The sequence below is a fragment of the Gymnoscopelus braueri genome, assembly GCF_963280865.1.
Source record: "Gymnoscopelus braueri genome assembly, chromosome: 13".
NCBI classification, from domain to species: domain Eukaryota; kingdom Metazoa; phylum Chordata; class Actinopteri; order Myctophiformes; family Myctophidae; genus Gymnoscopelus; species Gymnoscopelus braueri.
In genome coordinates this window covers 40,494,685-40,566,773 of record NC_137615.1, presented here as the reverse complement: position 1 = coordinate 40,566,773, position 72,089 = coordinate 40,494,685, and the positions used below count along the sequence as shown (strand labels likewise).

Genomic DNA, 72,089 nt, shown 5'->3' with positions numbered 1-72,089 from the left:
GAGATAGCAATTATAGTTTGACTTGGTTTGTACGCTTCTACTCTTGAGGATGCTCCCTGCAGCAGCACTACACAGGGTTCCCACACATTTATATCAATACATTTTCAGACCCCCCCCCCAGATAGAGCAGAATCTACACAGCTGGAGGCTGGGGTCGGAGGAGATTTTTTTCCCATAGTAGCAGCAGCAACAGTACATTTGATGGGTCAGGAACGATGGGATTTCCACGATTCGCAGCCATCAAGTATAAGTCAAACTATTCAAGAATCTATGTAGATCTTAAAAATCCCAGCCCTAGACCTCATTGTCATTTGATGGTTGTCTGCACCATCGGTGTGTGAATGGGTGAACGTAACTCACTTTGTAAAGCCATTTGGATAAAGGCGCTCAAATTGGTACACTTTTCTGTGCCAGTAACTCACTTCGGAAATATCTGTTCAGATGCAATAGGAGTTATTACTACTAAAAGTAATAGTTATTACTATTTGACAGAGTAGAAGTTGACATTGCAGATCTATATGGACAGAAACATACTCAGTTGCATGACATAAGAAGCAAGGATACCGCCCAGTCTAGAAACATGGCACAGGTGCCAACAGCTGTGTTTCTGATGACAGTTGGGTACAGCTCTCCGGTGTAGGCGAAAATTGTTTGGAAACTGGTGGAAATGCACAATTTACCCAGCATCTCCAGTGCTATGGACAGGCCAAGTAGACCTAAGCAAACAGAAGAATAGAAGAGAATAAAGTAGAATAGATGCATTATCTATCTATTTAGATATGTGTATGTATATTTATGCATGTACAGTATGTATTTGTGTACATATGTGCATGCAAGTGCTTCACATTACTGAATGTACAGTGTATCACACACACACACACACACACACACACACACACACACACACACACACACACGCACGCACGCACACGCACACGCTCACACACACACACACACACACACACACACACACACACACACACACACACACACACACACACACACACACACACACACAGTGCACATACAGTGCGCATGCGTGTGTGTGTGTAATTATGTTATTACGTCGCATCTTAACACATTGTGAGCTTGTAGATCTATAGGCTATTTTCAAATGGCCGAAATATATATAGGGCTGAAGTGGTTAATGTATGTGTTCTGATAATAATCTAAATCTGCAAGTAAATAAAGCTGTCAAATAATTGTAGTGGAGTAAAAGTTAAAGTATTGAAAATGGAGAATACTCCAGTAAAGTAAAAATGCCTCAAAAGTGTACTTATAAGTGCAGTACTTGAGTAAATGTACTTAGTTACTTTACACCACTGAGCGTCAGGTCATCTTAGCGGTGCCAGGGTTAGAGTTACTACTTTGGAGTTTGAAATCGACTGATGGAAGTCTGTTCTTGAACTTCTTCATAGCGGCATGAGCCATCTGTTTGGATGCCTATAACAGACTATTCCCCCAACAGTTTTTGTCTGAGTGCACCTTTTCTTTAGAGCACCGTTTATTGTAAATATACCATTTATACCAAGAAGACACAGAAGGCCGAGCTGGCCTGACACTAGTATATGAAATATGAGGTTTCACACAAGCCGTTTCCTGGACCATTTTTTGTAGCTTTTTCTGGGTTATCTGGGAGGAGTTAGCATGCCACGGCTGTGTATGTATGATCCGTTATTAACGCCTAGACATGATACGAGCTGATCCACATTAATGATTAATAGAGTACATTACATTTACATTATGGTCATTTAGCAGACGCTTTTATCCAAAGCGACTTACAATAAGTGCATTCAACATAGGTAGGCAAGAAAACTACTAATCACCGGAAGTCTTAAGTGCATTCTCTTCAAACACAAGCAACTAAGAGTATACCTAGCGCTAAGAGAAATCAGAAAACGATTTTGATGCTTTTCACTGTTGTACGGACAGCAGTTGACACGCAGTCACTGATTGGTCATTGTCTGATTTCTAATACTCGCTCCCAATAGACCATATTCACACGGCGGCCATATTGCCATTAAGTCAATGAAATGCCACCCCAGTTGCCACAGCAACGCAATATTAAATTCCAAAATGGCCGCTGTGTGAATATGGACTATGGGCCGAAGTCCAGACCGATGCCGGGGAGGAACGTGAGAGTGAATCCACGTTATCAGTCTGGCCAATGCCAGGCTAGGATGACACACGCTGACGATCAATTCAGTAATTTAACTGTTTGTCAGTTAAGACAGTATTTATTAGATCGTGATATTGTGTCAAATGCATTAAAAAAAAAGGAGTAGAGTAGAGCTCACGCCTGTGATTGTGATACTTCACAACCTATAAGGAAATAAAGTAGACAGCATAGCATGTGCATGCATGCACATTCATGCAGACTGTTAACAAGTGGGATTGTAGATCGGCTTTAAGTCAGTGAACAACCCTTAAAAATGCCATGAATGAACCAGGAGGCAGGCTTGCAGGTAAAATAAAGGTGTTTATTTTGATCCAGGCCTGGATAACATAAGTGAAAACATAACTAAAGACAAAGCAAGTCAAAACTCAAACAAAACAGTGTGAACAGTTGACAGCAATTGGGTGCTAGCCTCTCCCCATGGCCGCTGCATCTAAAATGAGCTGTTCTCCTTTATATAGTCTATACAGACCCCACCCTTGGCTTTAATCAACCAACCCCAGTGCAGTAGTACTAGCAATCCACCAAAGCTGCTCCCCATGTATCATTAATCAGATCTTCACGCACCACACCCACTAATCTTCAATGCAGCTTCCCCATAACAGCATCTGATAAACAACAGATAAACACAAGCATATTAGATTTTATGTCACAGCAGAATGTGCACCTTCTGTGGGACTGAGAATCTACAAGTTACAAGCACACAATACAGCATAAATACAATGAATGTGTACTGCTGAACATTAGTCTGTCAGAGGCTGTTCTGTCACACAGACGAGAATGGAAGCATGAGTGTGTGAGTGTACTGTACGTACACACACACACACACACACACACACACACACACACACACACACACACACACACACACACACACACACACACACACACACACACACACACACACACACACACACACACACACACACACACACACACACACACACACACAACTTCTTTAATTTGGCTGATCACACAGAGAAGACAGTCCTTGAACTGTGAAACACAGGACCAGCGGCAGCACTCCTGGTTCACTTCCTGTCTCCGCCCACAGCCGTCCAGCCTCTGTCCTGAGGGTCACATTGGATGTGATGAGCAGCTGTTGCACCCAATGGAAAGCCTTGTCATCCTGTAGGGGGAGGGGCAGGGACTCCAGAGGAAGAGAAGAGCAGCTGTTCTGCTGATCCTTTAGATCTAGCGTGTCCGGCTGTGGGAAGGATATGACAGACCAAGCAAAAAGACAGACAAACAGACCAATCAGTAACTTCCACAGATTATGAATACAATTTAACAGGACATCAGTGGTGTAAAGTAACTAAGTACATTTGCTCAAGTACTGTACTCAAGTACAATTTTGAGGTATTATTTTTTTTTACCTTACTGGAGTATTTCCAATTTCCAATACTTTTATCTCTACTCCACCACATCTCAGAGGCAAATATTGTATTTTTACTCCACTACAATTATTTGAAAACTTTAGTTACTAGGTACTTTGCAGATATACATTATTATGTTTGAAAACATACATTAACCACATAAGCCCTAAAACAGCCGATCTACAAGCTCACAACGCATTGTGAGCTTGTAGATCTGCTATTTTCAAACATTTTAGTAATTTTACTTTTGGTACTTAAAGCTTATTTTGATTTGACAGACAGACAGACAGACAGACAGACAGACAGACAGACAGACAGACAGACAGACAGACAGACAGACAGACAGACAGACAGACAGACAATGTTAGACTGACCAGGGTTAGGGTATTGACGGCCACCAGAACATCAGGACTGCTCTCACTCAGGAGGTTCAGTGCTTCATCAGGTAAAGCTACAACAATAAACAACAAAAGTTAGATACATTATGCACAAGTTTAAAGGACAACTTTGTTTTTTTACAACGAGGGTTATTTTATTAGTTTGTAATGATAATAATTAAAAGATGAGTAATAGCGATTTTTTAACAGGAGGGCGGTGGTAATTGGTCAAAATGACTTTATTTTACACAATAAGCAGGCTATTTTTATATCCGCAAGGCCGACAAGGCACGGAGCGCGCGCGCGAGGATGGGGGTGCGCACGCGACTTCGTGGGCCGGTACCAATATGTCCCCCCCAACTGGGAATGGCTTCCTACGGCTCTGCGTGCGTGCGTGCGTGCGTGCGTGCGTGCGTGCGTGCGTGCGTGCGTGCGTGCGTGCGTGCGTGCGTGCGTGCGTGCGTGCGTGTGTGCTGCGTGCGAGTGAATAGAAACGCACCGGGAACCAGTCCATCATCATCTTCCGGCATGGCATCAGACACAATGTCTCCATCACCAAACAGGCACAGCTCTGAGAAAAATACACATGTATGAACACATATACAGGTATGCATTCATGCACAGACAGTGGTCACATATAGTCCGGACAGTACATTTGCCAGTGGTGGAAAAAGTACTTAAAATATTTTACTTAAGTAAAAGTATCAATACTGCAATGTAGAAGTACTCTGTTACAAGTAAAAGTCCGGAATTCAAAATTTACTTCAAAAGTATTGGTATCAAAATGTACTTACAGTACCAAAAGTAAAAGTACTAAAATGTTTGAAAATAGCTCTAATCTCTCAAGAACAGATTCTGCTCTCCGCTTGAATCTGTCGGGGGGGTTTGTCATATCGCGTACGCACTGGCCTACAAGTGGGCGTGCCTTCAGATCAGGAAGCAGGCCGCGCTTTACCCAATCAAATGTAGTGGGCGGGATTTACGTGTGTACCGATCCTTCCCCACTAGAAACAAACCAAAACTCATTTAACAATAGCATCCTCGGAGCAGACAAAACCAGGGAAAGATATTCACATTTTAACTTGCTCTTTCATCATAGAAACAAGTGGGCTTATAACCAAAACGATCCATGTTCTCTGGGAGAAGTGGTGTTAGTGTTCCGTGTAGAAATATTGTTAGTGGGAATGAAAACATAGTCGCACCACCGGAAGTGAAAGGCTGAAGGCAGACCAAAACCCTGGTTTCCTTGCACACGGGTGCTCCATTTTGCTCTCCCCAGAGCTAAGTGTAAGAGTAAAAAACAGCAGAGGGCGCTGTTTTTCCTTTTTTATTTGGCGATGGGTTCCCAGAATGGAAAATAGCAGATCTACAAGCTAACAAGTAGATCTGCTATTTTCAAATAGCCTAGGCATAAAATAGGGCTAAAGTGGTTAATGTATGTTTTATAATGTCATAATAGATGTAGTGGAGTAGAAGTAAAAGTACAGAAAATTAGTAAATGTTCTTACTTTACACCACTGGCATTTGCTGTGATCTGATCTGGGGCCAGTGGCACTTTAGATGTCAGAAAGGTTGGTCAATGTGACCTTGAAAAGTCAAACAAAATTCCTATCAGGCTACTTACCGAAGACACCATCTTTCTCAATGTCCAGTTCCACAAGCTTGTAGGCGAATACCGTGCCGGGAGGGATGACCATGGAATCATCTTTGTCGCACCGAACCTTGGCGCAGGTCTTCACCTTCGCCTGAGAACAAACAAACACACACACACACACACACACACGCACGCACGCGCGCGCACACACGCGCGCGCGCACACACGCGCGCGCGCACACACACACACACACACACACACACACACACACACACACACACACACACACACACACACACACACACACACACATGCGCGTGTGCATGCGTGTGCGTACTCACACTCACACGCGAGCTGGAAGGTTCCTGTTTTGATCCCTGGCTCGCCCTGACTTTGTGTCGATGTGTCCTTGAGCGAGACACCGAACACCTTACCGCTCCTGATGCCTCAGTGTTTATTTAAAGAGTGTTAATATGAAAAACATATAGAGCAGAGGTGGGCAGCCTCTTCAGGCACAAAATTAGGCTACTTAGCTGTTTTTCAAGTGTGCTGCTTTTACATAATTATGATAAACTGCAAAATTAGACTAATAAGTTAAAGAATATACTGTATATATATATATATATATATATAAACAGAGTAAGTGAATGATTTAATATGAATAATAAAGGCAGATATACTGAAAAGGCGTTATTATAATAAAATAATGGGATTTTAAATTACTGTGAGCAGTTCATCAAGTTTCATGTACTGTACCGTATGGTTGAGATTTCAGTTCCTTCTTTCTTTTCTCAGTTCACTTTTGGCTGAAAATTTCTACAGTAGTCAAAAGATGTGGGTGTCTCAAAGTGTCTTTCCAAGTTCCCTTTCTTTGCCATTATTGAAGGTTGCTGATGAGACAAATAGTTAAAATACTGATGACAGTTGGTCATGTAAGGTACACAGATATGTACTGGTTGATATTGGTTGATTCAGTTCCTTCTTCCTTTTTCTTGGCAAGAGAAGTCTAGTCTAATGATTTGTGATTTGTCAGAAAGTGTTTTTCCATGTTCCCTTTCTTTGCCATCGCTGCAGTTGTTCCATTCAACATGATGAAAGAAATCCAAATTATCTTCCCATTCTACATGAATAGGGTCTATTTCTGAACTCATCCTCAAATGTTGTCTCGTCTCATCTCATTAGTTGTGGTTGAAAAGTAGTAGTAGCCTAGTAGGCCATTCAATCAGGTTCATTCATTTGTGCTGGCCACTCCAGATTGATTGATTGATTGAATACTTTATTAGAAAGAAATGTAAACAGTTCTGTGGTACAGTAAGACTAAAAGGATAACACAAAAAGTCCTGGGGACTTGTTTCCATTGTGGTCCTATTACGCTGATACAATAAAGGATCCGCACTCTCTTCAGTTATGTTCTTGGTTTATTTTTAAAGATGAACAGCCGCAGCAGACAGTCCATCTAGAGAAACGGACGCGTTTCGGCACGTCGGCCTTCCTCAGCATTTCAAACTAGAATACATCAAACAGGAAGTGACATATATAGCTATGCGATTGTGTACAGCTGATTCTCATTGGTGAATATAATTCACTTACAATTCATCATACTATCAATGTTTACATTAAGCATTAAACATAGTATTTGTTTTGTTAAAAGATTCTTAAAGTTTCCACAAACACCACAACCAAAACAAACGATTCATAGAAAACAAAAACAATTCAATAATAGTTCTTCATTCAATCCCTTTGGGAACTCTGTATTTAAGGAATGGATCCAGTAAGCCTCCCTTTGTAATAGAACCCACCTCTGTCCCCACCTCTTCTCAGTGGTTTGACTACTTCTAAACCCTGAAATCTCAGTGTACATACTGTATGTCTTGTTTTACCATATTATAGTTTCTCTAGATAGACTGTCTGCTGCGGCTGTTCATCTTTAAAAATAAACCAAGAACATAACTGAAGAGAGTGCAGATAATCCTTTATTATGTATTCTCAAGAATCTGCACCCAGTTAATCCCAAGAGACTACTTCTCAAGACTCCCCTCGAGCACGCCTTCTCCTGAGGGTATTATCCGGTAGGAGAGCTGCCTTCATCCTATTACGCTGATATCATTCACCAGGGTTTACATTCAAACCAATGTCAATCGGCCAAAAAGCCCCTTGGGATGACTTGTCGACATATTAAAAACATAAATCACATTGGAAACAATCTTGGCCTTTTTGTGATTTTATCCATTTTGGCGCTTTTAATGTACTGTGTACTTTTAATTTTGCTGATATTCTATTCTATTCTATTATGTGAGTACAAATCTTGATTACATTTGTACACTCAGGCTGGGTTGAAAGAATGAAAAGAATGACTGAGAGCTGTTTCACCGTACAATGTAAGTAAATGAGTAGCATATTTCAAATGATCAATTTCTTAATATATATATTTATTTTTATAGATTTTTTAAAAAGGAAACACATACACACATCCTTAGATACAATATTAGTAAATTCACATATGGTCCATAGGGGTATATGCAGCATTTAGCTGATATATAATATACATTAATACGGTATCTCAATTTCTCTAAAGTGGCGGCATCGGATATCAAAGCTTTCCACAACTGAATAGACGAGAGTCATCTCCAACCACTTTGTCATTATCGCTTTCCTAGCTAACATTAGAAGGATTGAACTATTTCTTTATGCACCTTCAAAGAATCTGGGATACTTCCTAATAAACATACAAGAGGATTAATTGGGAACCAACTAATTTCTTTGCATATTGCCTTCCAGAATAATTGGATTTTTGTGTACTCCCATAGAATGATCAATTTCTAATCAATGGAGCAACTATTATTGATTGCTCACCCACCTCTGGAGTTACATTACGACAAGGTAACTGCACAGCTCAAACCTCTACCAAAGTGTCCTTGCCCTTTAATATGTTCTGTTCACCTAAGTACCCACCAGATGGTAGTATTAGAGCACAAATGGTAACATGATTTTAATGTAAACTGGTTAAGATCCTTTATAATTAATGGAGACATGTAGTGCAGCCAATGGGTATTATTTAATGGAATAATGGTGTGAATTATAAATACAATTGGGAACCAAGCAGCAACATTCTCTTAAATATGTCGTGTTTTATCTCTTAATGGGCCTCATGCATGCAGCAATCTCTTAAAGTTCTCTAACTATTTACTCTTCATTTTCTGTTGAGAGAAGTCAACTAAACATTGCACCAAACATTCCCATCAGGTGTGCTGAATGATTCCCACTTGATCATAAATTGTAGGGGCAGGGTTGATTGTTTGTTATTAGCAGAGGTAACACCCCTAAACACTGTAAAGTAAGGGCAGATCTTTGTGCCTCAAGACTCTGGCTCATGCCCAAGAAATGGAGAGATAATGACCAAAACTAGTCTGTATGTTTATATTCTATATTTTACTCAACTTTCACTCTATTCTTATTTATTGTCTCCGCCAGGCCGAAAGGCATGGCAAGAGAGTATGTTTTGCACCCTGTCCGTCCGTCCTTCCGTCCGTGTGTGTGTGTGTCATTCTGTCTGTGGACAGCCAATCTCCGGCACCGTTGGCTTGATCGCAGCGAAACTGTGCACACAATTTTCAATTCAATTCAATTCAATTCAAAGGGCTTTATTGGCATGAGAAAACATACGTTTACATTGCCAAAGCAGAAAGCACAATACAAACACACACACACACTCCCTGGATGCCAATTCAGAACCTCTGCCCAAATTTTTCTCATGGGTCTGTTATAGCGCCACCAGGAGGCCGCTTTTTGCCAAACACATTTTTTGACAGTGCTCCTACATATTTTGTCCAAAATCACAAATCGGTACACAGTATCTCTATGGTCATTAAACAAAACGAGTCTTTCAGATTTTTCATATTCCATCCTGATTGGCTAAAAATGGCTTCCAAAGTTTGCAGGAGTACTCCGTTTTGAACAAAATCAATCAAATTGATCAAATCATGAACACAGCATGCAATTTCCGTGAGATTTTGCAATCTCATTCCCACTACGCCGAGGAAGAAATGCCACTTGAATTTTTGTTAATCAGCCTCATGGTGGTGCTTTATCAGGCCAATTCGTGTTTTTACCGATCTGTGTAAAACTGTGTATGTGCACTCCCTAGAGACCAAGGAAAAACCTTTGCCCTGCATTTTTCACATCTGCCTTTTATAGCGCCACCAGGAGGCCGACTTATGTAAAAAAAAAAAAAATGATATTACTCCTTCAGATTTTATCATGTTCATGACCTCTCGTAAAATTTGCTATACTAACAGAAGAGCAAAAATGAGAATGAATCCTAGAAATCAATGGGTAGGAATAACAAAATAAGAAACAAATCGTGGTACCAACATTTTTTTCTTATATTGCTTCACTCATGAGGCTCATTATCTGCCAAAAGCTGAAATTGAATTCAAGTATTTTATTTGTTGATATGATCAGAAATGAACAAAAAGGAATAATGATTAACTGTGTGAAGAAATACCACTCTGAAAAGGATAACATAAAAAACATCAGGGTTTTTGCTCCAGGTACCAGTAGGAGCAGCCTGGCAAGAGCAACAGCATCTGGAGGATGACCTGTGATACCCAAGTGGATGCTGGAAAAAGTGTTACATATTTTTGATCCAACATATCTACAGTACTGATGATTTTGATTTGATTAGGATGCAGACAACATCTCATGACAACATGATGAAAATCCAGAGGATAGCAGCATTTAAAAGCATTTACTACTTGTGTATAGTGCCATAAAAATAGGCATATCTATTCACTGTTGAAAACATTGTAAAACGTTGTGTTCAGTTGTGTTGCATACCTGCATACCTTGTGTTGCATACCTGCACTTCTGGTTACGCAAGGTAACCAGAAGAGTGGCCAACAGCACAATGTGGGCATCTCCGCATGATTTACAGCACACATACACACAATTGACTGCAACATGCATATTCAGGCTCTGGTACCCCACGCCAGCACCAACACTATCCTAGAACCTACCTCCCCTTCTCTGATGACAACATGACCCTCTCATGTATCCTTCAATTTGTACACTCTTCTGAGTTAATTTAACATTGAGGATTTACTGTGTAGAACTGATCACAGTTCTGGTTTGCGTGGAGGCATTGTTTGAGATGGGTCTTAAAACTGGATATGTTCAAGATCCAAGATTCAGGATTTCTTATTGTTACATCTCATGTACACAAGAGTACAATTCTTTGGTTTTAGTTCCTAAATATGCACCTTCAAAAAAATAAAAAGATTTATAAAAGTGAAAGTTGCATTTTCCTCCTTCGCCTCAGGATGGCAGCACCTTCTCTAGCTCTTGCTTAACCCTAAAACCGAAATAAAGTAACAATAAAACGCCCCAAAACGTCCAAAATCCACCTGAAAACCGAACATTTTCGCCCAAAATCCGCCTATTTGGCCCTTGGGTGTTTTCATATTTTCTAATTTGTCCCCCTTTGAAAAAAGTTTGGACACCACTGATGTAGGCTAATATATATTTTTCTTTAAAAACAAAAAGGAAAAAAAGAGTGCCACGGACATAGACAAGTCTTGCCACGGACATGTTTGCCCATGTACGGACATGTTGATGACCCCTGAAGGAGCTATTTGCTACCAAGGCAAAGGAGGGCAGAACTGGACAAGTAAAGCTGGTTGTCGTTAGTTGAGAGACAGTGTTTCAAAGTGTCCAATAATAACAATTATAACAACTATAATAACTATAATAACACTCCACAATCATAATCCATGGTAACCCTCCATCCACAGCCTAGGACCTCCTCCAACCTAAAAGTTAGCTCACCTCTGATCAAAGTCAGGTCCTCCGCATTAAACTATTGTGACACTGCATTCAATTAGAATCCTGGCATGCCCTTCATTAATCACTCATCATGTGCATATTTTTTTTGTCTCAAGTTTCCTTGTTGCAGTGTTCCATTGGCATTTTTTCCTTGACGTTTCCGTGAGAAGCATTTACCATGTCATTATTTGTTATTATGTCTAATAAATCAAAACAAATCAAGTGTAGCTTGTAGGGTGTGTCTTACATGTGCATGCCTTGGACTTTCTCATCAACAGAGAATACCTGATCACCTTAATGGAATGCACTACCGTACCTTGCCAAACCAAATGGTTTAGCTGGTAGAACTTGATCTCTTTCTGTCCTCAAGTAACACTGTCTTTTGAAGAGCCAGCAATCTCTATATTAGCCATATGATGTATAATACGCACCCACTCACCGTTGCAGCTAAGTGGCCCTTTTGAGGTTGAGGTTATAATCCAAAATAATTAGGATTTAATTTGTTGGTCGCTCAGTAGTTAAAGCAGACATACTGTACTATTGTTTTAAAATATGCAGCACATTGGAATAGACCCTATGACACATTAGGAGTCCATTAGTATACATTTAGGGCTAGGCCACTGTGTTTTTGGTACAATGATTATTTTGCATGTCCGTGGCAAAAATGAAATATTAATGAAAATGTCCATCACAAGCTGCCATGGTGATGACCCCTGCTCCCACCTCATTATCCTTGCAACTGCAAACAACTTGATTTGATACAGGCAGCAAGCACTCCCCCATCAATAAATTGTTGCTTTAAGTTTTACACTTCACGTTCTGTGCAGATTAGCTAGCTTTTGTTAGCTTAGTTTGTACAGTCAGGTTCATTGTTTCTCCCTATTTCCAATCTATGTGATAATTAAGGGCGGATTCACACTATGGTCCCGGGTGCGCACCCTGGACCACTTGGCTGATGTTGTGATAGTGTGAACGTTGCGTATCGTTCCCCGAAACGGATCACCGTACCGTACCCGAGACCACCTCCGGAGGTAGTTTCGGATCCGGATCATGCGTACTCGGGTACGGAATGATGCAATGTGAATCCATCCGTACCAACAGGAGGAAGTGGACTGCTAATCATTTATATATTTTTATAATGACACATTATTTTAGCTGGGTTATACCTTCTCATAGTTCTACTTGAATGTTGACAAGAAATAATAATCCCGCAAGTGTTTGAGTAGCGCGAGCCGTGAAAAAAATTCTCATTATTCTCATTATCCTTGCAACTGCAAACAACTTGATTTGATACAGGCAGCAAGCATGTTAAGTTCACTCCATCAATAAATTGTTGCTTTAAGTTTTACACTTCACATTCTGTGCAGATTAGCTAGCTTTTGTTAGCTTAGTTTGTACAGAGTCAGGTTCATTGTTTCTCCCTATTTCCAATCTATGTGATAAAGTAAACTGGCTCCTGGCTGTAGCTAGAGAATTATTTCTCCCTGGTCTGCTACTGCTGAAGCATGCATGTTACTGCATGCTGCATTAGTTTCTCACCTCAAATGTTTTGCAGGTACATATTTTAGTACATTTTGATCTTCACCTGCCTTATCTGTTTTATTTGATCATTAGTAGTGAAGAATGAAAATGGGAATGATGGCCAATAGGCTACATAGAGAAATGTTAATTATTTAAATTTGTACCTGGTAATGAGAATGTAATGCTTATTTTACTGAAATTTGCACTGATGAAAGTCCCACATGGACTGAAGCTGTCAAATGAAATTGTAGTTACATTGCCCTCATCTTAAAGTTAACGTGTTAGGCTGTTTGTGGTATGATGCAGGGATAACCGGATAGCTGGGCACTAGGGACATCTGGGCACCTCGATGTAAAATTGGCTATTCTGTCCAACATGTTAAAGGTTCGATGACATTCATTTTCACTTTTTTTATTTTTTATGTTTTTTGAGGGGTTTTATGACCTCAATTACACCCAAAAAATCTGAACTTTGAACATTCAGTGGATTTTCTGTGGTCTGGGGTTTTCTGAATAATTAGGCTGAAAAGTAATCTGAGCTTGACCCTTCGACAGTGAGGTCACAGTCGATTAATCCCGCCCACTCTCCTCCTCGCCCCTCCCCTCCCCTATCCTTTCCTTTGGGGGGGGCGGAGCAGAGGCGATGATTGACAGGCAAAATCCCTCACCAGCGACACCCGCAGGCAAAGATTTCTTTTTTCATTGCAGTTGAAAAGGCTTTAGAAATGTGAGACAAAAACACCTACAGTGAATCACTGGAGTGGAATTTTCAGTTAAAACTTTTTGTACACGTTTGAAGGACCAGGACAAAGACTCTGAATGTGGTGTAAACATGAATGTCATGATACCTTTAAACAAATAAAATATTTGGAAAATGTTTTAAAGTAAAGTGTACATGATTAGAATATGCTTAAATATTTGGCAATTAAGGTATAACATTTCTACAATTGCTACAAAATACTACAAAACAGATCCAGTCATTTTGGGGCATAAACAAGAAGTTGAAGGATAATCTGATAATGATGTACCAAGCATGTTCACATCATGTATACTTTACATTACTTTCAAATATATAAACTTTTAAAAACTTCAAAATAACATGGCCCATGTCATTACTGCCATTACCCTCAGTGAGGCAGAGGAGAGGGTACTGGCAGTAACATCCAACATACTACATTTCTGGTGTGAAATGGCACGAGGGACACCCACAAAAACACCACCCCAAAAATTGGCGTGTGCATATGTGCCCTTTCGTGGACATTTTGAGCACCTGCCCCTTCAGCACTCTCTGCACGGCCCTGTTCCACATTGATTAGAACATTACAGTAGCCAGTCTTGTGCACAGTGTAGGCTAGTGTATGGATAGTGTTCTCAACTTACATGTGGTAAACCCATTGAATCCTGGTCAGATTGAAGAAAGTTGAGTATTTGGTAACCAGTTTACAACTTTTTGTCACTCAGCCCTTTTAATTATTAACTACAGTGACTACACTGTTGCCTAACATAACAAAAATTAGGCTATCAATTATGGCCAGATTATTCTGGTTTTATTTGTGGAGCTAGGCTGGCATCTATACACAACTGTCCATATGATTATGAATATCCAGTTATAAATTGGTCATTAACCTACCTGGTGTATGTAATTCTATGAGCAACAAAAACACAGGATATCTCTGTGTTGGAAAATGGGATAATGCATCTCTCCAATATGCCTAACGCCTGTTGAAGTTTTGCTTAATTGTTCAACCACCATCGTTAAGACGCTGATAGATTTGACTGGGTCATTCACACTGGCTGTGCATTTATGGCTTGTTAACGACCGTCATTGATTCTAAACAGACCAAGGTGTACTTGATTTGAATCCTTTGTATCCTTTGAAATAGAGAGGGGTCATTGACCACGTTTCTGCTGTACTAAAAAGGTATTGTTGTATCTGAAACCACAGACTTCACTATATTTGGTAAAGGTTCTACTGCACTTTTAGTTGCCAACAACGCCATATTGTAGTTAGTTTGATATTCCAGAGGTGTGTATGAATGGTTGTAGAATGAATTGAGGCGTCACTCCAGTCAGTGAGGTTACTTGCTTACGATTTATTTCATAGTACAAACAGAGTACAAACAGCTTCCCTATGGACCCTGAGGTCCCACCATCGGCCCCCGGCCTCTGAGTGACACACACAAATAGTTACAATTCATCCCCTCTATATAGCAGTGACCACATTGAGATCTAAAGAAGGTAGGCGGATCTTGTATGGGTACCTTGAAAGGTGGGACCCCACCTCCTGGCCCACTACATTTGCAACTGTATGGGCCAGGAAAGGAAGGGTGATGACAAATGCCTAGACCTTCTGTCTCCCCAATTGGGAATGCTAATTGTAACCCCCACCCGGCTCGGGCCAACAGTCATCTCTGAATACACTCTTCTGTCTGTACTTGTGAAGTGAAATCATCTAACATCTGTATGTATGTTATATGAAATATACAACAGTATATGAAAAACGGACTATTTTATCAATTCAAAATTGCATGACCCTCCCTTGGATTCAAAGTCAAATTTGCTGACCTGACCCTCCCTTGGACTAAAATTAGAAAGGCATGACCCTCCCCTATTTTCCTCCAGGGACCCCCTTCTGTCAATTTCGACTGGTCCCTAATCACAGACTGCGTCGTGTGCATTCTGCTGTGTTGCAGACAGACAGAGAACATTTCGCCGACTTTATATCGTATGTCCCGCAGATTATATCCATAAACATGATCCACAGTCCACACAGTGGTAAAAAACCTCCAGAAGACTCGCCCCAAAACACACTCGTCCCCATTTTCTTGTATTCGTTTTACTTGAGGATAAGGTTAGAAATAAGTTTAGGGTTAGGCATAGTTTTACTGAGGTTAAAGGGGAATTTTGGACTAAAGTTTTCTTACCTTTTCTATGACGTTATGATATCTTAGGATGAATGGTACAGTAGAAAAATTTCATAACTCCACCCCTGAGCCGCCACAGCTTAAAAGAGATTTCAATCTCGTCTAGCGAGACTTCTGTTTTTTTTTTGTTTTTGTTTTTTTGGTTGCATAGTGGTTCTGTCACTATGAACGTCAGATCTCACCAAAAAAAACTAAAAAAAAAACTATTAAAATATGTGATCTAACCTAAGGCCTATCCGCGCACCTTTTAAGCTGTGGCGGCTCAGGGGTGGAGTTATGAAATTTTTCTACTGTACCATTCATCCTAAGATATCATAACGTCATAGAAAAGGTAAGAAAACTTTAGTCCAAAATTCCCCTTTAAGTTTAGGAATAAGGTTCGGTTTTGGCACCGCTTTACTGAGGTTACGTTTAGAAATAAGGTCTATCTGTTATGAAAGAACACCCCCCGCCCCCTTGGCAAAAACTCCTTAGGAAAGGGCAGTTCGCCTCTCTGCTAGAAACATGCGACCGCCTGTCTCCCTGCCTTGGAAGAAATGGGCCTGTGATGTTGAATTGTGGGCGTTCACTCCCTTTCATATAAATAGGGGGGCGGGGTCCCTAGGGACTAAATCTCTTTGTAGGACACCCACTCAAAAATATATGTTCATGATGAGTGATTAATGAAGGGAATGCCAGGAAGGGCATGCATTGAATGCAGTGTCAAAATAGTTTAATGCAAAGGCACCTGACTTTGATCAGAGGTGAGCTAACTTTTAGGTTGGAGAAGGTCCCAGGCTGTGGATGGAGGGTTTCCATGGATTATGATTGTGGAGTGTTAGTTGTTATTGTCATTAGTGGACACTTTGAAACACTGTCTCTCTCAACTAACGACAACCAGCTTTACTTGTCCAGTTCTGCTCTCCTTTGCCTTGGTAGCAAATAGCTCTTTCTGAACAGATGACATGCCTTCTGTTCTTGCTCTTTTTCTGCCCATTTTTTTCACTTTGATCCCTCACATGCCGTTGACTTTAAGTATTTAATTGTCTGACCACACCACATACACTCCATGAATCTGACCATTGTCTTTAAAAAATAAAGAAAAAAAAATTTTTTTTCTCCAACAAAGGATTGAAAGCACATTTTGCTATATTTTCACTGAATTCACTGAAAACTACTTGAGACCATTTCTTCTAGCTGTCTTGTTGTCTTCACCTGATGCAATTGTGTGTACAGGTACATGTGCAATACTACAAATCTCCTACAACATGTTAATGAGCGTGTTACTTTACGAGTCACCAAAGTTATTCAAACTCATTTTTATATGTTTTTACATTATAATGAAGAAAATATATAGGCTATAATTTGATTTCTTTTTTCAAAATAAAACAATGTGCCACGGACATACACATGTCTTGCCATGGACACGTTTGTCCGTGTATGGACATGTTGGTGACCCCTGCATGGGAACAATGGATAAATGAACTTGACATTGAAAACAGACACATAGTTGATGTGATGGAAGGATTTAATGGAGTGCAATGTAATAACTTATTTGATGGCGCTGTTGTACAGCCTAGGATGTAGACGCGTTTCTCGCAAGCTCCGCAAGGTCTTTTCAATATTTCATTTAAAATCTGTCATAACTATAGTGGGATTCAACAAACAACAACCTTACATCTATTCATTCATTTGGACACAAATGAGTCGCAATGTTGAAGCCGGAATGAACAGAGACACCAGAAGCAAGTCTGCAAAAACTCAGCGTGTGGCTAAGGCTAATGCTAACAACATGGAAGCTGCTTCATCTTCACAGGCTAAGTCCACAACCCCAGACAGGGTGGAGGATTCGGTTGACACGCTTACTCCGAAAATACTAACTGAAGCACTGAATTCACTCAGGGACTCTGTCTTTGATAAAATTGAGTCAGCCAACAAAGATCTGCACGCTGAAATTAAGTCTGTAAAACACGAGCTAGCCACCTCGGTTGCCGGCTTGCAGGCCACGTTAGCTTCGCATGATGGCCGCCTCGTAGGATTGGAAAAATCGGCTACTTTCACCGGGGATACTGTTACAGAACTTCAGCTCACGGTGGACCGGCTTAAAGAGGATATGCAAAGTTTACAAGACAAATGTGAGCAGCAAGAAAGTCGCAGTAGACGCCAAAATTTGCGCCTAGTGGGGGTGGAGGAGGGGGTGGAGAAGGGGAAACCCACGGAGTTTGTCTCCGAACTTTTGAAAGAACTATTTCAACTTTCTGAAGCCCCCCTACTGGACCGAGCTCACAGGTCGTTACGACCCAAACCGGCACCGGGAGATCCGCCTCGTATGTTCATTATGAGGGTGCACTACACTCGGGTTCGTGACGATATGTTACGCAAGGCTACCCAAGGAGGATCCCTCATGTACCGGGGAAAGAAGCTGTCACTATGGCCTGACTACACCGACGCCGTGAGGAAGAAGAGGGCTGCTTTTGGAGACGTAGGCACGAAGGTTAAGACGATCAACGGAGCCGTCGCCAGGCTCTACTTCCCCGCCACCCTCCGGGTCACCCTCCCGGGGGCCACTGAACGTTCCTTCACCGATGCTTTGCGAGCAATGGAGTGCGTAAACCGATGGGCACCCCTGGCACCCAACACCGAAACAACAGAGTGATCCACTGCTATGAAGGAGTTAAGTTTGGTTGTTCTGACCCACACGCATAACTAATCTTGCTCTTTTGGACATAATGACTTTTACTTTAATTTTGGTAATCTTTGGATATGCACAGCCTTAAATAACACTTCAATTTCAATGTTTGGTACTAATTGTTAACTGTGCTACTTATACTACTATTCAGTTCGTTCCTTGTTGGGGGAGGGGGGGTGTTTTTATTTTATTTACTGTTTACTGTCTGAAACTTGCGATTCATGTTCACATCTTTTAATTATTTTATTTATATTTTTTCAACCGTTTGATTGTCTGTAACGTTCTGGCTTGACGTGCAGCTGGAGCTATTATGGCTAATGCTATACCTTTACGCACGGGCTCTGTATAGTACGCCCAATAGTGGCTGTTAGTGCAGGATGTACATGCGGATATGGCTCGTTTCCCTTTCCTGTTACACGCGTTGATTTCCGGTTCCGGTTTGATGGGAGGAACAAATAGTTAACTGTTTCCGGTTCGCTGTTTCCGATTTACTATTTCCGGTTGACTGTTTCCGGTTTACTATTTCCGGTTTGCTGGTGGTTCCGGTTTATTGTTTCCGGTTTACTATTTCCGGTTTACTGTTTCCGATTTACTATTTCCGGTTGACTGTTTCCGGTTTACTATTTCCGGTTTGCTGGTGGTTCCGGTTTACTGTTTCCGGTTTACTATTTCCGGTTTACTGTTTCCGGTTTACTATTTCCGGTTTTCTATTTTTTTTTTTTTTTTTTCCTCCATTTTTCGCCCATTCTCACTAAACAGAGCACATTGAGCAGTTGAATGCTTTAACACATTATAGGATTGACTTCCCACACCAATGTACAATAGTTTAATTGGTCTTAGTTAGTTTTTCCCTCTATTCTTTTTCATTTCCTGTAATGCTGTTGCTACTGTGTTTTCTTACTGAAGACTGCCATGAAGCTCTTGACTACATAACTGTGTTGGCTCCGTTGCCCGTCTTTTAGTTTGTTGTTTTCCCCATTTGTTTTTGTTTTTTTCCACTTTCAGGAGAAAAATTAGCCCACTTTACTGGCAGATTGCTATATTTTTGTAATATAGGCCATGGCTTGCTTTTTGTTGCGTTTTTGTTAGCTTGACAGCTAGATAGCAACAATGGGATATGCGATCTCGAGGGGTTTAGTAGATCAGCATAGGTTTTTTAGGCTCAGTTTTTGTCATGTGGTTTTTAAGCAGGGACTGTTAACTCTCTTATTCTACACGTTTTCACATTGGACAGGGACCTTTTCAGTCATTTATTCATCTATATCAGACCTTGATGGCTGACACTTTAAATGCAGGGCATCTTCGCTTTATAAGTTGGAACATTAGAGGAATTCATAACCCAGTAAAGCGCAGTAGGGTCTTTGCACATCTAAAATCTTTGGGCTCAGATGTAATGTTTTTACAAGAGACCCATTTACGTTCAAGTGAACATGCAAAGTTAAAAAAAGCTTGGATAGGACAAATTTTCTGTTCTAAGAACGAAAATAGGACACGGGGCACAGCTATTCTGATTAGAAAGGGTGTTCCATTTGTCCCGCAACAGACTGTAGCTGACTCTAGAGGGAGATATGTGATAGTGATGGGTACCCTCTATGGCACTAGTGTGGCATTAGCCAATATATATGGACCAAATTGGGACGACCCAGTCTTTTTCACTAACTTCATAGCAACACTCCCCGACCTCAACAATTACCAACTATATTGGGGGGGGGACTTTAATCTTGTTTTGGGACCACAACAGGATAGATCAAATCCCAGACCGAATAGTAAGATCTCAAAAGCTGGTGCTGTTATTCAGTCATTCATAGAAGCATATGCACTCTTTGACCCATGGAGAAGAGACAACCCAACTGTTAGACAATACTCGTTTTTTTCACCCGTACATCACTCATACAGTAGGATTGATTTCTTTCTGTTGGATAGTAGGAGTCTTTCTCTAGTAAAAGACAGCCAATATAATAGCATTGTCATATCTGACCATAGTCCGGTACAATTGGACATTAACTTTCCGGAATGTGTCAGACCTCAACGTACTTGGCGCTTTGATCCTTTGATGCTGTCTAGAGATTCATTTAAGGAATTAATTTCTCAACAGATTGATTATTTTTTGGAAATTAACCAGACACCAGATATGTCACTATCTACAGTCTGGGAAGCTCTTAAATGTTATCTCCGGGGTCAGATCATATCCTACACGGCACACGAGAGAAAGAAGCATAAACAGCGCCTGTGTGACCTGTCTAATAGTATAGCAGAGGTGGACCGTTTATATGCCGACTCTCCAACACCCGAACTCTATAAAGAAAAACTACTGCTGAAAGCAGAATATGATAATCTCTCTATCAAACGAACAGAGCAGTTGTTTTTCAAATCAAGACAGAAATTCTATGAACATGGAGAGAGAGCTGGTAAACTCCTGGCCCACCAGATAAGACAAGCAGCAGCCACCAGTGCCATTCCCGAGATCAGTATGTTAACAGGGGAGAGAACCACTAACCCAATAGAAATAAATGATCAATTTAAGCAATACTATACAACCCTTTATACATCAGAACCACCCACTGACCCATCTGATGTCCAGGCCTTCCTAGACGGCTTAACTCTGCCAGAGATTACTCCTGAGGACCGAAAGCAGATAGATAGAGGGATTTCGACGGGCGAAGTCTTACAAGCAATTAAATCCATGCAGAGCGGCAAGGCACCGGGGCCAGATGGCTTTTCAATTGAAATCTATAAAGAATTTGCTGCTAAACTGTCTCTGATTCTCAGCCAACTGTATAAGGAAATATTTGAGCGATGCCAACTACCTCAAACTATGACACAAGCCATAATATCAGTATTGCTTAAAAAAGACAAAGACCCCCTGCTGTGCGGTTCGTACCGCCCAATAAGCCTATTGAATTGTGACTACAAAATTCTTACCAAAATACTAGCCACTCGTCTCGAAGCTGTAATTCCAACTATTATCAATCCGGACCAAACCGGCTTTATACCAGGCAGACAGTCATTTTATAATATGCGCTGCCTGTTCAATGTTTTATATACACCTCCCTCTGGAGGTCAGACAGAGGTCGTGGTCTCGCTGGACGCGGCCAAGGCATTCGACAGGGTAGAATGGCAGTACCTATTTACGGTCCTGGAGAGATTTGGTTTCGGTCCATCATTCTTAACTTGGGTCAAAATAATATGTGACTCACCTGTGTCTGCAGTACGAACCAATAATAACATCTCTGGCTACTTTCCGCTTCATAGGTCCTGCAGGCAGGGTTGTGGTCTCTCCCCCTATCTGTTTGACTTAGCAATTGAGCCTCTTGCCATAGCTATCCGGGCAGAGGATGGCATTGGTGGCATCTCCAGAGGAGGTAAAGTTCATAAGGTGTCGCTGTATGCAGATGACTTACTCCTGTACGTATCCAACCCAACGGATTCGATACCAAAAGTACTGCTCACTCTGGACAATTTTAGTCACCTGTCGGGCTATAAGCTGAACTATTCAAAGAGTTTGCTTTTTCCAATTACCCATAAAGATGGAGATTACTCCAGTTTCCCATTCAAACTTGAACTTAAAGCTTTCACTTATTTAGGAGTGAAAGTCACCCATACAATGGGGGAATTATATAATTATAATTTTAAGGCATTAATTGAACGAACAACACAAGACTTCAAAAAATGGTCAACACTACCGATTTCATTAGCTGGGCGCATTAATATAGTTAAAATGACGGTTTTACCTAGGTTTCTCTATCTCTTTCAAATGATTCCAATATTCATATCAAAAATATCATTTAAACAAATAGATAGGTTAATCTCATCTTTTATCTGGAATAATTCGAACCCTAGGATGAAAAAAATGTACTTAGAGGTTCCTAGGGAAGCTGGAGGACTGGGTTTACCAAACTTTCTATGGTACTATTGGGCTGCAAATATTGTAAAATGTTTGCATTGGAGATACACATATGAGCATGAACAGGGACCTGACTGGGTTCATATGGAGTTGCTGTCCAATCCTTTGCCAATACTCACCTCACCATTACCATTTGGCCGTAACATACAACTTACAAATCCTGTGGTTAAAGCCTCACTTAAAATATGGTTACAGTTCCGAAAACATTTTGGCTTAAAGCAACCTAGCAGATTTTTCCCAGTGACAAATAATCCTCTATTTCCCCCATCCGTGATAGACAAAGCGTTTCAATATTGGCACAGGAATGGATTGGTGTTTTTCTGTGATCTCTTCCCAGACGAGACATTCATTCCTTTTGAAACACTCAATGCAGATCATAATATACCCAGATCCCATTTCTTTAGGTTTCTTCAAATCCGCAGTTTTACCCAGAAAATGTTTTCCTCATACCCTTACATGCCACCCAGAAATCAACTGGATGTCATTTTGGAATTTAATCCCTTCGCAAAAAAACGTGTGTCTGTGATATATGCTTTGATACGGGACCTAAAACCAGTAACTTGGGACAGAGTGAGAACTGCCTGGGAGAGGGATCTGGGTGTAGAGCTTCCTGAGGAAGTGTGGCAGGACAGTCTACTACGTATTCACACTTCTTCAATGTGTATACGCCATGGTTTAATTCAATTTAAGGTACTACACCGACTTCATTATTCAGGGGAGAAGCTGGCCAGACTCTTTAACATACCAGAACCAGGCTGCCCGAGGTGCAGCCAGACCCCAGCTTCACTGGGCCATATGTTCTGGACGTGCCCCTCCCTCAATACCTACTGGAGACGAATATTTGAAGTATTCTCCCATATGTGTGGAAAAGCAGTAACTCCCTCTTTCCACACGGCCATTTTTGGCATAACTCCCCCTAACTGTACAGTCACATCTCCACAAGCAAACGCTTTGGCATTTGCCTCCTTATTAGCTCGTAGACTGATTCTCTTAAATTGGAAGTCCGATAAAGCACCCTCTTTCTCACAATGGCTAAAAGAAGTCTTGTCTTTCCTACCTCTTGAGAAACTCAGATATAGAGTGTGTAGAGCCCGCAACAACTTTATTCTAGCTTGGAGTCCCTTTGTTGATTTTGTTGAAGACTTTTCCTTTAATTAAAACTGTTCGTTTAGTTATTGTTATTATTATTATTTTTGTACATTTTTATCTGTGTCCGACTTGTGATGTGAAAAACTGTCCCTGTTATATAAAATGAGGAGAGGTATCTCTGTCTAGAATTGTGAAAATTATGTTTGATTGTAATCTTTGTCCCACTGCTTTTGTTTGTTTTTTTTTGCATTTTCTTTGGAGCCTAAGGGGGGAGGGGGGAGGGGGGGGGGTTGTATGTGTGTTTATGTAGTCTTGTATGTTATATCAACACGATCTCTATTTTGTATAAAATGCTATACATTTGTACGTGTATATACGTGTATGTAACATAAAAACTGTAAAATAAAGTTGTAAAAAAAAAAAAAAAAAAAAAGAAAATGGAAAAAAAAAAAAAAAAATAAAATAAATAAAAATAACTTATTTGATGCTGCATCTTCCAGTCAACAGAGAGGGATAGATATAGTTTCTAACAAATGCGCAATCAACACTTCACATGCAAGGTTGCAGATTTGCAAATGATATATTTACAAAAACACAAATATGTATACAAATCAGAACAGTTTTATTTAAATGCCAGCTTACAAGTCTTCAGCTATCTGTGGGTAAAGAAGGGTGTGGGAAGCAGACTCTTTTGTAATCTCAGTGGTGATTTGATTTGATTGATTTAATTGATTGCAACCAACAAACAAATAAGGTGAAAAACAAAATCAAGGATTTAAAAAATATGCAGTATTGTCATAGACTTATTTACACAGTGGGTCCCCTATTGTGTTCTAGAAATGTGTTGGATGTTTGCCAGGAGTTTGTTGATTTCCACATTTATTAAAGTTGAAGTTGGTCTGTTCCAAGTGATTTAACCACAGAAGCTGTGACCAGAGTGCTCACCTCTGATCAAAGTTAGGCACCTTCGCATACAACTATTGTGACACTGCATTCAATTAAAGTCCTGTCATGCCCTTCATTAATCACTCATCATGTACTGGTATGTGGGGCATACCTTAGAGTCTAGACTTTCTCATCAACATAGAAACCTGTTCACCTGAATGGAAACCACAATTTTTGAAGGTACCGTGTGGAACAAAACAAATAGCATCGCTGGTAGAACATGATCTCCTCCTGTCCTCAAGTAAGTAGGTCAGTGCAGTGCATTATTGTAAATAATCAGGTAGTGATGGTGTGTTCTCTCATGACAGTTGTTTAGCTGGATATAAAAGATTACAAATGAAAAGGAAGCTGTCATCTCTGGATGCATTCTTCAACAAAAATAGAGACTTGAAATGTTATGTCGTCTCAAGGCATTTGTCATGTTACATTGTACATCAAGGAAGTAAGCACGACTCCAACTCGTTTCAATCTCACTGAGCATTCTTACCGGGTGCACGGTCGGGAAAAGTTACTTTACAATAAATCTCTATAAGAGAATCTCTATAAGTCTAAGAGAATACCAGCACTCACAGAACTGTCCTTTAAGGCACTTTTATTTGAATAACCATGGCATGGTACACTGCAGAGCAGACAGCACAACGTACGCATTTTGGCGTCAAGCCTTCATCAGCGTTGTATCTGATAGATACAGGTATAGATACAACGCTGATGAGGCTTGACGCCGAAACGCGCATGTTGTGCTGTCTGCTCTGCAGCGTCCAGCGTACCATGCCAATTTATGTATTCAAATAAAAGTGCCTTAAAGGACAGTTCCGTGGGTGCTGGTATTCTCTTATAGAGATTTATTGTCATGTTACATTGTAGTCTATATAGCCTATGAGTGTTTGCTGGCCAGAGGCCACTGATATTGATGCTGTCAGCTGACCTTGCCATACCTTATAACCTTTACTGAACTGACGCCACTGCTTGAGGTGACAAAGGCAAGGGGCTGGTTTTAAAAGGGAGGGGTCTATTTGAACAAGGCCCTGCCCCCATGCTCTTACTGTATATCTCTGCTGTCCGGCCGGAACCAGCTAAATTCAAAATGGTAATTGTTCAGGAAATGAAAAACAAAATATCAATTTTTCTGAAAATGAAGAAAACCGTATATTTTTAAAACAAAGCAATACTGCCTCATCAAACTTGGTATTGTGACTTTATATATTATCAGATACTTGCATGTGTCATTATATTATCACCACTTTACCCAAATCCAGCTCAAGTGGAGTTAGGAGTTTTGTCCAAACACAAATCCAGCGCAAGTGGAGTTAGGAGGTTTTGTCCATCATTGATAAGAACAGCTGGCAATGGATCTCAAAGCTCACAACACATCACAACACATTGTGAGCTTGGAGATCAGCTATTTATGGTGAGCGCCATCCTCAGATCAAGCTGAATTCTGTACTTAAACAACTTTGATTTTAACATGCATTGTAAACAACCATGGATCTAACTGTTACCACTGTTGTTCTTCTACAGTTGAGTGCAACAAACAATTCTGCCTCAATACTCAATCATGTATTTAACAAAAGCAATCATGGCACACCAACAATAAATAAATGGCAAATAAATCAGAAGGAGCGAGTGCATTCTCCGGCAGCGGCAACAGCCGCGGAACTTCCGCGGAACTGCCGGTGGAGGAGCGGCAGCTCCCGGCAGTGACTGCCGGCGGTGGAGCGGCAGCTGCCGGCGGAGCAGCGGAACTGCCGCGGAAACTGCCGGTGGAGGAGCGGCAGTCGCGGAACTGCCGGTGGAGGAGCGGCAGTCAACTTCTTTTTCCGCCGATAAAGTATAGTTTTGGACCATGACGGAGGCGCGCCGAATCAGCAGACCTTGAGGCCAAGGAGTCGCGCAAGAGCGCCTCCAGGCGCGAGTGCCCGCGACGACCGGCCGATGGTCTGCTATTCGACTAAGCGCCGTCCGAGTTATGTACCGATAGGCACAGAATCGTAAATAATATTGGTGGGGACTGCGTTACACAAACGCAGCACACTCCCAAAGCTGGCGCCGCCGGCAGCTCCGCAGAGCTGCCGCGGCAGCAGCCGCTGCCGGAAAATGCACTCGCTGTCCCTCAAATAAATACAAAATACATTCATGAAAAATAGAATCTGTAGCCTATCAAATCTGTAGCCTACTGCACTAACAATAACAACCACAGTTGAATTTACCTATCATATACATATCAACATTTTATTATCACACTGTTGTGTGTTGTGTGTTGCGTGTGTGTGGTGGGTGTTTCTTAGTGCTTTAGATTGTCATAAAAGCTGTGAAAGTCTTTTGGCATGATCTCCTTGAGCTCTTGGAGATGTTTGAAACAAACTCCTGCACACACTCATTCTCTGTACATTAACATTTAAAAAGAAAACACGAGCAGATGACCTTTGTGAAGACACCCTTCTCCTCTTTACTGGGGTGACATCTATCAAACCTTGCACATACATTCTCTTCTCTTCCCAGTTTATGTTCTCCCAAAAGCATTGAAAAATCTTCTCCCTGTCTGCCTCATACAGAGCAGAGCTTCTCTGAGAGCCTGAGAGGAGGGGGTAGTTGTTTGTTTTTGACGGACAGTTTGAGGGTCCAATGGAGTTAGGAGTTTTCGTCAGATGCGCTTTTTAATACTTTTCATATGTTATTATTTAAAAAAAAATTACACAGATGTAGAGGGGGTTCAATAGCGTTGATTTATGAAAAAAAATAAAAACTGAAAACGGAGTTAGCTGGTCCCGGCTGGACACTGACGATATATTTCTTGCCATTTTGTGTCATATGACAAGAAGTCAAGAAGCTCCTGAAGAACTGAACACAGAAGAACATATATTTTGATACCAGGTAAGAATATTGTTTTGTTTTTTTTGTTTTAGTTTTTGACTTGATAGCAGTTAAGTAGCTTATAGAGTACCAGAAGTTCTAATGTTTAGGTGCATATACACCTGAACATAAGTACTAATCATTTCCATAATTTCCTATTGTATTTATTTATTTGTATTTTCAAGATAAATAAATGACTAGAAACGACAGTGTGACTCCAGGCTGTCAGTCAAAGGGTAAGAAGAAGTCAAAAATGTCATGAGCATTGATTTAACATCTTAAGGCTTTGTCTTTCCACAGTTATCATGGCACATTTGGCTGCAGCCGCTGCAGTAGTGACGATTGGTGCCGGAGTAGCGGCGATTGGTCACTCAGTTGCTACGCTCCTCCCAACTCATCGCCAGTGCAGCATTACGATCATCAACCGCAGTTCCAACGCACTCATTAATCCCAGGTATTTGTTTATTTTTACCAATGAGTTTTCTATTATTTTTGCTCTCATCATTTGCTCTAACCAGGCGAGTCATTTGGGGTCTCAGGGTAGGGATGGCAATTGGCATCCCCTAGTGTTCACATTTAACCTCAAATGTAGTTATGTTAGGCTTGTGTCACGTTATAGATGTGCGTTTTTTTGTCTGCAACCATACATTTATTAACCGCTTTCAACCTGGCATCCATATTTTGGGCATGTCATTATAGGTGAACTTTTTCGAACATTTTCTCTTTCCCCCAAAACAACTGTTGTGAAAATAATTGCGTTGCAACGTAATGTGAGCTTGTCGATCCACAATTTTCGTTATTTTGGGAAGGGGGCTTAAGTGGTCAATTATTTTTGCCAACCGCTATTTATATTTTATTTTATTACACCTCTGGCTCTAACTTTGTTGTTTCTTCCTATTAAGAAAGTACATTCAGAGTGGCCAGTGTGCCAGAGAGTTACCACATGAAATCGGTTCCTCCCAGGAGGGGATTGTGGAGTTCACCAAGACAGCACACACTGCGAGGGGCGCTGTCGGTGTCTTAACCTACGATATCAGGGGATCCTCCAAGAAGCTGGCTTTCATGTTCTCTGTGCCCTACGACTACAACCTGTACTCAAACTGGCACGCGGCGGGATTCTTTGGCATGGGCAAAAGTTGCGACTACAATCTTTATAGTCAGATGTATAACAACGGAGAGAACGGATTCGTCAGACGTAAAGGAGGCTCCGCAATCACTCACAGAGACGGCGGTTTTACAGTCAGGACCACGATGACAGACACTTACACTCCTGCCATGACTGTGGAAATTCTTGGTAACTGAGGTCAGGGTTATAATACTAACAAAATAACGAAAACTAGAATTGAGGAAATATTTTAGTTAACTGAAATAAAAATGTGAATGAGACAAAAAAGTAAAACTAAAATACGGAGGAGCGTGGGTGGAGCTGGGGATTGTGGAACACTGGATTTACAGAGGGAGCCACAGTAGTCAACTTTCGAGCATTGGGGGCTAGTTCTCAGGAGCTTATATACAGTAGGCAGCTTGTGCTGATAGCCATTAAGGAGCTGGGATGATTGGGATCACCCACAAAGGGGCTGAGACGCCTGGCCTTGTGATGTCGTGCAGAAGAGGGATAGGAACGTGTGGCACAACAGGACCCCCACAAAAAAAGTAATCAGATCCGGTCCTCTCACGCTTTAGAATGACAATATCAGTCACCAGAACCAAGGATGTGTATTTTCAATGAATCTAACATGGTTAAAAAGGTGTTAAAGTTACAATGGGAAGGGGTCATGTCTGATAAAATGAATATAACATTTCTAAATACTGAATCAAGCAACTTAAAAACTGAGTAGATGTTAACATGACCCCAAACATGATTGAAAGTGAAATATCCCTTTAAACAGAGGGCCACGCCACCATATCCCATTTACAAATGACTCTGCTAAGGAGGGTCAATAAAACACATCTGAAATCAAATTAAACACCTGAACATTAATATTCCACTAATACAACATAATTGAATCAAATTCAATTCAGTGCAGTGGATTGATGTTAGGTATGTGGTTTACTTATACCTAGACAGATATTAAGTTTATAGGCTAAAACAGGGGTTCCCAAACTTTCCCATGTAGGACCCCCAAATAGCCATTGCCCAGAGAAAAAGGGGAAATAAATAGCCAAAATAGCAGATCTACAAGCTCACAGTGTGTCACAGCTTGTGGATTTGAAAAAACATAGTTTATCTATATATAATGACATATATTTCTGAATCTTGTTTGCATTTGTGATGATTGAGAATAATCAAATTCCATGAATCACTCATTGAAGTCATAGTGTTACTTAAAAGATTAAAGGTCAGCGAAAGCGTTGGCAATAATGTCAAGTATATCAGAGGCATTGACAATGAGCTAAACGAGTGACTATTGTGATTGTCACTTTGCTAGAGAAAATATAAGGGCAGGAGGAAGGAAGAAAGTAAGATTCTTTTTCACTTATGTAGCTTTAACATTTTGTGAACATCCACGGCTCTACAAGGCCAAAGTGCAGTAACTACGTTTTTGGACCCACTGACTTATTTGTGGTCAAATTAGGCTTTGTGATTTGGGGGATAAACAATTACCTCACGAACAGATATACAATTAGTGTGAAGTATCTGAAGTGCAATTCACGATATATTTTAACCAAGGCGTAACAATGCAGGTTATATGATTGGGGTCTATTAAATACCCTGGGCATGTAGGAAGGAAAGTGGCCATTTGGTCATGAAGGAGGCCAGAGGTAACCCAGTGGGTGTCTGAGAATAATCAGATAAACACCTCTCACCAGATTAACCAAAGCGTCCCCACAGCGCGTACATCCAGAGAGTTACTTCAAGTGTAATATCACTTATATGCCGATAACCCATTTGGCTGACCAATTGAAACAATTTGAAACCCTATTATCTGTTGCACTGCCTACCGAATAGACTGGCTCTATAGACACACACGCACGCGCGCACACACACACACACACACACACACACACACACACACACACACACACACACACACACACACACACACACACACACACACACACACACACACACACACACACACACTCTATGCCTATGCAATCTAGCACAAATTTCTTTTTTTTCATCAAGGTAGTTGAATTTATACGATTTAACTTATTCAGTTGGTGTGACATTTGACAGGAACAGATATTCAAGAAAATCCATTATATTTGTGTTTTATTATATATTTGAGGGGAAAGAAGTAATGGTTGCAAATGACATTTTTTTCTTTTTGATTGTCTAAAATTATGTTCTGAAATTGAATGGATGTCCATTACAACATGACCTCTAAGAAATATGCAATCATCAATTACAGCCTTGGAGTGAGAGAATGATAGAAAGTACAGTAGTTCAACACTTTGGACCTGGTGCCAGTGAGCCAGCAGCACTCTTGCTCCCTCTGTCAGCAACATAGTAGTAGCCTGCTAAACCTCAACAGCTGTTTCCTTGGGCCCTTAAATATTTTTCTGAATTGCTAAAACACTTAACCGCATTCTCTGAACCAAATGCTCTGCCAAAGTGTCCTTTCCATGTTCCCTTTAATCACCATCGCTGAAAAAATATGTAAAGATGACCTAGTTGTGCTCTGCTGATATGTTATTACAGTCAGACCTTTGTCTGTTGTTAACATTTTAATTTGTCTTCTCTTTTGTTTGGGGGGAAAAAAAATCCATGTGTGGTTGTAGGGGCGGGGTTTGAGGTTGGTTGGCTGTGGTGCCATACACTGTACCCGCCAATGTAGAAGTGAAACTTTACGCACATGCACACCCATGTGATCTTTGCATTGAGGTATATCTCAGTCTATAATATGTATAGGATCTATGCATAGAGCAGAAGGTTTTGGCATACTAGAGTGAAGTTTTAATAATCATGTCACTCCCACTATACTTCCAAACCAGTAGTGGAAAAAAGTACTCAGATGTTTTACTTGAGTAAAAGTATCAATACTGCAATGTAGAAGTACTCTGTTACAAGTAAAAGTCCAGAATTCAAAATTTACTTGAATAAAAGTACAAAAGTATTGGTATCAAAATGTACTAAAGTACTACAATATTTGAAAATAGCTCATCTACAAGCTCACAACGGGTCGCGATGCGACGCGTTGTGAGCTTGTAGATCAGCTATTTGAAAATAGCCTATGGATAAAATAGGGCTAAAGTGGTTAATGTATGTTTCATAATTACGTGGCGTCAGCCGTATGTATTTGTTGAGGCGGCAGTCCTTGCAGCTCACACATTTCAGAAGACCTTCAGAGTCATCTGAGCTCCTCAGCATTCATAGAGTTTGAACAGGACAGTTTTCTGGCCGACATCCCATTCGCCATATTGAAAGAGGTATCTTTACTTTTTAATCTAGAGCATGGGTCTTAGGAAGTCTGGGACCCCAAGGGGGTCCTCAGAGTTAATAAAAAGGGGCTGCCAAATTTATTTTGAAAATGAATTTATTTGAAATGTCCTAATGTCTGCAATTAATTTTAAATACCTGGTAGTTGACAAACGCTTTTCTTTTTAAATGTATTTCATGAAAGTGATATCAGTGACAATTGAGGCTTGTAAGTACTGTGTGAAATTTTCATCAACAAGTTTAGGCCATTATACTGCAAATGGTTAAGGCACATAAGAGCAATAGCACAACAAGAAGTAAAGCAAAACATTGACCTGCTCAAGTGGGTCAGGTAAAAACTTCATAAGACAAAGTGCTTACAAAACAAATTGTTGTTTTTAACAAGTTCTTAAAACCGTCAACTGACTCAGCATTTTTTATCGCCACGGGTAGAGCGTTCCACAGTGTAGGAGCAACCACTGCAAAAAAATTCCAGCAGGCCTTTGTCAGAGGACCTGAGAGATCTCACATTGGGCTTTGAGTGCAGTAAGTCTGTGATATAAAGTGGTAGTGCTTTATAGGTTATTAAAAGGATTTAGAAAACTATTCTGGAATTAATGGGCAGCCAGTGAAGCGCAGCCAACACCGGTGTGTGCTCTACGGTTGGTGTTGGTGAGGATTCTGGCAGCCACATTCTGTACTAGTTGCAGTCGGTGAATAGAGGAACGGCTCAGGGTAGTATCAGTTACAGTAGTCAAGACGGGAAGAGACAAAGGCTGCATGTATGATGTTTTCCAGGTCTTGAGAAGTAAGGATTTGTTTAATTTTTGCAATATTGCATAAGTGGTAGAAACATTACTGGGTAACCTTTTTTTACATGCAACTCAAAGTTTGTGTGGTTGTCAAAAAAGACACCCAGGTTCTTTGCGGTATGTGTAATTTTGGATGCCAGTGAACCCAGGGACAGCTGATTTGCATTAGAAATACTCTCAGGGCCTATGATTAGGATGTTTTGTCAGTGTTAAGCTGTAGGACGTTTAGTGCCATCCAGTTGTTAATTCCAGTTAAAAAGTCACGCATGACTGTTAATTTTCTGAGGTCATTTTGCTTAAAAGACACAACTGTGTATCATCAGCGTAACAATGATAAGAAATGCCTTCAAAACTGTTAACAAGAGCACCAAGGGGTATTATGTAGAGGGAGAACAGGACTATGATCAAACTGAATAGTTATTGAGATATAGCCATTTTAAGCTCCTGGCAGCCATCTTGGACGGCAAATTGAGAATGACGCCTTTCTGGAACATATACAGTATTTTCCTCAATTTTTAGTATGCTATTTAGCATGCCCAATAGTGCCAGAATCCATTGAAAAACATTTTGTACACATTTTTGGGGGGTTCAACCATATTGACCTGTCTATACCCAGAGACAAATAAATCCAGAGACAACTTGAACAATAGATAATATAAGCCTGTATTTGTAAAATTCACCTGAATGTCCCCTGAAAGTGAAATGGCTTGGAAGCGAACAGATGGACAATACTTTTCACTCCTGCTGTACCTTTCCTATGGTGACCACACAATTCAAAAATGGGGCACAAGTTGAAAATTCTGACAATTCTCCTTTAATACTATTAAGAAATGTAAGATAAAACCAAACATGTACCTTTGTTTTGTTATTTTCAGGTTTTAGGACAATAATGGAGCTTATAACCACAGCTGCTGCCTATAACGCATCTGGTGAACACGACCCTGCTGAACAATCTCTAAAGATCATATCCATCATCGTTTTCAGCCTGGCCTTCATACTTGGCGTGCTGGGGAACGGAGCCGTCATCTGGGTGACAGGCTTCAAAATGAGGAAAACCATCAACACCATTTGGTACCTCAACCTCGCTGTGGCCGACTTCCTCTTCACAGCGTTCCTGCCCCTGACCATCACATACATGGCCATGGACAGGCACTGGCCTTTTGGCAAATTCATGTGCAAACTGAACTATACCGTTCTCTACCTGAACATGTTTGCCAGTGTCTACATTCTGATGGTCATCAGTGTTGATAGATGTGTTTGTGTGGTGTGTCCAGTGTGGGCCCAAAACTGGCGCAGCATGAGAAAGGCATCTTGCATGGTTTTGGGCGTGTGGGTTCTGGCCTTGGTTCTCAGCTCCCCAGACTTAATCTTTCGGGACACAGAGACCTACTCCCACAATAATGAGAACATCACCGACTGCTACAACAACTTTGCATTCTCCGATGACATGAAGACACCCGCAGTGGTCCAGCTAAGGAAGTTTAGACACCGGGCCGTGGTTATCTCTGGCTTTCTCCTGGGATTTGCTGTCCCTTTCACCATCATCATCTCCTGCTATGGCATTATCATCCACCGGCTTAGGAGGAATCGCTCGCTGGCTAGCCACTCAAGTCGCCCCTTCAAAATCATAGCAGCTGTCATCACCACATTCTTCCTGTGCTGGGCCCCCTATCACATCATGGAACTCATTGAGTTGGTGAATTACATGGCGACAGAGCGCGATGAAACACTGGATCATGTGACCACCATCGGGATTCCCATAACCGCCGGCCTGGCGTTTATTAACAGCTCCCTGAACCCGCTGCTGTACCTGTTCATGGGCCGGAATTCCAAGCGTGAAGTTTGCAAGTCTATCCTAAAAGTGCTGGAGGTCACCTTCGAAGAGGTGTCTCGATCCAACACTAACTCTGAGATCACCAGTCGTAGCAAAGATAATTCCGTTTCTGATACAAGGGTATAGATTCATATATCATGCCTAGCTGAAAGGGTCGAGAAGCAGCCAGGGAATCAGAAGGTCCCCGGTTCCTCCCCTTGCCCCAGCACTATACTTAGCAAAACGCTTCACCCCTAACTGCTCCATGGGTGCTTTATTAATGGTTACCACTCCATATTACTATTATTATTATTTTATTTTTTTAATATACACAATCGTAAATATATATATTTTTTTCTCAGTACATTCTCTGAAATTTAAATGATAATACAAATTTGCCAAAAGGATATGTTGATTATCGTACACAGTCACAAAACACATTTGAGTTTTGTGCTTGTTTGTTTGTTTGTTTTGCCCATTGTCAGGTGTAATAGTAAACAGAGTAAAGGTCATTTCAGACAGAAAGCGGCCGACGCGCCAATGTAATTAATTTTCAATGAGAAGCGGGCGATTATTTGGGACGAGTGGAGAAGTTGAGGGGCGGTGAGGCGAGCGGGCGCCGTCCCATGAAATTCTCGTGCTCGTTTGTGGACGCGCTCGCGGGCGGCAAGAGCTGGATTGTGGTGAGCTTTTCTTTTCCCCGCACCGCGCAGGAGGACAAAACAACAATGATCGCGGCGAGATCCCCGCTGATCCGAGCGGTAACGCCCGTGTCTACCGCTCCCCGTCTGTTTAGTGTTGTTTAATGCAAAATTATGCACACTATCAGTTTATATTTTACTTGCAACTATAACATTGTTTGGTGACCATATTAATAATGCCTACATACAAAATAAAAATGTGCCTTTACTTACAATAACAAATTTGTTTGGTGACCATATTTATAATGGCTACATTCTAAATATAAAAGCGCCTTTATGTCTCCACTGAAGTCAATGATGCCATATTTTCTGGATGCAAATGTGTACATTACACATCGTAAAACTGCTACAGTGGCAGAGTTGATAAGGTGTAGTGAATTTTTCGGTCCCTGCTGTATCAAGGTGGACCCAGCATAACAGCAAGTGTCTTGTCCTTTCAGGACAAAAGAGGGGGACTGATAGGATCTATTTTATTAGGCTTGATATCCTTAACCATTTTCTAAATCCACTCTCATCTGCGCAATATAGATATTTGTGACACCATGGTCACTGCTTTATCATACTGCATGCCCAATGAAACAAGATTTCATCTACAATGTAAACATGTAAACATGTTTTATTGTGCATTTATTCATATCATACTCTGTTACTATCTGTTCCTGTCTATATATCTCTTATGACTCATACCATCCGGTCATGTAATGGTTGCTGATATGCAACGTTTTAAAGTTTTTTGTTGAGAAATGTCAACATTCAATATAATTATCATTATCATTTATTTATTTAAAACCTTGGAAAACACGTTGATGGCGAGCCCTCATTTTCAGTGGTGCCGAGGTACAATACAAGCAATCATCAATCATGCACATTAAAACAATTAAAATCAATTAAAGTAAAATACATTTAAATTAAAAATAAGAATAAAAATAAAACATCCATAAAAGGTCAAAACAATGACAGTTCAAATTGACCAAATCTGCAATTAATCCACAAAACTGACTCAGTCAGATGAACGTGGACAATTGGTTTTGAAGAATTTTCCAAACATAATTGCAAAAAGCGGATCAGTCTAACACACAGATATGAGCACACACACACGCACACACACACACCCACACACACACACACACACACACACACACACACACACACACACACACTCACACATGCACATGCACACACATGCGCGTGTGCATGCGTGTGCGTACTTACACTCACACGCAAACTGGAAGGTTCCTGTTTTGATCCCTGGCTCGCCCTGACTTTGTGTCGAAGTGTCCTTGCGCAAGACACCGAACAACTTACTGCTCCTGATGCCTCAGTGTTTATTTAAAGAGTGTTAATATGAAAAAAATATAGAGCAGAGGTGGGCAGCCTCGTCAGGCACAAAATTAGGCTACTTAGCTGTTTTTCAAATGTGCTGCTTTTACATAATTATGATAAACTGCTAAATTAGACTAATAAGTTAAAGAATATACTGTATATATATATATATATATATATATATATATATATATATATATATATATATATATATATATATATATATATATATATACAGAGTAAGTGAATGATTTAATATGAATAATAAAGGCAGATATACTGAAAAGGCGTTATTATAATAAAATAATGGGATTTTAAATTACTGTTGTGAGCAGTTCATCAAGTTTCATGTACTGTACCGTATGGTTGAGATTTCAGTTCCTTCTTTCTTTTCTCAGTTCACTTTTGGCTGAAAATATCTACAGTAGTCAAAAGATGTGGGTGTCTCAAAGTGTCTTTCCAAGTTCCCTTTCTTTGCCATTATTGAAGGTTGCTGATGAGACAAATAGTTAAAATACTGATGACAGTTTCATGTAAGGTACACAGATATGTACTGGTTGATATTGGTTGATTCAGTTCCTTCTTCCTTTTTCTTGCCAAGAGAAGTCTAGTCTAATGATTTGTGATTTGTCAGAAAGTGTTTTTCCATGTTCCCTTTCTTTGCCATCGCTGCAGTTGTTCCATTCAACATGATGAAAAAAATCCAAATTATTTTCCCATTCTACATGAACATTTTACTGTCTTTTATTTCATAGCGTCTATTTCTGAACTCATCCTCAAATGTTGTCTCGTCTCATCTCATTAGTTGTGGTTGAAAAGTAGTAGTAGCCTAGTAGGCTACTAAACACACTTGGACCATTCATATTTCAGGTTCATTCATTTGTGCTGGCCACTCCAGATTGATTGATTGATTGAATACTTTATTAGAAAGAAATGTAAACAGTAGCTTACTGTGGTACAGTAAGACTAAAAGGATAACACAAAAAGTCCTGGGGACTTGTTTCCATTGTGGTCCTATTACGCTGATACAATAAAGGATTATCCGCACTCTCTTCAGTTATGTTCTTGGTTTATTTTTAAAGATGAACAGCCGCAGCAGACAGTCCATCTAGAGAAACGGACGCGTTTTGGCACGTCGGCCTTCCTCAGCGTTTCAAACTAGAATACATCAAACAGGAAGTGACATATATAGCTATGCGATATAGTACAGCTGATTCTCATTGGTGAATATAATTCACTTACAATTCATCATACTATCAATGTTTACATTAAGCATTAAACATAGTATTTGTTTTGTTAAAAGATTCTTAAAGTTTCCACAAACACCACAACCAAAACAAACGATTCATAGAAAACACTTCATAAAAAAACAATTCAACAATAGTTCTTCATTCAATCCCTTTGGGAACTCTGTATTTAAGGAATGGATCCAGTAAGCCTCCCTTTGTAATAGAACCCACCTCTGTCCCCACCTCTTCTCAGTGGTTTGACTACTTCTAAACCCTGAAATCTCAGTGTACATACTGTATGTCATGTTTTACCATATTATAGTTTCTCTAGATAGACTGTCTGCTGCGGCTGTTCATCTTTAAAAATAAACCAAGAACATAACTGAAGAGAGTGCGGATAATCCTTTATTATGTATTCTCAAGAATCTGCACCCAGTTAATCCCAAGAGACTACTTCTCAAGACTCCCCTCGAGCACGCCTTCTCCTGAGGGTATTATCCGGTAGGAGAGCTGCCTTCATCCTATTACGCTGATATCATTCACCAGGGTTTACATTCAAACCAATGTCAATCGGCCAAAAAGCCCCTTGGGATGACTTGTCGACATATTAAAAACATAAATCAAATTGGAAACAATCTTGGCCTTTTTGTGATTTTATCCATTTTGGCGCTTTTAATGTACTGTGTACTTTTAATTTAGCTGATATTCTATTCTATTCTATTATGTGAGTACAAATCTTGATTACATTTGCACACTCAGGCTGGGTTGAAAGAATGAAAAGAATGACTTTGAGAGCTGTTTCACCGTACAATGTAAGTAAATGAGTAGCATATTTCAAATGATCAATTTCTTAATATATATATTTATTTGTATACATTTTTTAAAAAGGAAACACATACACACCATCCTTAGATAGAATATTAGTAAATTCACATATGGTCCATAGGGGTATATGCAGCATTTAGCTGATCTATAAGGTTGCAGATAGTTACGTACAGCATTCAACAGTAGTAATTGTCAGAGTTTTAGATCAATAGACAAACAACACAATTAAACATGACCATGCCAGTGACAACCATGCAGTTGTCTTAATCCCACCTTAAGCTTTATGCCCAGAAAGGTTTCTCCCAGATTCTAGAGAAAAGGTGCGCTCTCCTATTAATACGGTATCTCAATTTCTCTAAAGTGGCGGCATCGGATATCAAAGCTTTCCACAACTGAATAGACGAGAGTCATCTCCAACCACTTTTTCATTATCGCTTTCCTAGCTAACATTAGAAGGATTGGACTATTTCTTTATGCACCTTCAAAGAATCTGGGATACTTCCTAATAAACATACAAGAGGATTAATTGGGAACCAACTAATTTCTTTGCATATTGCCTTCCAGAATAATTGGATTTTTGTGTACTCCCATAGAACGATCAATTTCTAATCAATGGAGCAACTATTATTGATTGCTCACCCACATCTGGAGTTACATTACGACAAGGTAACTGCACAGCCCAAACCTCTATCAAAGTGTCCTTGCCCTTTAATATGTTCTGTTCACCTAAGTACCCACCAGATGGTAGTATTAGAGCACAAATGGTAACATGATTTTAATGTAAACTGGTTAAGATCCTTTATAAATAATGGAGACATGTAGTGCAGCCAATGGGTATTATTTAATGGAATAATGGTGTGAATTATAAATACAATTGGGAACCAAGCAGCAACATTCTCTTAAATATGTCGTGTTTTATCTCTTAATGGGCCTCATGCATGCAGCAATCTCTTAAAGTTCTCTAACTATTTACTCTTAATTTTCTGTTGAGAGAAGTCAACTAAACATTGCACCAAACATTCCCATCAGGTGTGCTGAATGATTTTCACTGATCATAAATTGGAGGGGCAGGGTTGATTGTTTGTTATTAGCAGAGCAGAGGTAACACCCCTAAACACTGTAAAGTAAGGGCAGATCTTTGTGCCTCAAGACTCTGGCTCATGCCCAAGAAATGGAGAGATAATGACCAAAACTAGTCTGTATGTTTATATTCTATATTTTACTCAACTTTCACTCGTATTCTTATTTATTGTCTCCGCCAGGCCGAAAGGCATGGCAAGAGAGTATGTTTTGCACCCTGTCCGTCCGTCCTTCCGTCCGTGTGTGTGTGTGTCATTCTGTCTGTGGACGGCCAATCTCCGGCACCGTTGGCTTGATCGCAGCGAAACTGTGCACACACACACACTCCCTGGATGCCAATTCAGAACCTCTGCCAAAATTTTTCTCATGGGTCTGTTATAGCGCCACCAGGAGGCCGCTTTTTGCCAAACACATTTTTTGACAGTGCTCCTACATATTTTCCAAAATTCCAAAATCACAAATCGGTACACAGTATCGCTATGGTCATTAAACAAAACAAGTCTTTCAGATTTTTCATATTCCATCCGGCTAAAAATGGCTTCCAAAGTTTGCAGGAGTACTCCGTTTTGAACAAAATCAATCAAATTGATCAAATCATGAACACAGCATGCAATTTCCGTGAAATTTTGCAAGCACATTCCCACTACGCCGAGGAAGAAATGCCACTTGAATTTTTGTTAATCAGCCTCATGGTGGCGCTTTATCAGGCCAATTCGTGTTTTTACCTATAACTGCACCGATCTGTGTAAAACTGTGTATGTGCACTCCCTAGAGACCAAGGAAAAACCTTTGCCCTGCATTTTTCACATCTGCCTTTTATAGCGCCACCAGGAGGCCGACTTAAAATAAAAATAAATGATATTACGCCTTCAGATTTTATCATGTTGTGCTCATGACCTCTCGTAAAATTTGCTATACTAACAGAAGAGCAAAAATGAGAATGAATCCTAGAAATCAATGGGTAGGAATAACAAAATAAGAAACAAATCGTGGTACCAACATTTTTTTCTTATATTGCTTCACTCATTATCTGCCAAAAGCTGAAATTGAATTCAAGTATTTTATTTGTTGATATGATCAGAAATGAACAAAAAGGAATAATGATTAACTGTGTGAAGAAATACCACTCTGAAAAGGATAACATAAAAAACATCAGGGTTTTTGCTCCAGGTACCAGTAGGAGCAGCCTGGCAAGAGCAACAGCATCTGGAGGATGACCTGTGTGATACACAAGTGGATGCTGGAAAAAGTGTTACATATTTTTGATCCAACATATCTACAGTACTGATGATTTTGATTTGATTAGGATGCAGACAACATATTATGACAACATGATGAAAATCCAGAGGATAGCAGCATTTAAAAACATTTACTACTTGTGTATAGTGCCATAAAAATAGGCATATCTATTCACTGTTGAAAACTTTGTAAAACTTTGTGTTCAGTTGTGTTGCATACCTGCATACCTTGTGTTGCATACCTGCACTTCTGGTTACGCAAGGTAACCAGAAGAGTGGCCAACAGCACAATGTGGGCATCTCCGCATGATTTACAGCACACATACACACAATTGACTGCAACATGCATATTCAGGCTCTGGTACCCCACGCCAGGACCAACACTATCCTAGAACCTACCTCCCCTTCTCTGATGACAACATGACCCTCTCATGTATCCTTCAATTTGTACACTCTTCTGAGTTAATTTAACATTGAGGATTTACTGTGTGGAACTGATCACAGTTCTGGTTTGCGTGGAGGCATTGTTTGAGATGGGTCTTAAAACTGGATATGTTCAAGATCCAAGATTCAGGATTTCTTATTGTTACATCTCATGTACACAAGAGTACAATTATTTGGTTTTAGTTCCTAAATATTGCATTAGTTATAGCACACTTTGAGGTGCTTGAAGGTGCCATATGTATGATTCCCACTTCTAAATATTATACATACAGATATGTACGTGCACACTGAACAGTATGTGTGAAAACCTTTTGTTTTTGTTTGGCTTCTGACTGGTGTTTCTGGGCTGTCTTATACTTTGAATGGGAAAAAAAGAATGATGCAGATCAACAATAGAAACACTCTCTCCCTTTCTCTTGAACGGCTGCTGAATGGACATCAGGCTACAGCACCAAACAGTTGTGACACTGCATCCCTTCAAATCATGTCATGCCCTTCATTATCTAATCACTCATCATAAGTATCAGGTTTGACTATCAAGTTTATTTTCACATTGTTTCCACCTTGTATGCATGGAATCTCAGTAATTTTCTCATCAACGTCATGGAACACAAAACTAAAGCTACTGTACCATGCCAAACAAAAAACGAGTTTAGCTGGTAGATCTCCTCTTGTCCTCAAATAACACTATCTTATGCACCTACTGTATGCATGGTATCAGAGTAATATCCAAGACTTTATCTTCAACATAAAATACCCGTCCATGGTAATGGGAAACATAACTATTGAAGCTGCCATTCCAAACTAAAATAATTAGTTCCTGTCCTAAGTAACACTAACATCTTCTGCAAAGCCAGCAATCTGTATAATCATAACGTATAATATAGCACTCACCCAACCTTGTAACTTATAAGAGTGGATTACTATCGATGTACTTAATTATGTAGGCTAGCTAACTTTCTGAAATTTCATTTTTGATCACCTATTCATATAGATTTTGCTTTTCTTTTTGTGGTTACATTCAGCAGGAAACCTGAGAAGGAAATGTGTGTGTGTGTGTGTGTGTGTGTGTGTGTGTGTGTGTGTGTGTGTGTGTGTGTGTGTGTGTGTGTGTGTGTGCGTGTGTGTGTGTGCGCGCGCGCCCGTGTGTGTGAGACACAGAAGCAACTCAACATTTTTTCTGTGTCACAGTGTATCACTGTATCAAATTATTATCATAAAAAAGCAACACAAAAAATTCCTAACGTTACAGTACATCATTTTCTCAAAATACTACCATGTTAATGAAACAGAATGCAGTATATAAAAAAAGAGGAAGAAAAATAACAATTTAGATTATTTTTTTATAAACATTTTTGAAAAAGCGTGTCGTATCACAATATTGTTTGTTGATCAAAAATGTGTCATGTATTACGTTGGAATGGGTATCCCTTTAATAAACAATGGCACTCCACCATTCTCCTTGTGGAGAAGTGCTAATCCTGAACAAAAATGTCACAAACACACTTGGTTCCAGACTGACAACCACAGTAGGACACACCAGATGTAACCACTAGACAGTGTTGGGCTCGTTGTAAAAAAAAGAAGTAATATATTACCCGTTTCTCTTCTCAAAAGTGATATTGTTACTTTACTTACAGTGATACTCCCTACCAACAACAGTAACTACTTACACTACTCATTACTTTATCGTTACCCACAACATTTGTATTTGGTTTTATTTTTTGTCTATAACTGTCTTCATTCTGACTGCAAAACAAAAGCTTTTTCGGCTAGAGTGGAGTTTGAAGCCTGCCTGATTTACTAGTAAAAATAGTTGATCTATAAGCTCACAACACATTGCAGCAAGATGCGTTGTAAGCTTGTAGATCAGCTATGTCCTGTGCAAGACGCAGTGCGCAACCATCTATAAATCAGGCATATAAGCTGCTGTGGTATGACAACAGAACGTACTGTCAGGGGGGGAAGTCTCGGTCTCATTAATATTTATTAATATTATGGACAATGTAACTCCTTATTCCTTTGGGAGGGGGTCAGACTGTTGAAAAAAGCATGACCACCACCTGTCATCAGGTTGGCCTTGGACTTTTTGCTTTCCTCATAGACCTACAAGTGTGGATTTAAAAGTATACGTTATTGCCTCACCATGTTTTGTCTTAAGTCAGTTAGTAGGCTGGTCATAGGTGACCTGAGATGTCTAGCCAGTATGTATGTATTCATTGTCATTGATGTGTGCAAAGCTGGTGCAAAATGTTAATTTAGCCCCAGGCCACTAGGCTACATTCCTGCAGCTTTACCTGTCTAAGGTGGCCAGCATTTTCTTTCCTTAACAACCAATCACAAGGCTTATAGAGTTCTTGGGTTGGTATATTAGGGTTGGAGCTGGTACTAGCTGATATTGTTGAGAGCTCAATAACATCTGAAACCCAAATCAAGGCTTACAACGACTTGTACAAGTAAGTTTTTTTTTTCTTTTTTCTCTGACAGTTAATTTTATTAGGCTACTAGAGGAAAAAACAGCAGAGCTGTGAATATATATAAAATATAGATTTTGTAACCCCAGCCACTATCCCCAATGTACTTATGTCTTATGAAAATTATTGACTACTAACTTACTAACTTCACGTGCCAGTGGTGCCAGTGGAGTTGCCACTATTTTAAGCTGGTATAAATAATTCTGATATTTCTAAAAGCCAGACCAAGCAAGTGTGGGGTGGGGGACAACATTATAATTTGCATTACCTTTGTAACATTAGCGCATTTTTTTTGTATTGTGTTATATCTATGAAAGTGAAATTTATTCAGAACTTTATGGCATAGGAAACATTAACTTTGGTTAGTGTAGGCCTACTGGTAATATATATTGGTATATTCATAGGGGTTGAACTTGATTTAGTCAAATTGCCTGTACTGTATAACGTGAATTAATTCTCTTTTGACCAAAACATGTTTACTGTAATCCATATGTTTCTAGCAATGGGAAAAGGACATTCAAAAAAGGAAACACAAGAAAAAACAAGAAAACAAGAAGTTACACAAGCACGTGCACCTGATCCTGCACGTAAGATTTGTTAATACAATTATAGAATGTTTAATGTTAAATTATCATTATATCTAAATTATTAGATAAGATAATGTATATGAATGTCATTAAAGCTACGTTTTGTTGCGGAATGCTGTCTTAAACCTGCACTTTCTTTTGTTGTTGTTGTGATCCAGCGGGGCGGGTTCTCCAGATGGCTCAAAACCACTTGATGCTGCCGTCGTACGAGGCAGGAGTTGCTGATATGTGGGCAGGAGAAACTGACTCTATGGGGATATGATTCAGTATTTTGAATGGTCTGTGCGCTCAAAAAGAGAAGTTGCAGTTGCTATTCTTAAATCCTACATTGGTGACCTTGATGTTTGTCAGCTGTTTCCATGAAAATTAAAATAAATTGATAAGAAGAATATTGTGGGTGCCGTATTTTTTTTATTTCATATGGTTGACCTGAGCATAAACTACTAACATATTGTGTATTATGGTTTTGCCCCAGTGGCTTTATCATGGTTAGAAAGCTACAATAGGCGTAGGCTAGATATATATATCTATTCAATAGCTCTCAACAAGCTTTCTTTAATGGAAGCTTTAAAGACGCTAGACATGTTGAGAGCAGAATTCCAGAAGGAAGTTTGTTTGGCCCTTTAATTTTCTCCATATTTACAAATGACTTTTCATTTGAAAAAGCAAATGTGTCTATGTATTCTGATGATACAACGATATACATACAGTACCATAATGAAATCACTGCAACTCTGAACAAATAATTACAAACTGTATTGGAATGGGTGACTAACAATAAATTAGTCTTAAACATTCCAAAAACTATTGTTTGGTACAAATCATTCATTGACCTAAACCAGTGGGGCCCACTGGTGGGCTGTGAGGGTACTGCAGGTGGGCCCCCAATTAATTGGCAAAACACAAAGATTTGAATGAAAATCTAACATTAATATTAAAATAAATATGTAAAAAATGACATGATATTTTTTTCTTTATTTTTTTCTTATTGGTATCTTACTGGCAGGTATAGTGATACCAGTACACCAATAAGAAATTAAAGTATACTATATACATTGGTTCCACTGATCCAAGCCTGAACATGTATCGATTGATTGAGCATTAAAATACACCTACTCTGAAAATGCACCTGTGAATGCTTTCAAGATTTGGGCCCTTATCCAGAAAAGGTTGGGAACTGCTGAGCTAAACAATGCAGCGGTTGAGCAAGTACAGGAAACAAAGCTTTTAGATGTTATTTTAGATTGTAATTTGTCATGTACAGTACATAAATAATTATAGATAAAGTTATCGTAAAGCTGGGATGAAATATATCTGTTATAAAAAGGTGCGCAGCGTTCCTAAATCCAACAACTGACCAGACAAGTCATCTAGATTCTTATCACACCTTGACTAATTGTCCGGTGATCTGGTCAGGTGAGAAAGGATCTGGGATCTGCAGCTGGCTCAGAACAGAGAGCAGCTCAGCTGGCCCTCCGATGTTTTTTTTTTTAAATGCATGAGAGGCTGACAGCATGTCATGTTTTTTTCAATTCAATTCAATCTTTATTTCAGACTCAGGGTCCATATAGCAAAACATGACAATCACACAGTAAAAGCAATAAAAACATAAAATAAAATAAAAATAAATAAAAGAAAAACCACATAAAAACAGTCCAACTACAGCTTTTCAACGTCCGTAGAGGCTGTTACGCCAATGTCTCCATATCGTGGAGGAGTACCGAGTAGAACTTTTGACAGGGTTAATTAAAATCTTAATAACATGATACGTGTTATTATAATTTAGTTGTTAAAGTTATTATTGGACACTCTGAAACACTTTCCCTCAACTGACGAAAATGTGCTTTACTTGTCCAGTTTTGCCCTCCTTTGCCTTGGTGCTCCTTCTCAACAGATGATATGCCATGTTTTTGATATTTTCCACTGTGGTCATAACGTTGACTTGACTCAAAGGCCTACCGTACGTATGACGCACTGTACGTGGTACAGATATCACGTACAATACCACAAATCTCCTGCAACATATCAATGAGCATGTCACATTTTTTTAAGATTAGATTGTGAATATTAAAAAAAAGAAATTATAGACAATATTATTTGTAAAAAAAAAAGGAAAGTCCCACGGACATAGATTAGTATTGCCACGGACATGTTTGTCCATGAACGGACATATTGATGACCCCTACGTACACCACATGCCTGCTGCCCCATGGGATGGATATCGAAATTAGGTTGCAAGTAGGAACCAAATCCATATTGCCAGGTACTGGCAATACTGGCAAACATTTTCAGCATTGGCTCTATCTCAGGTATTACTAACCTACTGTATAATATAATGCACTTTGAAACTAATCTCAAAGTGCTACAGTAAAACATTTGCATAAAAACAACACACAACTATAACGTAAATATTTAAAAAGGATTAAAATAACATGAAGGCATAAAGCTAAAACCAGTAGCCGACTGTGTAGCTAAAAGAATGCTTTGTTAAAAAGGAAGGTCTTTAGCCCTCTCTTAAAAACATCAACAGACTGGGTGCTCTCAGGTGGTCAGGGAGGGCATTCCATAGTCAAGGAGGGGCGAAGTAGAATTAAGGCCCATGGTACGGATCTTGATCCTGGGAGTGTGGAGAAGGTTAGTGTTTCCAGAGTGATGGTTGCATTGCATGTGGAGGTTTGTGGCGTGAGTAGCTCCACTGCTTTGAGGTAGGAGGGAACGTTGCTGTGGATGCATGTCAAACATAAGGTTAAAAAAAACATAAGGCAGAAACAAGTAAAAGTCCACATGGCAGGTCCACAAGGAAAATAAAGCCTACATAGAGGAACAGATCCCCATGAACACATTGATGAACAACTATACTGATTAACTATAGATTAAAAACAAACAACACAACAATGTGCCTTAATTGAATTAAGCAAAGCTCAATGCAAAGCATAATAGCACCACCTTTTATATGACATAAATTGTCATCTAGTGGCATCTAGTGGACTCTTGTATTGTATGTTTGTTGATTTCATGTTGTGTGCAGCAAGCAGGCACTGAACACGATCAGAAATGTCTCTATCAGAAATGTCTCCATAGAGATTGGATCAAATAAAACATTTATTCACTAAAATAAGTGCAGAATCGTAGATTGAATGGGTGCTATCACTTAGGGGAAACCTACAGGCTACTTGCATGGAGAAAACAATCCTCCTGTGAGCCTACTGTAAAAACATAAAATAAAATAAAAATAAATAAAAGAAAAACCACATAAAAACAGTCCAACTACAGCTTTTCAACGTCCGTAGAGGCTGTTACGCCAATGTCTCCATATCGTGGAGGAGTACCGAGTAGAACTTTTGACAGGGTTAATTAAAATCTTAATAACATGATTGTCAGACTTTTCAAGACGACATATGAATTTGTACATTAAATTTCTTAACAGGGCTTGACATGTAGGTACCCCCAGGTTTACAAACAGCTGGCTGGCACTGTGCCATCTTGGTACCCTCACCAGCAACCGTAGAGCATCATTATATGCTACTTTTAGTTTTCGCATGCTGCTAGCTTTGTAGTTACTCCATAAGTGAGCCGTATACAATGGTGTACAGAATGCTTTAAAGAGTGAAACCTTGACATGTACAGAGCATTTGTGAAATTTCCGCATTAGTATGTTTGCCTGTTTGTATCAGAAATATGAATGTACTGCAATATTCCAAATGTTTATTTATTCAACTAACACTCAGCTTTAACCAGTGGTGGCTTATCCAACGGGCTTGAGGTGCTGAAGCACAGGGCACCAACCTGGGGGGGCACCAACCTGGGGGGGCACCAAACGGCGTGAAGAAAAAGGAAAAACGGCGAAAATTTAGAAGCAGGGCTCCGCGCAGCATCCCACCCCCCCCCCCCCCGTTGACAAACCGGGGGCGCTGCACCCCCCCTATTATTTTGGGGGCAAGCTCACAACACATCACGACATGTTGTGAGTTTGTAGATCAGCAATTATAACCGATAATGGCATGCCCAAAATTGGGATGTCAGGGTTAAAGTGGTTAGCTATACTTTAGAAAACCTGGAGACTGGGAAGGTATCACTGTACACTGGCAGGTGCGGCAGTCCTTCAACAGGCATTAAATGTGGAATGGTCCAAGTATATTCCATGTTTGGGATTTAAATAATTGGGTCTTATCAGTACATAGTGCTTCCATCTTACATTGCAGGAGAAAAACGTCCACTTAGCTGCAAAGGTGAAGACATGTTTACTTCATATGGTTATTACAGTATATAGACAGATGGCTTTTCAGAGGACAGTATTACTTGAGGACAGGAGAAGTTCTACCAGCTAAACTAGTTTTTTGTTTGTCAACGTAAATAGCTTCACAAGTTGTGGTTCAGTATCTGTTCACCATTAAAGTGAACAGATACTGTAATCTATGTTGATGAGAAAGTATGCCGATGGAACAATGGAAAAATACTTGAGAGTCAAAACAGATCATTATGTAGATGATGAGTGATTAATGAAGGGCATGGCAGGATTTAAAGGAATGCAGTGTCACAATAGTTTGATGAAAAGGTGCCTAACTTTGATCAGAGGTGTAGCCTCTGATCAAAGTCTGATGTAGTCTGATGTAGCCTGGCATTGGCCAGACTGCTAACGTGGATTCACTCTCACGTTTCTCACCGGTATCAGTCTGGACTTCGGCCCATAGGGAGCGACTATGAGAAATCATAAAATGATTGGGCCAATCAGTGACTGCGTTTCAACTGCTGTCTGTACAACAGTGAAAAGCATCAAAATCATTTTCTGATTTCTCATACTCGCTCCTTATTGGCCGAAGTCCAGACTGATACCGGGGAGGAACGTGAGAGTGAATCCACGTTATCAGTCTGGCGGCCTGGCCAATGCCAGGCTAGGTCTGATGGTGAGGCTGTGGATCAAGGGTTTCCATGGATTATGCTTGTTGGGTGTTATTATAATTTAGTTGTTAAAGTTATTATTGGACACTCTGAAACACTTTCCCTCAACTGACGAAAATGTGCTTTACTTGTCCAGTTTTGCCCTCCTTTGCCTTGGTGCTCCTTCTCAACAGATGATATGCCATGTTTTTGATATTTTCCACTGTGGTCATAACGTTGACTTGACTCAAAGGCCTACCGTACGTATGACGCACTGTACGTGGTACAGATATCCCGTACAATACCACAAATCTCCTGCAACATATCAATGAGCATGTCACATTTTTTTAAGATTAGATTGTGAATATTAAAAAAAAGAAATTATAGACAATATTATTTGTAAAAAAAAAAGGAAAGTCCCACGGACATAGATTAGTATTGCCACGGACATGTTTGTCCATGAACGGACATATTGATGACCCCTACGTACACCACATGCCTGCTGCCCCATGGGATGGATATCGAAATTAGGTTGCAAGTAGGAACCAAATCCATATTGCCAGGTACTGGCAATACTGGCAAACATTTTCAGCATTGGCTCTATCTCAGGTATTACTAACCTACTGTATAATATAATGCACTTTGAAACTAATCTCAAAGTGCTACAGTAAAACATTTGCATAAAAACAACACACAACTATAACGTAAATATTTAAAAAGGATTAAAATAACATGAAGGCATAAAGCTAAAACCAGTAGCCGACTGTGTAGCTAAAAGAATGCTTTGTTAAAAAGGAAGGTCTTTAGCCCTCTCTTAAAAACATCAACAGACTGGGTGCTCTCAGGTGGTCAGGGAGGGCATTCCATAGTCAAGGAGGGGCGAAGTAGAATTAAGGCCCATGGTACGGATCTTGATCCTGGGAGTGTGGAGAAGGTTAGTGTTTCCAGAGTGATGGTTGCATTGCATGTGGAGGTTTGTGGCGTGAGTAGCTCCACTGCTTTGAGGTAGGAGGGAACGTTGCTGTGGATGCATGTCAAACATAAGGTTAAAAAAAACATAAGGCAGAAACAAGTAAAAGTCCACATGGCAGGTCCACAAGGAAAATAAAGCCTACATAGAGGAACAGATCCCCATGAACACATTGATGAACAACTATACTGATTAACTATAGATTAAAAACAAACAACACAACAATGTGCCTTAATTGAATTAAGCAAAGCTCAATGCAAAGCATAATAGCACCACCTTTTATATGACATAAATTGTCATCTAGTGGCATCTAGTGGACTCTTGTATTGTATGTTGTGTGCAGCAAGCAGGCACTGAACACGATCAGAAATGTCTCTATCAGAAATGTCTCCATAGAGATTGGATCAAATAAAACATTTATTCACTAAAATAAGTGCAGAATCGTAGATTGAATGGGTGCTATCACTTAGGGGAAACCTACAGGCTACTTGCATGGAGAAAACAATCCTCCTGTGAGCCTACTGTAACTTTTATGAATTCAGGTTAAGATTTTATTGGGGTTAACATATGCATTTGTTGTACCTACTGACTACTTATTGAAGGAACATGTAGCTTGTCGTAGTACAATATCATACTTGACATTAATTTAATGTGTCGTGTTCACCTAAGTGCCCACTAGATGGGAGTATTTACCATTTATTAGAGCAAAAATGGTAATGTGAACCTTTGACACAATAGGGTGTTCTGCAAGGCAGCCGTTAACTTCAATCTAAAATGAACAGATTTATCAGTTTTCCTGTTTAAAACTTGGTGTTTAGAAAGTGACATTAGTGAGAAACTGGGAGTGCAACAATGACTTAAGGTACTGGATTTACCACCATCCCAGCTCAAAATAAAATCAAGCCTCCACAAGATTACCACACGCAACTTTAAACACAATATCAAGAATCAATAAGAATCAAGAATGGTATTGTCACTTAGCCTACTTGAACAAGTTCAACAACATGTTGATGGGACCTGTTCCACAGATCTGTGGCAACATAAAAAGTTGAAGGAGCAGAGCCGGTGGCACCTGACTGTGGTGTGATTGATTGAATATTGATTGAATTCTTTATTAGCAGTTTGCAAAAAAAAAACACAGTAAAGTAGAAGGTACAGTAAAAAGTACAGTTCAATACAAGGTCTGCTAAGAGGATTTTAAACCCAGGAAAGCCTATGGCTTGTTTCCATTGTGGTCCTTTGTACTCAATTCATCGAAACATTTAATGACAGACAAATATACAATACTATGCAAAACATCATATAGACTCTATTCCTGGCCACGCCCCCTACCGTCTCCGGCATGCGATTTAGAAGCACCCTGCGTGTCTCTATTGAGACCAATCGCACCAGCTTCAGAGATCAGAGTCCTGAAGTTTGTTCCATTTGTGTGGAGCATAATACTTGAAAGCAGTCTTTCCTTGTTCACTGCTCTTACATGGACTGGTATATCTAATGTGTGTTTGTGAACGTGTTGAATGTCCAGTAACCTTTGGTTTCAAAAGCGAGGATAGGTATAAAGGAAGTTTACCACACAAGGCCTTATAAATAAGTAAAATACAATGTTGCTCTCTACGAACTGCGAGAGATGGCCAACCCATATAATAAAATACAGTGATGTGTGAGATAATCATTGCCAGTAATAAAACGCAGAACACTGTGGTAGACTGCTTCCAGAGGCTTCAGTGTGGAGAGTAAAGCATGCATATACAGTATATCCCCATAGTCAAATTGAACAATAGTCTTTCTGCTGGAAAAAGAAAAACAGGACCTGCTTCTGTAGAGGAAGCCAGTTTGTCCTCCATTTTTTGATTCTCCACATGAACCTTAAATGAGAGTTTGGCATCTAACCAAATGCCCAGGTATTTATAAGATGTGACCAGCTCAATTTGTTCAACTTGAGTGTAAATACCAGTAAAGGGATTTATATTTGGAGACCTAGTAAATACCATGCATTTTGTTTTTTTAAAAGATAGGAGCGAACTCGGAGCAAGACCGCCTAACGCTCCAAGCCGTTCCGGTCGGGGCCACGCACCACATGTTTGACAGACAGACACAAAGAAATCCTCAACACGACAACATTGGTGCACAGCGTATGTCCCTGATCAAGATTTTTTTTTCCACAGAAGCACAGTGAAACCCTCCGTGATTAGCAACCATCAGGGGATCGATCATACTGGAGATAAATATTCTGTGACTACTTGAAAAGGTAAGAAAATCGAAAAATCGCTGGCACTTTGGGCAATATTTTTTTTATTTGCTTGGCACTGAATGAGTTAAGGGACTGGTCGTTATTTGGTATGGCCCAGAAGAAGGGGGGGTCATCAAACCCCCCCTTCTTGCCCTGGGGGGAGGCATGTTTTTTTTGGCTTTAGGGGGGTCATACAAATTTGATTAGTTGAATTTTGTATTTAAAAAATGTTTAGTTTTTCATACGTTTTACTCCACTATATCTAAATCAAGTTTACACTGTATGGTGGCTCGACTTGGTATCTCCCACTTCTGTTTACTTCCCATCAAACTCATTCATAGGACGCAGTAGGTACGTTAACACATACACAACAAGTGGGCGGAAGTTCCATCCACTCCCATTATATGGGTTTTCCCCATATAGTGGATGGAACTTCCGGCCACTTGTGGCGTATGTTTCGACGTACCAAAGAGTAATAATATATCTAGAGGACGGACTGCCCCGCCCCCAGCTATTCATTTCAATGAAAGTTGCTCAGCGGCGTTTGAAGCACCCGGAAGTCTGCCGGAAGTCTAATATTGGGTCTATGCAATATTGGGTCGAATAGGCGCGGCCATAGAGTTCTGAGCAGGCGCACAAACGGTAGATGCACGCGCAATAGCATTTTAAATGCGGAAGTAATGCATTCTCAGATTGACCACCAGGCGACGGCCTCTTCCACCGCGGCTCTGGGGGCTTGCGACGTACCTATAGAACCACTGGACAAACAACAGGAAGGGGGAAGGATGGAAAATATATATAATATATGTCACGTTATTCATATACATAAAAAATGGGACTGGGTTGGGGAATAAAAGAAAATAGGCCTATTTTATTTTTAAGGCTGTCATAGGCTTTTGTTTTTTTTATTGTCATCACGAATGAGCTTCTGCCGACCTGTCCACTGTTTCCTGTTGTTTACTTTACGTGCGAGGCGCACAAGCTCTGAACAGTCAGACAGATTGTTTAGTAGTTTACAGCATGGCTCAGAAACAAATATCAGTGACATTCTGGACACCTTGGACATACATGCCCTGATGAGGGAATTCCTCACCATCACCCCAGAGCACAAGAGCACATTGGGATAGTTTAAGGTAATAGCATTTACTATATTGTGTTCTGATGGGCCACATGTGCCAACTGCTGCTGCTATTATACTGTATCGTGTTCTGACGGCAGTGTCGCTGTGCCACTGTAAATAACGCGGGGTGAGAGTCAGAGAGAGTGCGAGAGAGAAAATAAACAACAAAATAGGTCGAGGGGGGGGGGTAAAAAAAAAATCTCATCAGTCAGGACCACCTGGTAACTAAATAACGAACAGTCCCTAACCATTATGTTTGTGCTTTACAGACAGTGAATGTAACAGCGTGTGCACTTTCTGGTGGCGTTGAAATTCCCTCCTCCATGTGTGGACACCACTGGTACCCCCGCTACTGGTAAAAGTATTGGACAATGGACAAGGTGTAATTTTAACCCTTTTTGCTAATGCATTTGAGTCATTCAATTTGAAATAGGTTTTGTAATTAAGAACGATATTTATAATCTGATGACCTTCCCCTTACAGTTTTGAGGAATTGAAGTATTAAGTGTCTGCCCTGAGTCTAAATAAATACATTTATTGTACTGGAAACACGTCTCTGACTCTGCTCCCCACTTCTTATTAAACCTGTTGTTGGGTATTTTGAAGTGTGAATTTATGTGATATTCTCTGGATGAAATTCCCAGGGTGGCGTAGTCTGGTATTCTGTTTCCGGGCCTAAGTACCCTAAGCATACACGCATACATTGACTGTAAAAAAGAATTGACACAGGGAACGGTGATGTCACCCATTGGTTTCTACTTAACCGTTTTGAAGCCTGTTTTTCAGACAATTCAAATCCACCATCTTGGAATTTACGGTCCCGAAAAGCAACCACAAACCATTGCTATTGACTGGAAGGGCAGCAAAAACCTTTAAAACTATCTTGCTGTTATATTAAAGTATGACCTGAAGACCTTGCTAGGTCGAATTGTTGGTTTCTCATTCAAATAAATCTCCATCGAGTGTGCAGCCTTTTCTTTTCTTTTTGGAATTTTTCGATTGACCAGATCTGTAGAGGGCACTGTGGAGCAACCAAAAAATTTGTTGCTCCACTTAGTTGTTTTGTGGTCAATTAATCATGACAGAGCCTATTTAAAAATACAAATTCAGAGAACCGGCAGGGGCGGGCAGTGACACGTATGTATCCGAATAAAGCAACCTATTTTCGGCATAGCCCATTCTAAAGTCCCCTTGCGTCATATGGCTGGTGGTTGGGAAAAGGAGCTGCTGATTGGCTGAAGGGGAACAAACTGCTGAAAAACTGTTTGACAACAGTTGTTTTTCTTTTTTTGATCTCTGAAGTTAACTAGAACCCCTTTAAGCATCATCATTATGAGCCAACTAGCGAAAATCCAACATTTATAAGCGTCACAATGTATCACATCGTGATGCTTTGCAGACACGGGTCATCAATATTTTGATAACCCGTGTCGTTCCGGCCTAGCGCGGATAATAAAGCAGAATAAAACCACAATACAATTACAGTGCAGCACAAGAAATAAAAAACGGCAAACAAACGTTTTCAGTTTTGATTGTACCGGCCCTGAAGTTGGATTCGCAACCAGATTTCAGTCAAAGTTGCGAAGGTAATCTCCAGCGATCCAGGAAAGGTCTACCTTGTTGTCGGTTTTCAATTTCAATATTTCATTGGCATTACTCAGCCACTGCTGCTTGGGGTTCATCATGAAACGATGCTGAAAATACATCAGGTGGATAAAGATTAGGATCATCTGAGAATAAATACAATTTGGTGAACGCTTATGTTGGCTATACAGACCGTTTTTAAACCCACAGTAAAATAAAGTGTTTGCACTATATATGGACAGCGACCACTATCAAAGCCCAATTGAAATAATCAACATATTATTACACAAGGAAAGTGCTAAGGCCACTGTAGCTAAACACATTTTATTGTCAATATACTGTAAGTCCTCCAGAGACGCTTTAGTCTCTTAAAGGAGAATTTTGGACTAAAGTTTTCTTACCTTTTCTATGACGTTATGATATCTTAGGATGAATGGTACAGTAGAAAAATTTCATAACTCCACCCCTGAGCCGCCACAGCTTAAAAGGTGCGCGGATAGGCCTTAGGTTAGATCACATATTTTAATAGCTTTTTTATTAATTTTTTTTGGTGAGATCTGACGTTCATAGTGACAGAACACTATGCAACCCAAAAAAAACAGAAGTCTCGCTAGACGAGATTGAAATCTCGAGATTTCAATCTTGTCTAGCGAGACTTCTGTTTTTTTTTTTTTTTTCTAACCTAAGGCCTATCCGCGCACCTTTTAAGCTGTGGCGGCTCAGGGGTGGAGTTATGAAAATGTTCTACTGTACCATTCATCCTAAGATATCATAACGTCATAGAAAAGGTAAGAAAACTTTAGTCCAAAATTCTCCTTTAAGTATGTCATTAACTACTCTGCTTTCATTCATATGTGTTTTAACATGGTTTTCACACAAAAGGTAGAAGTAGAAATGAAATGAAAAACCTAAAACAGTCTGGAAGTGCATCTATTCCACTCTTTCTACCTCTTTCTATAATTCTAGATCTTGCCGGGTGCTCTGCTCTAAAAAACTCAACATAAAGAGAATGATGCCAGCAATCACATTCTGTCCTTCAGGTACAGTACTTATTTTATTTTAAAGTAAGACAAGCGACATGGTAGTCGGACGCATTTAGCCTCTAAGTCTTCATCAGAGTAAACAATCAGATTACGCTGATGAAGGCATGTAGAGCCAAAATGCATCCAAAATGTCTCCTGTCTTACTTTAAATTACAAGAAGTAGCCTACCTGAAGGACAGAATGTGAGTGCTGGCATCATTGTCTTTGTTAAACTGGTATTGTAAATAAACTTTACTGTATATAAATATGACAAGCCTTGTGTCGCACTCACCACTGTTGCTCAAAGCTAAGTGGCGTCAGTTTCAGCAAGTGGAAAAATTGATTTAAAAAATTTATCCATTATATCATATTCACGTAAGGTCATGTAAGGTCAGTTTACTGTTTGACAGTGATGAGCCTCTCTATAGTGAGAGGATTGAGACCATTCATTGATAATTGTGAACATCCATTTTTAATTATACAATTTAGAGTTTTAGGAAATGACAATTTGAATTCTACTGCAAGCCTTTCAGAACTCTAGGTATCGAAATTGTGGCTACGTTTTCTCCATGGTGAGCTTTTTTAAATAATTGCTACAACAGACACTTCTAAGATGTGCTTGTAGAATATCTGGGTACCTGGTAGGGAGTCTGATTCTTGTCGTGGAGGACCAGGAAGATGACTCCGTTCTGCATTCCGAACTGAAAATCGTGATCAACCTTGAGGCTTTGCGTTGCGTCGGTCAAGCCGACCTGGATGTAGACCGGAATTTTACCTCGTTGAATTCTGTAGTAAAACACAGTAAGTTATTATACATGTACAATGTATTCTACTGAGGAAATTCAGCAAAAACACATGTATGGAGTTTGGACATTGAGTAAGTTTGGACATTGATCAAGAGTATAACTATGGAGTAATCTTGGACTACAGATTTTAACATCACTAAATATTCCATGTTTTCACTATAATTGGCACACGAGATAGTCAACTAGAATCAGAATCAGAATCATCTTTATTGTCACATCACAGGTTTACAGGTGTAAAACAGTGGGTGAAATTAGTTTTTCTGCAAGCTCCGTCGTTTTGGTTATTTCTATAGAGAACGGGAAGAAGAAGAAGGGGAGAGGAGAGAAACCAATAAAAACAAACAAATTATCTACATATTTACACATGGTATCGGATAAGTACCTGAGGTAAGACATGAGGTGCGGTAAGTACCTGAGGTAAGGTGCGTGAGCATAGCGGCAGATATATACTGTACATGACATGCTATGGACGCTAGTTAAGGTGTGAGAAAAAAACGAAACAGTGCGTACATGGGATTAAGGGGCAAAGTGTCAGCAATATGTGTCGAACACATAGTTCACATAATATGTGAACTTGTTATAGGCACGCCTGCAACGCGAGACGATTCACTTGAATTACATTATTAACTACGGGCAACGGCCTACTCTAGAACGATGCAAGTGGGAAGTCATGCCCCGGTATCCAATAGCAGCTGTACCCGTTGTCAGAATACCAGTTGTACCCCTATGTCTGCCTGTGTCCCTTTTATGTCCATATACTGTACAGACATAAAAGGGACACAGGGGTCACAAACACAGGTCACAGACAAGGTCAGAAAGAGAAGGCACCTGAAACTGGTGGAAAACTGACATAGTGGGAGTCAACCCAGGGCACAGCCATATGTAGATTTTGCGCATTTATAGTAGGATTCCCCTTTATAACCCACCCAGTCAGTACCACTCATATTTATGTACACTAGAGATGCGCGGATGGGTTTTTTTGTCACCCAAATCCGTGTTAACAAGTTCATTATCCATCCGCCATCCACCCGCGGTAATTATATCATCCTATTTATAGATCCGCACCAACCGCACCAAATAATTGTTATTTTCCTGACGTTAGTTTTCTTATAAACAATGTCACTCACCACTGTCGCGATGCAGTGACTGTATACAATCCACAACCATGGTAACAACAAGCGCAAGTCTTCATTCAGTTCATTGAGTTACTTTCGCTTTCAACCACTTTGTTGCCATGTCGGCTTTTTATAAGCGACTTTTGTTAGGCACTTGTTGTGGGCTTGTTTTCATAGACCTGGCTGCTTATTTCTCTCGCAAGTTGTCGCAACCTGGCAACACTGGCTCGCTGCAAAGCAACATGTAGTGAGCGGCTATTTTGTGCCTGGTGTAACATGACGTAATATTAAAATACTACAAACGCACACACGGTGAAATGTAGTGCTTTTTAAAAGCTATTATAGGCCTATAGATTGATATCATTAATTTAATTCCCGCACTATTTCACCCGCGGTTTATCCAATATTAATTAATAATTATATTTGATAGACCCAAATCCACCCAAACTGCGGTTAACTGCAGCAACCGCGGCTAAAACCGCGATCCGCGCATCTCTAATGTACACTCATGGCAGAACACCCCCCTCAAAGCTTGGCCTCCTCACTTCCACTTACTGGTATGTGCACTCATGGTATTCCTGGCTCTTGTCACCACCGAATCCAAACACAGAGCCTTGTTTCCATTGTATGGTCTTGACTTCCTCCACTCTGTCAAGTGTCATGGTTACTCCCATTAACATGTTCATTGTGACCTGCAAGAATCAAGAAAACGAAACATAATGGAGACGATTAAACGAGGGCATGCTTACTGAATGCATTTATGAAACAGACTTCCTGACTGACTTGGGTTGTCAGAATTATTAACATAGGTCAAACTGATTAAGTGGCATTATCAGTGAAATAATGCCCTGACATTTGATTTGTGTAAACATTACCCTTACAGTAATTGTTACATCCAGTCATATTGTAATCCAAATTAGCCTAAATGTTAACCGGATGCAAACAGATGGAATGCTTATCCAGCAATATTGGGCCTCATTCACAAAGCCCTCCGTAAATTGTAATTTTGAAGTAAAGGACGACGTGCAATAGGGATGGCCAACCGGTAACCGTTAACCGTTAAGAAATCGGCCACCGATTAATACTAACAACTAACGATTAATCGTAAAAAAAATAAAAAAAATAAACTAGATTTTTTTAATTTTTTTACACAATTTATCGATTATCGATTAATTAATCGGTAAGGCCTAACGGTAACCGGTTAATAAAATGTCTCCATTTGGCCATCCCTAACGTGCAATTCATGAAAGGGTGTACACAGTCTTGATTTGTGCGGATCACAGGTGTATCAGATGATGAATCCCACCTGTTCATAAACCAAAAATGCGTGTTCATGTATACGTGCACCCCGTTTACATTTACGTTTTAGCCAATGGGTGCTCAACATGGGTGCTGTCTGTGTCTTTCTCAAGTCAGTTCAAACCAATTCCATTCAAAGTAGTATTACGTTGGCAAAGCAAGTGTCAATAAAAAACTATCAAAACGAAAAATGTTTCGATAATTAAAGGTGAGAGGTATTGAAGTGTGTAACAGATCTAGGCCCATGTCACAATACAACTTGGAGAAAGTAGCTTAAAAAACAACTAAAGTTAATTTGCTGTTAGAAATATTTGTATATGTAAGGCAAAACAACCTTGGTATAAATCTTTTTAAAACAAATAACAGAATTTGCAGTCACTTGGTATAAAACATTTTAAAACAAATAATAGCAGATAAAAATTAAATATGATCTCTCGCTGTCTGTATTGCATAAAGCGTTGGCATGGTTGATATATTCTAACTAAAAATGTAAATTGAAAGCAATGGCTATGCTTGCAAGAGAGAAACCGACAGAGAGAGAGAGAGAGAGAGAGAGAGAGAGAGAGAGAGAGAGAGAGAGAGGGAACGGCATTAAATAAATGCAAATAGCCTATAAAGTACAAAATATAAATAAAATAGAAGCAGATTTATATTGGATTTGAAAATCACTGAAATAAACGCAAACTAACCTGTTTGTTGCAAAAGTCACCTTTGTGGGAAGGAGCTGAGAAGAAAGGTCTGAAGCGGTCAAGAAAGAGTCGTATCTTGTGATTTTAGGGTAAATGGCATTCCTGTATGAGAGCAAGGTTTTATAGCAACTGGTCTCCTGCTGGCTGAGAGTTCACGCCCCCTTGAAATTCAGTTGACATTCGGACATTAGGAAAGAAATGCTTTTTTGTGTGTGCGTGTGCTAATTTGAATAACTGCTGCTATTCATCCTTAAAATGTTTTATACCAAGTGACTGCTAAACCAGAAAAAGTGCTGCTATTTGCTTCAACAGCATACACCAAGGTACCCTTACCTACATGTACTATAACTATTTCTAACAGAAAATGAACATTTTCATGGCTTTGCAAGTATACGGTAGTGGTGTCAAAAATAATTGATTCATAGATTAATCGTGATGCGGACATGGGCGATTATGAATCGATTCACAAATGTAGTTTGTACGTAAAATAATTAAGCCTCCATGAGCCAAAGAGTATTGTAGAGGGCATGGCTTCATTAAAAAAAAATCTAATAAAATAAAAATAGCTGTGGATGGGCTACCTTTTCTTAGTTTCAATTCTGGGAATTCAGTAGCTCAGAAGTCTACATTTTAATTGCCACACAGAAATCATGACTTTATCAATCAATGCATGTGCTTTTTAAAGACAACATGAAATGGCGTTTTGACAGTTATTTTAAATTTTGTGACGTTCTAGTGAAACAGGGGCATGGTGCATGACAGAAGGCAAAACGTTACGACGCCTGGGAAGCAGAAGGTCACAGGTTTGAATCCAGACCACGGCTAACAAAGCCTCCATTGCACGTCTACAGCTAGTCCAAAATGCTATGGCACTTCTCCTAACTGGAGCGATTATGGCTTCACTTCATTGGCTCCCTGTTCAGTTCAGAATTGATTTTAAGATGTTATTGTTTGTTTTTGAATCACTTAATCGCCTGGCACCTCAGTATCTCTCTGAACTAGAGGTGTATACTCCCCCAAGGTCAGTGATGAAGACGGATCCCTCCAATTTTTCATATTCCATCCTGATTGGCGAATTCCGAAAATTGCTGTTGGCCCGATCGACGTGAAACTGTGCACACACACTCCCTGGATGGCAGAGCAGAACCTCTGCCCTGAATTTTTCACATGGGCCTGTTATAGTGCCACCAGGAGGCTGATATTTAGCACACAAAAAATGTTGTATTACTCCTACAGATTTTGTCCAAATATCACGCAAATCCGTACACAGTATTTCTATAGTCATTAAACCAAACGGGTCTGTCGGATTTTTCATACGTTTGCAGGAGTGCTCCGTTGTGAACAAAATGCCTGAAATCATGAACACAGCGTGCGATTTCCATGAAATTTTGCACGCACATTCCCACTAGGCTGACGAAGAAATGCCACTTGAGATTTTATGCCTTATGCTTGCACTATATCAGGCCAATTCGCATTTTTACATCTGCCTTTTATAGTGCCACCAGGAGGCCGACTTATGTGGAACAAATATTTTGATATTACTCTTTCAGATTTTATCCAAATATCACGCAAATCGGTACACATGATCTTTATAGTCATTTGATCAAGACGGATCTGTCCGTTTTTTTCATATTCCATCCTGATTGGCTAAGATTGGCATCTAAAGTTTGCAGGAGTGGCCCGTTTTGAACAAAATGCCTCAAATCATGAATGCAGCGTCCGTTTGCTGTGAAACTTTGCACGCACATTCCCACTACGTTGGGGAACTAATGTCACCCTTTTCACATTGACCTATTATAGTGCCACCAGGAGGCCAATTGTTGCAAAACCATTTTTTTAATATTGCTCCAACAGATTTGTCCAAACATCACGCAAATCAGTACACATTATCTCTATGTGAGCAAGACGGATCTGTCCGATTTTTTCTATTCCATCCACATAGGAGACCCCACCGGGAGGACGTAGAGCCTTCGCCCTACTCCTTCCGCCCAACACTCCCTGATGACAGGTAGGAGTACATGCAGTGATATCACCCTCCCTGCCCGGCTTCCCTCCCCCGAACACGTTTGTGTACCAATTGTGTTCGTATCATAGACTGTAAAAAATATATGAACACAGCAAGCTCCATTGGTTTTTACAGACCGTTTTGAAGCCACTTTTTCAGCGAATTGAAATCCGCCATCTTTGAACTTCCAGTCCCGGAATGCTACCGAAAAGGACTGCTATTGGCTCAGGGCCGGATTAACGCCCCTGGGGGCCCCTGGGCACTGAAGCTCCAGAGGCCCCCCCTGTGCACATGCACACACATGCACATGCACATGCACGCACCACACATCCAAGCCATGATTAAACCCAATCTCAATCATTTTGTGCTTGCAAACTGTGTATCAAATCCAGTCCATCTTACACCCATTGCTCAAAGGCTGCAGTCCATGCCTATACAACACAGTCTATACAGTCCTATACAGTTTCATAGACCAACAACATCCATTTCTTCACTCACAATATAAACAATGGCTTAAATCATCCCAAGCAATTATATGACTGCAAACAATAATAATGCAACACAGTAAAGGGGCTTACAACTAAAGTTACAGACAGTATCCACTGGCTGGCGTTCATTAGAAATTGAGTTTTAATCATTTGACTGACCTTGAAATTACAACTCCATCCTGTACTGGAGAGTGATTTTTGAGGCAGTGCAATGTCACTGGTGTACACTTTATTCCATCGGTGGGTGGAAGCGACGCAAAACGTATTTGTATAACAAGTCCATCAAATTCTATTTTTAATTACTTCCTGTAAACGCAAACATACTGTGTGATGACAAAGATCAAGGGTTCCCAAACTTTTCAGGCCACGACCCCCCAAAATAATCATATTTGAACTGGGCCCCCCCAAATAATCATATTTGAACTGGGCCCCCCCCCCAAAATAATCATATTTGAACTGGGCCCCCCCAAAATAATCATATTTGAACTGGGGCCCCCCCAAAACAATCATATTTGAAATGGGGACCCCCCACCCTGACAAGCACTTTTAGTTTGACTCGGTTCCACAGATAAATATTGTGAAACTAGCTGATCTTCCAGCATGGGGGTCATACTTATGTTCCCTCAGCTTTATGTTCCCTCAACCCAATGTTCCTTCAGGATCACATATAGCCCTTTGATTGGTTGATTGATATCTTTATTGATCAAGAAATAAAACATATGTCACATGTAACATACATCTGACCCCCACCATAATCAAAAGGATGACGTAAAAAAAACGTACAGCTTGTTTCCATTGCAGTCCCTTCCATAATGTGTTGGTGAGGTCACCTGTTGGGGTCCTCTGAAAGGGGGTGCAATGGTGCGCCTCGCCAGTCCGGATATTACGTTTGTGATGTCGACCCACCATTCACTGTACGCATTAGGCAATTTTAATATAGGATAGGCCACGTCCGATTTTATTTAATTTTGTTGGCTATCCCTTGGCCTTATGACAAGGGTTAGCCTAAAGATGTGTAGAATAAATAAAAAGTTTCAACATTTTTGTCAACTAAAATTTGCATTTTTGTCAACTAAAACATTTATTGGCAAGGCGCCACAGGTGGCTTGTGTAAACAAACCGGTGTGTGATTCCAACAAATGCAAAAAAAAATAAGATAACTGATGGAAAACTCCTTAGATCTTTAGATGCCAATCTTAGCCAATCAGGATGGAATATGAATTATGTGAAAAATCATTACGCGGTGGATACAGGCATGACATTTGGCACACATGTAAACTGTAAACATAGCAACATCATTTGGTGCAAATGTATGTGCATGTCTGTGTGTAGGGGACACAGAGAAACTGTCAGAACCTTGCCTAAAACATCCGGGACAACACTCCATACGTCCCAGACTTCCAAACGTGGAACAAACTCCCCTTTACAGACTCACTCCCAATTTTCGGCCACAATCTGAAGACACCTCAGACTCCACTTTAGCCTGTAGTACTTCACCTAGCCTTGACGACCATGCAGTCTTATGCAAAGGTTAAAATGTAATTTCCTATATAGTTTGTATAGTTTCACTGTACAGATAATTTATTTTTTGATATTGCACTGTTTAGACTGATGGTAGGTTCTTGGTTGACCTATGATCCTATTATTGGGGAACTACACTGTCTCTATGCATTTGATGTACGTGTTTACCTTGTTTATTGTAAATCACTCTGGATTTAGAGCATCTGCTAAATGCCTAAATTGTAAATTATAAATTTTAGGTCTGTTTTGCAAACCATACAGTATGATACTGCACAGGCTTATGAAACATATGTTTTCACTTTATGGGAGAAAACTGAAGACAGAAGATAAAAAAGAGAAGTATGACTAAGTTACAGAAGTGGTAAATGTTATAACCAACTTCATGTCTGGAAACAAAAGTCAGCCTCCACCGGAAGTCTCGCTAGACAAGATTTCAATCTTGAGATTTCAATCTCGTCTAGCGAGACTTCCGTTGCATAGTGTTCTGTCACTATGAACGTCAGGTCTCACAAAAAAAAAAGCTATCAAAATATGCGATCTAGCGCAAGGCCTATTGGCGTGCGTTTTTAGCTGTGGCTGACCCGGGATGGAGTTCTTTCTACTCTACCATTCATTCTAGGATATCATAACATGATAGAAAAGTTAAGAAAACCGTGGTCCAAAATTCCCCTTTTTATTTATTTTATTTAACCTTTATTTAACCAGTAAAATCACATTGAGACCATAGTCTCTTTTATGAGTGTGCACTGGCCAAGAGAAGAGGCAAATAAATGTTACACAGCTCTGCCAGTAACAACAATACAGGACATGACAAAGACAAACATATGACATCCGTAATACCAATAACCTACTACCAAGGGAGGCTCAGAGAGAGTCTAAATAGCACCAAATACAGACTATTAAAAGGCTAATAACAACAATACATCATGAAACTACTAAGCTAATATAAAACTAAGATCACAGCATTTGCTACTCGTCAAAGCAGGAGCAATGGCAATCCTCTTACAAGTCACTAGGGGGAAGCCAGTTTTTATCTGGTCTGTAGATCATTCCACGACCAGGGCCCCAAAAACAATTCTTTTTTTTTCCCTGCCTCAGATTTGGTATTGGGTACGACGTAGCGCATCCAAGCGTTTGATCTGAGGTTAAGCAAATTTTGGACTAGTTCAAATTTTGAACAAATGTAAGAAGGGGAATTACCAAGAATGGCTTTATAGATAAAAGTGTACCAATGTAGCAACCTGCGGGATGCTAAGGAGGACCACCCTACTAAGGAGTACAGAATACAATGGTGTGTCCTGTAGGTGGAGCTGGTAATGAACCTCGCTGCAGCATGAAAAAGGGGATAAAGTCTGCGAATCAGGTACACAATGTCGCCGTCATCGAGTTGCGACATAAAAAGGCCAGTGACCAGCCTTTTCCGTGAGACAGAAGAAAAACAGGACTTCATTCTGTAAAAGAAGCTCAATGTGAATTTTAACTTCTTAGCCAATGCTTCAATGTGGTGATTGAAATTTAGCTTATTGTCCAACCAAATCCCAAGATACTTGTAAAGCGCCACCCATTCGATGGTTACTCCATCCAAAGTGGTGATGTTTGGAGGGATAATTACAGTACTATTTGGAGCAAATAGCATGGCCTTGGTTTTTTGGCCGTTTAGTAGCAATTTGCTGTTTACCAGTTCATGCTGCAGAGACACAAAATCTGAGGCCAAGTTTGACACTGCCACATCAAGTGAAGGGGCACAAGAATACAGAATTGTGTGGATTGTGTGTTTAATTACAGCAGCCCTCATATTTGTGATTAAATAAATAATAATAATGATAAGTATTGAAAACCCATCTGTCAAATAAATAAAATAAAATAAATACAAATTAAAGGGCCCCAGCATGACAATCTATAGGGCAAGACCCCTATGGTCTTTTTTACAAACCAATATTGTACTGCTTATGAAACTATCTCATATTTTGACACTACTTGCCTTTTTTTTACGTTATGGGAGGAAACTGATTACAAAAAGATAAAATAAGAGAGAAGTGAGCAGTTACAGAAGTGGTCAATTTCATAATCAACTTTATGTTGAAATTTGTAGACCAATAGATCCTATCTCACACTATGGCTCATGACTACAGGCTGTGTGCAATTGCAGATCAATTGCTCCAGCCACTGAGGAGAACCGGGCAGAAGAGATTTTGACAGACACCGCACAGAGCTTTGTAGAATTATAGGATGATGATTAACATACTCTACCATATCAGAATCAGAATCAGAATCAGTTTTATTGTCACATCACAGGTTTACAAGGTAAAAAAGTGGGTGAAATTCGTTTTTGTACATCGTTCCCATCGCAACGTTAATTTCCATAGAAAGAAGAGGGGGGGGGGAGAGAAGAAGAGGGGTGGGGGGCAAGTGGGAAGGAGATCAAAACAAGAGAGCAACAGAAGGCCAGACAAGTTATCTACATATTTACAAAGTACCTGAGATAATAAAAAACTAAGGTGCCTGAGCATAGCAGCAATGTATGTATACTGTGCATGTTATACTTATACTGTGCATGATATACATATGGACGTTAAGGTGCTTAGAGAAAAAAGAGCACAATAAAAAAGAAAAAAAAAGTCAGTGCGTTATACATGGGATTAAGGTGCAAAACGTCAGTGCGTGTCCACCTAGGGTGGACTGACCCTAGTATAATCCGCAAGTAGCTCCATGAGGGAGTGCAACAAAAAGTCATTTGTACCTGGTGTAGTCCACAGGTGTGTCCGAGGGGGAGCTAAGTCCAAGTCATTGTCCCTGGTATAATCCACAGATAATCCACAGATTGTCCACAGATTGGACAAATTTACATTCTATTCATTTAAAAGAGTTACATAGTGCCGCTTTAAAATACAAACTGCTAGCCAGCTACCTAGATTGTAATATAATCTGGCCACAGGAGAGCTGTGCAAAATAGACATCACAACCTTACTAACATCTATGAAATCCACAATTCTACAGTGTTACATTAGAAAACGTGCAACATCATTTTTGTTCTTGCAAGAGACTTGAATAACATCACCCCCTCCAACCCCCCAAAATAAAGCTGTGGTCCCACGTTTTATGTCCTTTCCTGATGGAGAGACTAAACAACTTAAACCATATACTTAGTTGACCGTATTCCCCAGGGCTCTATACTTGGCCCTCTCCTGTTTTCTCTGTACACCAAATAACGGAAAATGGCCGATCTACAAGCTCACAATATGCATGATAACGTTTACTTGTGACACGTTGTGACACCACGTGGATCAGATGTTCACTGTTAGCCCCTAAATAGAAATGCTGTGGTTAATTTAATTACAACTGTAAGACCCGGGATTTGAACCTGGGTCTTTTGCATGGGAGCCAAGAGGGAATCCCCACTTCGCAGGGGAGATACTGGGCGTACGTAGGAGTTTCAGGAAAGGCTACTTGTCAACCTGTTAGGTGTCCTACCTAACACCAGGGAAAATACACTAGTATAAAGCCCCAAGGGCCTCCGGTCAACCATATAGTGTTTAAGTAGTTAAATATAGTTTACTTTATATAGAATATCTGTTCCCATTATGTGTCGAAAGACATGGCTTTCAGATCAGTCTTTCAACCCTGCTTCCCTTAACCTTGGGTACCTTGGACCCCTTATGGCAAATCCCAGGCCAGGGCAGGTGATAATGGTCTCCATGTCTGCCTATTAGGCCTACTAAACGATGGTCACAGAAGAGAAGAATTAATAGGAAAGAGTATAGCACAGCACAGCGGGGCTCATAAACCTTGCTTATAAGCTTACAATAATGAATAATTAATCCAATCACTTTACTGCATAATGCTGTGTGTGTAAAGCTCCCCAAACATCTTGAGAGACCATCTTGCGGACAGGATGTTACTGCAATACATACACACGAAAAGTTACTGGTTACTGGACACGAAACTTACTTGACGTGCATTGGCATGATAGGGCCTCGTATGACACAGAAGATGTCCACAGGACTGGTCACAAGAAATTAAGAAATAGATGAGAATATAATCTGAATCTAATCTGTAATTTGGTTTGGTTATACCGTAGAACCAATTATAAATTATGCTAAAGTGTGATATTAATTATTGGAACTCATTTGACTATGATTGGATTTTAACAAAAGTGTTCTTATCGTGAATTATTGTTGATTTCATTCATTTTTATCCTTTTTATACTTTGAGACTATGAGTCAGTCTTTCCTTAATATTACTTTTTTGATCCTGAAGAAATAATCAAGAATGTGATTATATTGTTTTTGTATATTTTATTGATTTATAACCATACTGTATTATGTCTAATCATGTGTTTGAATTGTACTACTCAGCTTGAGAGATGTAATGTATGGGGCTGTTTGTGCAGCAGTGACAGTGGAGCAAGGAGGAAAGCAGAAGTTGGTTAAATTACTAAATTTAGCAGGAAAGTAAACATAGCAGATGTTTCCTGTACTTTGGTACGGTGAAAGCAGATTAGAAAGTTACTTGACGTGCATTGGCATGATAGGGCCTCGTATGACACAGCAACCCAGTCTCCAGGCGTGGACTCTTGTACTGTCCTGTATGTTGGTAGATTTTATGTTGTGTGTGGCAGGCAGGCACTGAACAAGATCAAATGAGGGATTTTAATCAGACTTTTCTCAAAGGAAGAGCAGGGAGACACTGTGCATGTGTTAGCTAAATTGTATTAACATACTCTACCATAGAGATTGGATCGAATAAAAATGTATTCATTCAAATAAGTCCGGAATTGTAGATTTAATGGGTGCTATCACTTAGGGGAAACCTACAGGCTACTTGCAATTGAGAAAACAATCCTCCTGTCAGCCTACTGTACCTTTTATGAATTCAGGTTAAGATTTTATTGGGGTTATTAACATAATATGCATTTTTTTGTAAGCTACTTATTGAGGGAACAAATGTAGCTTGTAGGGTTGTAGTCGAGACCACCTAAAGCGAGTCCAAGTCAGTACCAAGTCCGAGGGGGGGCGAGTCCGAGTCAAGACCGAGTCCGACGGGAGGCGAGACCGAGTCGAGGCCGAGACCGACCGGAGGCGAGACCGAGTCGAGACCGAGACCAGATTTTTTTTATTTCTTTTTTTTTGATAGAAAATGTTCAAATCAGCCTCATGGTGGCGCTATGACAGGCCACAGGAAACTTTGCACACTCTCTAGAGGCCAAGGAAAAACCCTTGCCCTGCATTTTTCACATCTGCCTGTTAGAGCGCCACCAGGAGGCTGACTTTTGTAAAACAAATTTGTTGCTATTACTCCTTCAGATTCTATCCAAAAATCACGCAAATCAGTACACAGTATCTCTATAGTCATGTGATCAAGACGGATGTGTCCGATATTTCATATTGCATCCTAATTTGCTAACATTAGCTTCCAAAGTTTGCAGGATAGATCAGTTTGGAACAAAATGCCTCAAATCATGAACGCAGCATGCGATTTCCGTGAAATTTTCCACACACATTCCCACTAGAGAGGAAGAAATGCCGCCCTTTTCACATTGGCCTGTTATAGTGCCACCAGGAAGCAACAATAACCTACCTGACCTGGCGGAGACCTGTGCTCCGAGGAGCACTTTTTCTAGTTTTGTTTTGTTTTTATTTTGACATTTAAAAAATTATTTGCATCTTTTAATGAATGGCAGAACAATTAGCTATTTAGTTATTTTTACTGAATTAATTGCATCTCAATGGTAAACCTAGACCAAACAACAATGACCAAATTGACCAATGAGCCATTATCATCATTACACATTAATGTTCCTTACAGACAGAACAATGAAAACTACTCCCCTTTAATGACAAGGAGCCATCATTACATAGCACATCGATATGTGCTACTTTAATGACTGAATTACATGTGAATGGTAAAGTTATTGACCAACCAAGTCTCACACCCCAGCAATGAATCAGTGTTTCAAACACTGGTGAGACATTCGATTTAAATGCACTGTCATTCAATATGCGTTTGCATCTTCAGTTTTAAAATATGTAAACGTCATAATAACAGGCTACAGTAGTTATATATATTTTTTTTAAAAAGCAGATCTACAAGCTCACAATGCGTCCCATGACGCATTTTGACCAGGCCTGGAATTTCATCATTTTAGGCCAGGGGCAAGGCCACTTGGCCTTTTGTCATTTTCTAGGACACAAAGGCCAAGTCCACGGACATAATGAATTTAATTTGAAGGTTAAGGATGATTTTATTTTAATATAGTACAAGAATAGTATAACTATCTGTGTAATATAACCCATATTGGCAAATGACCAATATTTGTACTAAGTTATATTGGTCTCAATATTTGTCACATTCAGCCCTGGACTTCACTGACTGAAGTAGGGGTCATATGAATCACATTAGATTCACAGATTTTATGTATTTTCCCCACAAATTATTTTCATTCAAATTAAATGTGATTGAACTTGCACTAACAATGACTTTAGTTGATTTTGCACTATTTAAAATATAATATTTCTTAATTATTAATAATTGAAGCTTGTAGATTGGCTATTTTCACCAGTTTTTAAATAATAATAATAAAAAGGAACATACAAGGTTTCCACCCAACAGCGACGGTTCTGTATCAGTACATGAGTCAGTTTTAGCATATTTCATTCTAATTGGCTACGATGACTGCCTATGAATTTCATGGCCTGGGTAGGTAAACCTGGCCTGGCGGAGATATGCCCTGTTGCGCACAGCAGAACAACAGGTGAAGGCAATGAACTGTACTGGGACTGTACTGCACAGCAAAAATTGCTCAAACTATGTCAAACTGTCACATAGCTGAAATAAACTTTCCATTTAGATCATTGTTGACAAACAAACAGAACATGGATGTTGTTTGCAAAAGGATTATTTATTTCTTGTCCATTTGTTTGTGAGGTGAGATCACAGCTTCTCTCTACTTTTGTGTGATATTGATAGCCTATAACTTTGAATTTGTTTGCAGTTCATTTCTATTGCTTACTGGATATTAAGACTAATAATTTTGGGATTTCGCTGTATTTTGTCAAATGTATTAAGCTATATTTTTCTGTTGATCAAGCCTCGGGTTTTGTGATTAGATGCGCACACGCGCTGTCAGCCACTGGCAATCAATAATGTGCGCAAGGAAACCTTACTGAAAGCCGTCTCTAATCATCTTTAGAGAATCTCGTTTATTAAAACAACCACAGGCTACACAGTGAACACACAATAAATAAATAAATAAACACCTGGAAAGCTTGCGCTGTTAGTGGAAATAATTTAAAAATAATATAAACTAGAGGGACATGGCAGAGTGTGTTCTGCTGCTGCTGCTGCGCTGTCAACCACGAGATGATGCGCTCCAAGACAGCTGTCCATAAGCGCCAGACAGCTCTCTTAGAATGTTAATGTGAATAGGCTCCTCATAATATGGGTATAATAAAATTATTTCATTGCATTGTAGTGACTTGGTCTTGGACTCGAGTGGACTCGGTGGGGGCAGAGTCCCGAGTCCCTTAGTCCGAGTCCGAGTCAAGACCGAGTGAAATTATGGGCGAGACCGAGACAAGACCGAGTCAAATTATGGGCGAGACCGAGACAAGACCGAGTAAATCAAAAAGCGGTCTCGAGACCGAGACCGGTCTCGAGTACTACAACCCTAGTAGCTTGTAGTAATACAATTATCATACTGTACTTAATTTAATAAGTACAGTAAGACATGAATTGAATGTGGCGTGTTCACCTAACTGCCCACTAGATGGGAGTATTTACCATTTATTAGAGCACAAAAATAATGGTAACGTGAAATGGTAACATGAAATGATTTAATGGTTTTCCTGTTTAAAACATGGTGTTTAGTTAAGTGACATTAGTGTGAAACTGGGAGTGCAACATGTGACTTAAAGGTACTGTCTAAAGGTTGTAACCTATGGGGGACTTGTTTCATTTGTACTACCATCCCAGCTCAAAATAAAAATCAAGCCTCCACAGGATTACCACACAGGATTACCACACTTTAAACACAGAATCAAGAAGGGTTTTATTTGTCACTTAACCTAGCCTACTTAAACGTACAGTAGTAATATTTAGTGTGGTTGCCCTAACAGGGCAACCAGACTATTTTGTTCCGCTACTCCTCCCACAGTTTTTGCGCCACACACTTGTGCCATATGTCAAAATGACCGGCTTGTATTTTGCTAAGAGATAAGTTGTATACTTTAAT

General features: G+C 40.0%; 3 protein-coding genes and 1 long non-coding RNA gene across 4 annotated transcripts; 3 read left to right on the top strand and 1 right to left on the bottom strand.

Moving 5' to 3' along the window:
* Positions 1 to 27,548: 27,548 nt before the first annotated feature.
* LOC308099583 (uncharacterized protein) lies at positions 27,549 to 28,545 on the top strand (the record flags this gene model as incomplete). The annotated part of the gene is made up of 2 exons (XM_080448320.1): positions 27,549 to 27,697; positions 28,146 to 28,545. The coding sequence occupies 2 exons, from the start codon at positions 27,549 to 27,551 to the stop codon at positions 28,543 to 28,545; spliced, it is 549 nt and encodes a 182-aa protein (XP_080304446.1).
* A 3,826-nt stretch (positions 28,546 to 32,371) lies between these two features.
* On the top strand, positions 32,372 to 34,378 carry LOC308099762 (chemerin-like receptor 1; the record flags this gene model as incomplete). The annotated part of the gene is made up of 2 exons (XM_080448517.1): positions 32,372 to 32,414; positions 33,294 to 34,378. Exons 1-2 carry the CDS (start codon positions 32,387 to 32,389, stop codon positions 34,376 to 34,378), a joined length of 1,113 nt encoding a protein of 370 aa, XP_080304643.1. The 5' UTR covers positions 32,372 to 32,386.
* An 8,954-nt stretch (positions 34,379 to 43,332) lies between these two features.
* On the top strand, positions 43,333 to 44,521 carry LOC308099174. Its single transcript, XR_013934362.1, has 3 exons — positions 43,333 to 43,527; positions 44,046 to 44,132; positions 44,291 to 44,521. It is a non-coding gene; the product is annotated as an uncharacterized lncRNA (long non-coding RNA).
* A 9,771-nt stretch (positions 44,522 to 54,292) lies between these two features.
* LOC308098260 (uncharacterized protein) lies at positions 54,293 to 59,940 on the bottom strand. The gene is made up of 4 exons (XM_080446541.1): positions 59,846 to 59,940; positions 58,413 to 58,549; positions 56,575 to 56,722; positions 54,293 to 55,024 (listed from the first exon to the last, which is right to left on the bottom strand). Exons 2-4 carry the CDS (start codon positions 58,541 to 58,543, stop codon positions 54,899 to 54,901), a joined length of 405 nt encoding a protein of 134 aa, XP_080302667.1. The 5' UTR covers positions 58,544 to 58,549; positions 59,846 to 59,940; the 3' UTR covers positions 54,293 to 54,898.
* Between the last annotated feature and the right edge of the window lie 12,149 nt (positions 59,941 to 72,089).

Bases quoted from the DNA above. Each gene is read 5' to 3' on its own strand.
- LOC308098260 (XM_080446541.1), bottom strand. From the start codon at position 58,543: ATGAACATGTTAATGGGAGTAACCATGACACTTGACAGAGTGGAGGAA. The intron at 56,723-58,412 runs GTAAGTGGAAGT...GTTTTACTACAG, and splicing joins TACCATGAGTGCACATACCA to AATTCAACGAGGTAAAATTC. The intron at 55,025-56,574 runs GTACCCAGATAT...ATGTATTTTCAG, and splicing joins AGAATCAGACTCCCTACCAG to CATCGTTTCATGATGAACCC.